This window comes from Alosa alosa, chromosome 16 (assembly GCF_017589495.1).
Source record: "Alosa alosa isolate M-15738 ecotype Scorff River chromosome 16, AALO_Geno_1.1, whole genome shotgun sequence".
Taxonomy (NCBI): domain Eukaryota; kingdom Metazoa; phylum Chordata; class Actinopteri; order Clupeiformes; family Clupeidae; genus Alosa; species Alosa alosa.
In genome coordinates, this window is record NC_063204.1 from 24,443,532 (window position 1) to 24,515,620 (window position 72,089).

Sequence of the window (72,089 nt, forward strand, 5' to 3'; positions counted from 1 at the left end):
CAAATCAGATCCTGCCCTAGAAGAAGATGTTTGTGAGCTTTTTTCTTCACTAAAATCCCCCTACACAGTAACCTAAGAGATTCCATTATGCCACCGGTTTCATGATCCTTGTCAGTCTGTGTAGCTTTCCTCATGCCAATGCCACTTGGCTCATGCGTCTGTTTTAGAATGAAGTTTGGCCGTTAAATGTGTTTTTGGTCTCTCCTAGCTGCTTTAGACTTTAGACTGGCTTCCTTAAGCAGAGAAAGCAGCTGACACTCAACCCCCCAAACCCCCCCCCCCAAGTCACCCCTCTCATCTTTGGGTCAGTGGGGGCTTTTATGGCTCAGAGGTTGCCACAGAGATTGCTTGGTGCAGAGGCTCTTTGTCATGTCCCCTGACATGCTGGCCATTTCAGCCTGGGCTCTGCCTGAGAAGAGTGTTGGAAGAAGGGGTGATGCTCTGCCCTCACAGTGTGTGGACCTGGGTGTCCTTGAAAGCAGGAAGACTAGTTGGAGACTTAAGACAGAACATGCATTGTGCACATTTCTTAAATTATTAGACTTAAACTACCAAGGCTTGGGCAAGACGTGGGCAGCCATGGCCTACTGGTTAGCGCTTCGGACTTGTAACCGGAGGGTTGCCGGTTCGAACCCCGACCAGTAGGCCACAGCTGAAGTGCCCTTGAGCAAGGCACCTAACCCCTAATCACTGCTCCCCGAGCGCCGTGTGTTCACTGTGTATAGTGTGTTTCACTAATTCACGGATTGGGATAAATGCAGAGACCAAATTTCCCTCATGGGATCAAAAGAGTGTATATATACTTACACTTATACTTAAGACTTGGAGTGAGAGGATGTTTGCACTCTTCAGTATTATAAGTTGTCATAACATTAGCTTTGGTTTGTGGACAAACAAAAACACCTTTTTCTGGTAGAACAGTGATGATGCACGGATGTACACACAGATTTGCCACCACACTGCTCTCTGCTATCCAACAAAAGTCTTGGATGAATGCTCCCCTACTCCGGCAAACCATGAACACATAAAGAAGACACACACAGGCACACTTTCAGTTTAAGTCCTATTTTGTACGGCCTGTGAATTCCAGGTGGAGTGGTAGCCGCCATGTCAGTGCCACCTCCCTCGCACTGTAGCTTACAGGAGGAAGTAAGTGTGCGTGTGTGTGTGTGTGTGTGTTTGTGTGTGTGTTAGCGCCAGAGCTAATTATCACCTGGAGACTGTGTGAGTGGCAGCCATTTGCAGAGAACAGGGTCACCGCATGGCTGCTTGAAGCCCAGCAGAACTGTGTGCCAAAACCTGTTGCTGTTGTCATCAAAAACATTTTTTGCACGGGGAGTGCGAATGAGTACACTGCCCCAGGAATGGCATCTTCATGCTATTTATACTAGGTGTGGATGCACTGGTGTCTCTGCTACTGTTTGTCTCTGCCCCTGAGCCGTAGAGCCTGAGAGTTTGGTTTGAGACTTTGTTTGGAAGGTCCTCGGTGGACATGGGCTTGGTTGCTGTAAAAGTGTGATTTTCAGCCAGTCTCGTAGCATCTTGACTGGTAATAAGCTTTAAGTGCCATTTGAACAGCTGTGCCTGGGAAAGATGGCTCACTCTTAAGTAAACCTGATAAATATTTATGCGAGAACACGTTAGCCTGTACCGTACCCACATTTGTTAAGCAAATGTTTGCAGGCCGTTTTTTCCCTCACCGTGCCTGAGAATACTTATCAATATAGGCTCTCTCACATATGTTCCCATCCTCCTTTACGTCAATACACTGACATACCTCAGTGATCATCAAATCAGAAGTGAGTTAATGGTTGAACTGGTCTAATTGGCAAAGTCCACACAAACTACCAAGGACCAATGTAGTTTTTCTAAGATTTATCATTGTCACTCTTGTAGAAACCACCGGAATCTTAAAACGGCTTCTATTCTTTATTGATCTGTGCTATGTAATTTATTTGCATCAGCATGGAGCCACGTACTTTTTTTTACATTTATTTAATTTAGGCCAGACAAAGGGTAAACGCAGTCGCAGTGATGGGGTGCGACTAGACTGAGCCATGGGCCGGGGTGGACCAGCTGAGAGCGAGAGGGGTCCCGGCGCCCAACCCCACATCTGTCACGGACAAAAGATTGGCAATAATGAGGGGGGGATGCAGGGGCAGGCCATGACCTATGGAAATGACTCTGGGAGCCCCGTTGGGCCCATTGAGGGGGCTGGTGTGATTTAAGAGGTCAACATGAGGCTGAGGTGGGGGGTTGGACTGCGCAGTGTGTGTGTGTGTGTGTGTGTGTGTGTGTGTGTGTGTGTGTGTGTGTGTGTGTGAACGTGTGCGTGAGAAGCTGTGTTTACACAGGGGCTGAGGCATGCAAGTGTGCAAAATCATTCTCGTTCTCTCCCTTTCTGTAACGTGCGAGAGAGGAGGGGAGGGTAAATGGGGAGAGCTGGAGGGTCGTGCCGAGGCGTCTGCCTGCAAAGAGCTTCAAGGTAACCATATTCTATCAGGCAGCAGCGGGGGGAGCAGGGATGGTGCGGTTGCTGGGAAACGGGAGTAATTAATTCCACTCGGCATGAAGGTGAGCACAAGGAGTGAGCTCACTCGCTCACTCAAGCTCTGATGAGGCGCACATGTGACTCAAGCCGCCACCCCCTTCTACCCCCCCCCCCACACACACACATCTGTTTGTCTTTTTTCCCATCAGCCTTTGCTGCATCGCGACACCCCCCAGCTCCCCCTTCATTACTGGGGTTGGACGGGGGGTCGACAAAGCAGGAGCAATCCCAGAGTTATCGTCCATCAACAGAACCCCCCCTCTCACACACATCACCCCCACTGCTTTCCTTAGAACATAATCGGCAGGCTATCTGGCTCAGCACGTGGCGGAGCGCTGTGCTTAAAAGTTGAGACAACGGGGGTCCGCAGATGGACGAGGACATTGGTATTAAGCTGGACGTGGGACCCCCTCATCACCCCCCGCCCCTACACACACACACACACGCACACTTAACCCTTTATTGAAGCCTCCCACCATTTTCCATTCCAGACTGACCCCCCTGCAGTATCTATGTCCCCCTTCTCTGTAGTCTTTGTCTGCGTCTGATCCCCTGTCTTGGTTTTTATCCCCAAATGCCAGATTTCAGCTGCTTCTGAGAAAACCTGTTTCGATGCCTGTTCTTTCTTTTTTCTTGTAATTTTTAAAAGCCTCCAGTGCTCAGATTTTTAAATTGGCATTCTGCTACAAACACAAGGTTAAGCAGTCCATGTGCGAATAAAATAAAAATATGGCAGTCAGAGTATCTGTAGCCTGAATTTGTTTTATTTTTAAATTCTATTCAGACTATTTGTCCTTGATAATACATACCGTATTATATACATACCGCAGGCATGCTCAAAAAAAGACTTATTTCCGAAGTACTTTATTGTGTAGGTGGAATGCTTGATCTTCCGAGATTTCTAGAACTAGAACAGTGCAAACTTTTGGAATTATTTTTTTATATGGTCTGAGGAACATCTTCTTTTCCTCCAAAGAACAAAATTAATACTCAGGGCCTAATTTTTAACACAGCATTGCAGGTATAGCGCATAATTTATTCAAGTCCCGCAACTCTAGCCATCATGCGAAAAATTCACACATTTTACTGCGCTGTTTGAATAATGGAGCAGTGTAAATGTGGGACCGGACGGACCAAATTCTGACTTGAATCGAACATAACCCCATGTAAAGATGCGCACAGAACCACGTTGCAGGTGCTCTCTCTCTATCGCAGTAGGACTTGTCACTGCTGAATTAAAAATAAAAATCTGCCTGTCTCTATGGGAATTTAACATAGGGGTGGGAATACTTATGACCCCTGTATTTTAAGGAAGAACATTTATTTATTTATGATACATTATTCATTCACTAAGAAAATTGGTGTCCTTAAAGGTTAGATATTTCCTCATTTTTCACTTAAGGCATTAAGATCAATTTCCAAAAGATGATTTTATATTCCTCTTTTCAGTCAACTTTAGCATGGGTGCCAATACTTTTGGCCATCACTGTATCTATTGCCAGTGGAATTTTTCCAGTTTCTTAATTCTTCAGCTCCTAGTGTGCGTCAGAGAGCGAAGCAAGGTTTTGCCTTCATCTCCCACTGCAAAGTCAGCGGGCAGAGCCAGGAGCCTGCGCTGGTAAATGCTGGATAATTCAATGACTGGCGTTAGCGACTGCAGTCAGGCGCTCCCAGGATGTGAAATCCAATTGCCATTGATTCTTGAAATCCGAGGCTGTTATCTTTGGATCTTTTTTCCCCTCTGTAGTGCGGTGGGTATCAGATTAAACATTCTCCATCCATTTCATTTGCAGCCTCTTGAGATGCAACTCAATAGTGGGTACTTGAGGCATGGCCTAACACCCCCCCCACCACCCTTTTGTTCTCTGTGCTGTTAAAAAAATAAGTCTTATTTAGTCTTAATCAGATTTGGCTGCACAGAATTCAATTAATTTAAGACATTAGGCGATTTCAATGACTGCGGATTATGCTCTTCAGAATTGCTGGTGGAATATCTCATGCCAAATCCCCCCTCCCCAATTGATTTTTAAAAAAATGACAAATGCCAGAACTGTTTTCTTATCCTCTTTCCCTCTTTCTTTCTTTCTTTCTTTCTTTTGTTCTTTCATTCTTTCTTCTTTCTTGTGCCCTTGTTCAAGGTTGGTATATGTCTTTGCAAATGTATTTGCTCTGCAAAACCCTCAGTCATGAGTTCTGTGTTGCATTCACACGTCCGCTCTGATGATCGTGCCAGATGGTGAGCATGCTAATTTCCCATAAATATCACGCCGATTAAAGAGCTCTCAGCGCTTGACTGGCGGTGTCGAGGGAGTGGCCACGTGAGGGACCCCAGATGCGGTGGGGGGCTCTGATGCATCTGCCAGAGCCGCGGATGTTTGGCACCCCTGCACATGAAAAGGTGCGATCCATAGGAGTTAGGTGTCACTGGGTCATCTCTGTTGGGTGAGTCAGCTGAGGTCCCAGTCTGCCTTCAGCCTTGGGTATTGATCTGGCACCCACGCCTGCCACCACTTCAGTTCAGCAGTGTGGACATGTGTGTTTGAAACTGCAGTTTCCAAGCAGGTCTTATATCACAGCATCAGGCCTATTCATTACAGAAGAAATTAAATGGCAGTATGAAAGGAATGTATTCTGGTTGGAGTTATTGAATGGGGAGAAAAGTGGTATCCACTTTTCAGATTTTCATTTTGTGATTTTGCTTTCATCCAGTAGAGTTTCTTGTGCTACAGTCAAAGCATCAATTTTTCCATTAAATGTGAGTGCACAGAATGTGTTGCCACTGAAAAAAGTTACAGAGCAGTGTTGGAGATGTGCTTATTTTGAATGTCAAGCCTCCCACTTCCACTTCCACCCCAACCCCTACCTAGCGGAAGTTGTGTACAACATGAGATCAGTAAGAAAGGGATTTTGGGAGCACTTTGAAGTGTTTTTGGGAGGACTTTGGCTGTACGTGCTGTGACTAATCTCCCTAGCTGGCAAGGAGAATATGTGTTGCTACCTTTAACAGGTACTGATAGTTGGGACGTGGTTATCAGCAGGCCGGCGGCATTTTTTTTTCCCTCTTGTCCTCGGAATGTGTCTGGTTATTTTTGTTTGTTTGTTTGCTAGGAAGTGTCTTTGTGACTTAAAAGGATTGGCCACGCAGTTTTGCATCCTGATGTGGCATTGTGAAGTAAACTCAGTAACAACACACACACACACACACATGCCATGTGTTTCCCACAGAATTTGATTGAATTTGTGGTGGTAGCATGACAACGGGGGGTGGGGATTAAGATTGTCTTGGTAGTGTATAGGTCTAATTGAGTGCCTGTCACTTTAAGACGTTCGTGAGGAAACCCTTGCAAGTGTAACACAGTTAAAAGCCTGCTGATGTGTGGATGCAATTATAAATAAAATAAATTAGTTATTTAAAATAAAGGTTCATACTTCTCCTTGGACAAGCACTTTTGAGTCTTGGAAAACACTTTTCCATTTACATCAGGATTTTGCAAACATTCAGTGTCGGAGTCAATAAAATGAGCTCTGCATGAGTAACGAAATATACAAGCAGCTGTAAGTAAGCATGCTAAACTCGACATCCAAACAGTACTCTAACGTTAGCTTTGAGATGCTGCTTGATTGCATAACTTAACTTAGTTTAGTCTCCTCAATGTACTATGTTGTGATAAGACCTTCGCAGAGTTAACTTTAATGCAGCAGTTTTGAACAAATTTGCGCAGCATTGTCACGATGCTAAGCGGATTTAAGCGTTAATGTTTTGTCAAATGCACATGCAGAGGAGGGGCAGCGGGCTCGTTACAAGAGAGAGCGGGCGGGGCAAGGAAAGGCTGCGTGCGTAAAAAGTGCAGCTCAATGAAAGGATTTTATCTTATCTTTAATTTAAATAGTACAACATAGAACATTAATGTGTGGCGGCCGGTTTTAATTTTGTGGCGCCCCGCCAGATTAGTCAACGTATGGGAAACACTGCATTCATACAGATAGCTAGCACTCTCAAACTCCAACTCACAGCTGTTCAAGGAGTGTTGAAATTGGGGTGATTGTCCTTTTGAAGGCGAAAGCACTGGTGTGGGACAGTGGGTCATTTTTACAGAAAAGCTCAAGGTAAAAGTGAAGGAGTGGATATGGGAAGAGATGGAGTGTGTCTGTCTGTCTGTGTGTGTGTGTGTGTGTGTGTGTGTGGCGCCTATGTGTGTCGAGGAAAAAGGAAGTAAAGGGCAATAGAGATGGAGGAATAGAAGGTGGTGGCGGGGCAGGACTACAGATTGCCAAGAGAGGGAGACCAATAGAGCAAGACTTGCAAATGAAACTAGACTTGGTTCGACATCTGCACATTAGATTTAATGTTGCTTCATTTAATTCTGATTGGACAAGTGATTAATCAAATGCGACCATCTTGAAAATAAGGTGGTGTGGCACTAGAAGAAGGTGTCTGAAATGAGTGGCAGTTTCATTTGCCAACGTGTGGCCTAGAAGGTGATCCCACCTGTAATGTTGTATCTGGGGTCCTGGGAGGGAGAGATTATGTACTGCAGTTGGACTCAATTACTCTGAAATTCATCTACAATTACAACAGACTTTTAGCAATTTACACCTGGTTGAACAGAATTCATAGAATCGGCTCTCAATAACGACTGCTTGCAGCAGCCTGCTTGTCCAGGTGTGAACAGTTCTACAGCCCAGCTTATTGGAGAGATGTTGCGCTGCGACAGTTTCACCGGAGCCCTGCCGTCTGGCGCCGCAAAAAGGGCTTCATTCTGCTATCAAAGCATAGAGATTACTGCAACACGACTCTTTTTTTTTTCTCTCTCTCTCTCTCTCTCTCTCTCTCTCTCTCTCTCTCTCTCTCTCGCCAGAAACTTGGAGTGTGAGTATTGTCTCTGCTTAAGCAGTGAGAGACATGCACTCACCCACTCTTGCCAGAAACTTGGAGAGAGTGTGTTGCGCTCGTCCGAAGCGCCTAATTAGTAGGCTGTGTTCTCCGGTCTGCAGACAGTGCCTGGGGTAATTCAGAGGTCTGCATCCATATCTGTCAGTCGCTGGCTGGTCACCATTGTGTTTTTGAGAGGAGAAGGCACAGCAATACACGTGGGCTTTGGCGTGTGATCTGAAAGCAGATGAAAACCCGTTGTCAAAGGGCTCTTCCTGACTGAGACAGAACTCTATGGGCTGGTAGGTATTTATATACAAAAGCCTTTTTCTAGAGTGTCAGGCCTTCACTTTAGTGTGGTTTTGTGACTGTCGGTTACATCAGGACGCAGTGGAACACTGTCACTTTGAATTGTGTCTGTGTGTCTGTGGATTATTATGTCGGTCACAGGTACTTGTGTGTAACACTGCTGAAGGCCATTAAGCACACATTGCCTATAGAATACATAAGATCCTATTTGTTCCTGTCGGGGGGAATCACAAGAGCAGCGCATATGATTTAAATGGACACGGCATAAAAGCTGCCCCTGGAGTCAGTGTTCCATCGTGTCTGGTCCAGGCCAGAGGTGTCCCAGATAGGCTTGTGTATGAGAGAGGTGCTTAAACGTGCCCCATTCTCCAGGGCTGCACACTCCCTCCGTCACGAATGTTTTAAACGGCCATCTGCTCCTTGAGCAGTCCCTTTTTCTGGATCCCTTTGAGGTGATTGATTAGATGTGTTTTTCCTGCTTGTTCTGTTGGCATGCCTTAGAGAAAATTGCCCATGAATAGTGCTTTTGAGTCCACCCTGCCATTTCTTGCATTAAAAGGAAAAGTGTGTGTGTGTGATTATCCGAATGTCTATGGAGATGTCTGTGGTCTGCGTTTTGCATCCGTTTCAGTAAATGGGATTGGATCTTAATCCTGGCTGTAGAGCTTAACTGTACATGGAGCCTAATGTAACCCTAAGATTACACACGCCTCGCTTTTAATGCATGTTATCAGAGCATCTCTTTGTTGTGTGTGTGTGTGTGTGTGTGTGTGTGTGTGTGTTCGTTTCTCTCTTGCGGCCTCTCAGGGGAATACAAAAGCAAATCCATTTAACCCTATAGCGCTGGCTGACAGCGATGCATTGTTCCCTGTTGCCTGGATACGACAGCAACCCCTTGAAAACTGCGTTGCAATGGGGTTGCGACGGCATGGCAATAAGGGGCAGGACTACGAGGATGTCACAGCTCGGTACTCCACTGAAGGGGAGGCACCTTGTCCCTCAGTCATGGCAGATGCTGCTGCTGCCTCAGCCCCCAAGAGAACAGGACCACACACACACACACACACACACACACACACACACACACACACACAGGAGCCTTTGGACTTTGGATTTTTTTTTTTTTTTTTTCCCCCAGGTGGCTTTGAAGTTAAGAGATTTCGGTATGCAATCTGTAGCCAAACATCGTTAAGTTGGGAGAGTAATTGGATGCCCTTTAATATAGCTGAAGTCAGACCACTGATAAAGTGGAATCAGGGTGTGCATGGTTGGTCCAATGAAAACATTTAATTTAATTTGGCGCCCTTTGGAGAAGGAAACAATATGACTGAATCAGAAATTAATTGGAGCCATGACTCGCGTCGCTTTCAAGGCTTAGCTGAGTGATTTTTCAGAGGTGTTGGAACTCAGAACTAGTGATCGTCATCATCGGCCCCTTCTGTAAACCCACTAGACACATGCAGACCCTGCTTTTGCAGACGTAACATCCATGGCACCTTGCCCACCATGCAGAGCATCTTGGGATAGCAGTCATTAATTGAGCGTATTCTCGGTCTACTAGGTTAAAATGTGACCTAGTTTCCTTGTTTTGTTTGTTTGTATTGTGTCCTTTTCTCTCCCGTGAGTGTCCATATATCTTGTTCTATTCTGAGTTCTTTATTTCGTGTTCTTGTTCCGTGTTGATGCCAACGTTGCACAGTTGCCAGATTCCTCCCTCCGCAAAAAAGGACGGCCAGCGAAGGTGCAATGTCACCAGTCTAATGAGCACAACACCAGGAGGAGCCGAGTGTGATGTGTGGTTAATGAGCCAATTTGTTGGTTTCCGCGTGGCGCTTTGCTGGTGAATGGGCTAGAGGGGAAACTGGGCTTGAAGCGTGTGTGTGTGTGTGTGTGTGTGTGCGTGTGTGTGTGTGTGTGTGTGTGTGTCTGTCTGCTGCGCATCCATTGCGGCTCCGTCCATTACGCTGATGAGGGCTCGTCAGTAGTGACATGACCTTGCCCTCGAGCCAGAAGGGACACGCAGCACACTGCACTGCTTGGACCTGGTCAGAAGAAGTGTGTATGCACACGCACACCCATACACACAAACACACTCCCATCACCAGCGGGAGGAGGAGACTGATGTAATGATGATGTAGGCTAGCAGACTGATCACAGTTGTCACCAGTGCTGTGTGTGTGTGTGTGTGTGTGTTCGTATGGTCACACTGACACATACTGTTTCTTTGGCATGCACACAAGTGCAGTGTGAGTAGTGTTCAGTCAGGCTTGACCCCGTCATCAGCAGTAGTTGTTTAACATCGAGGATCAGAGATTGGTGTGTGTGGGAGAATGCCTGTGTATGTGCATGCTTGTGCTCATGTGCCTCGGACACTTCTGTACGTGTGTGTGTGTGTGTGTGTGTGTCCACCCCACGTCAGTACTCATAATTTCTGAGGTACTGTTCTGTTTCCTTATGAGTAGGTTCTCGGTCTGTTAATGTTTTCATGTTGTTCGGCATTTCTACCTCAGCAGCTGAAAATGCTGAATCCTTTTCAACAAGTAGGCTATTGCTTACAGCGTCAAAAAACAATGTATAAACTGCAGCTAATAGTTGGGAAATTACGGTATACAGGCCTGTGTCTTACAGAAAAGCACAATCCTTCTGGTTCTTAATCACAGCGCTTTAATGGCTGCTCTAGTGGTGCCGTCGGTTGAATTTGAATAGCACTTCAGAAAGCACAGCACAAGCAGGAGTTATTATGGTGGACTTTGTTGTGTTTTCTTGCTACAATTAAATTAAAATCACACACTTAAAATTAAATGGATGTAACAGATTAGTTGTCAACGATATAAATAATCAATTTTGTGATTGCAGCTTCTTTTTTTAATCTTACTCCTGTATGACATTAAACAAAATATTTTTGCCGTGTGGGCAAAACAAGGCATCTGAAGATTTAATTTTGAAATCACTGATCAACATTATTATGACCTGGCATTCTCTGGGGGTATGCCAAGTTTCGTAGAATTTCATCCATGGGGGGGGTCTAAAAAAATTAGGTTATGTGTACATTTAGTGACTGTACACTCATTGGCCTGTAGATGGCAGTGCACACATATACACATGCACACACACACAGGCACCCACATACTATCGGTATTAGAACGGCCGATACATAATTACAAATTCAGTAGGATTAAAAGAAAGCCAAAATAAATATTCATCATCATCATCATGGCTGCATTTCCAGTATTGGCGATAAGTAGTCGTTTGTCCACTAGATGGCGATCGTTGCAGTGAGGCGTAATTTTGTTGGAAGTTAAAAGTGGGTTGGAAAAACAATGGACGCTTCCTACAAGGACTGTAGTTTACCGCAGAGAACGTCTAATAAGGATAGGACGATGTTCACATGAAATGTAGGGGTCATTCCACATCAATTCAACCAGGGCCCACGCACTTAGGTCTCAAAAAATTCTGAAAAAATTACCAGGTGTACCTATGTTACCCAGGAGACACACTGTAAAATTACTCTTATGTAAGATCAATACTTTCCAAGATACAGCCAGTTTTACAGGGGGAGGGGGGTGTCGATTTTGTTCGGCCTATTTTTTTTTTGTCAAAGTTCACAAGCCCACAGCGCAAGAACTAAACCATGTAGGAGGCTCAAATTTTGCATGCTGGTAACTAAATAGGAATAGTATGTAGCAAAATCGTCACGTTTGGTCTGGATAATCCTGCATGGTCATAGCTGTCCCTCAAAGTTGATACAAATTTTATTGGAGTTTTTGGCTGGGCTCTGTTTAAGCCTTCAGAAGACATATTTGTACTCAACATAGGCTCTTGATTTATTTTCCTTACTGAGATGAGTAGAAACACTCTCACAAAAAACAATGAACAGAAAATAAATTCCTTCAGGGTCTGAACAGCAGACTTCACAAGTCTAAAAAATCATTTTGGTTCTCATTTTCAGAGTACCCAAACACCTTGTGGGAATATACAAAGATTTTTTTAATATTTTTTTCTTTATTCTCCATGATCTTTTCTTTTCAAAAACACCTATTTGACTTGTCTTATGCAAATCTTTCTTTTTCACTTTCCACCCTGAACATGGGCAAAATGCACCATTGACATCAATATGTTTTGTATAATCCGTAGGGCCTAGGATGACCAATTTTTTCCGTATGTTTGCCTCCAGGGGTCATGTTAACCCATTCCATGTGCACACATGTGCATAAACAGATACACACGCACACACATACATTCACAGTAATCATACGTATGACGCATACTCACACAGTAGACATATGTATGCATGCATGTATGCACAAACACACAAGCACGCACACATACACACACACACATAAACAAAAACATGTACACGCACAGATGCACACAATTCAAGAATTTCTCAGAATTATGAACAGGCAAGATGGGGGTGGGGTTGTATAAAATGAATTTTACATGTGAAATCTATGAACTAATCATGTTTTGGTACTTGTTGTCTAGCAGATACCAGTGAGAATTGAGTGTGGATAATGCAATTTAGTGAGACAGTTAGAATCATATAGGCCTTTCAGCGTGATTTATTTTTGTGGAAAAAATGTGCTGGACTGGGCGGCGGTCATATTTTGTACCGCTCTGCGGTACATCTAGTTTTGATTGGCCTAATCGATTAATGGAGAGAATAACCGAATTGATAATTGAGTATTTCAGGTACCCATTTTTAAAAAAAAAATCTGACACAGACACAGTCAGGCAGACTTGGATGAGAGAGAAGGCTGTGCATCCAACACACCAACATCGATTGCCGCCATTGGCTAATGTTTATTTGGCTATGAAAGCCGTTTGGTGAATCCAAATCTTTCTTTTGACCTTGATGGCTCCCGTGCAAATGAGCGCCATATGTCTTTAAAATCAGAGCTCCCATTCGACCAATCGCAGAGCTGGAATAGCAGCCGGGCCAGTGTCTAGTTTATGGCTAAGTTTGCCCTTATAAAGCCACAGCAGACAGTCATAGACACACACACACACACACACACACACACACACACAAACAAACCCCCACAGCCACAGCAAGCGCTGTTCTTTAAAATCAAACACACACACACACAAACAGCCACAGCAAGCTCTGTTCTTTAAAATCAAACACAAACACACACATTTCAGCTGCAGTTAACTTTGTTTTTCATAGCAACAGAATGTGAGTGATATAGGTGTACTTAACATAGAGACATGCATAATTCGATAGAAAGTTTGTTGATTCTTTTTGTATGTACCTGTTGTGATCTACCTCCTATATTCGGAAGAAGAAATGCTCTGTTGTTTTTTTTCTTTCTGTAAATCCATGTTTTTTAATCTAGTTGTTTTTCCCTGTATGAGACTGTTGTGTTCAGCCCTTTGGAAGTGCTCAGTCTGTTCCCATTCTCCCATGGTTGCACACCACTGGAGTCATTCAGGCAGACATGTTATCAGACAGAATGAGATTGTGTGAGTGTGTGTGTGTGTGTGGGGTGTCTCTGTCTGGCTTTGTTTGGGTGGGGAGGACTGGAGGATAGTAGGGTCTTAAGTCTGAAATTTGTGACAAGTAGATTTGCACTTTGCCACACCCAGTTCTTACACACACGCACACGCACGCACTCTCTCTCTTTGTTTTGGCTAAGAGTTGGCTCAAATAGCATGTAATGCTGAAGGGGATCAGGGCAGAAACATTACAGATTTAGATGCTGGTGTGGGTATTCCCAAGCATACTCTTGGGGACACCGAATTATGGTTTGTGTGTGTGTGTGTGTGTGTGTGTGTGTGGATGAGGGCTAAAGAGGCAGGGTGTGTGTTGGTGAGGGCTAGAGAGGCAGGGAGTGTGTGTGTGGGGGGCATCGTTTGAAAACACACACGCACACGCATACAGACAGGCACCCACAGAGACACAGGTATGCAGCCGTCCTCCACATCAGACGGCAGACAGATGAACTGTACTGATGGAGATTGTGTGACTATTCTTAGTCTCGGGTGATTCAGGGTCAGCATCGCTATAGTTACTGTAGTCACTGTCATACACTCCTCATCCTGGCATGTCAAAACCTGTCTGACACACACACACACATGCACAGATGAGACATGCTCAAACACACAACCAACTTGCCAGACAAGCAAACACAAGGCCTGTAGCAGTAGAGGTTTTCTTTTGTGTGTGTGTGTGTGTGGGTGTGTTCATTCATGTCACACACACACACACAGAATTACCAACAGCTATTCCTGAAAGACTCTCCCCAGCAACTCTCCTCTCCACTTCACCAAAAAAACTTCACAGGGACTGGATGGCTGGCTCCCAACTAAGGGTAGAGGCCAACACACACACTCCTGCCCCTGATCTTCTTAATCTTCCAATAAAAACACACAGGCCAACACACTCCTGCTCTTGCTAGATTCACTCCTCAGGCACACACACACACACACACACACACACACACACACACACACACACACACACACACACACACACACACACACAGAGAGGCCCAGTGAGTTGTCCTTGAGGAAGGGCATGTGTATTGTGAAATGCTTTATTGACATGGGCAGAGGAGACTGTTTAGAGTAGACCCTGAGTATGAGTACGGTCGCGCCACACTGACCTCACCGATGCATGAGGCCGGTTGGACACACTTCGGCTCCAGAGTACAAGATGAATACACACACACATACACACGTACACACCACTCAAGAATCCGGGCCATGGTATTCAGGCCCTCTAATCCTCTCCCTGAGCAGAGGAATGTAGTGCCCCCCCCATCTGTCTGACTGTCTGTGTCTCTCTGTCTCTTCCTGTCCATGTTAATGTTTAATCTCCCTCCCCCTCTCCTCTCTCTTCTGTTCTTTTCTCTCCTTTCCTCTCTCCTCTCCTCTGCCCTCTAAGTTTGCTTTTGCTCTCGCACTCTGGGTTGCTCTGGATTTCTTTTCTTTACATCATTCTGTCTGTTTATCTTTGTCCAACTGCTTTCTCTGGATATTTCTGAGTTTGTGGAGTCTGCCTTTGTGTGTTTGTATGTGTTCTCTGTGTGTTTGTATGTGTTCTCTGTGTGTGTGTGGTCCTGCTGTCTGCAGTAAAGTTTGAAAGCAGTCTAAAAGCATACCACTGCTTTTCTCTTTCCCTTTAGCTCCTTCTCTCCCTTTTCCTCTCTTTTCTCCTCTTCCCCTTTTCCTCTCCTTTTCTCCTCTCTTTACGTTCTCCTCACCTGCCTTCCTTTCCTCTCTCCTTTCCTCCTCTCCGATCTTCTCTTCTCCCCTGCTCTCCTCTCTCTCTACTCCTCTCCTCATCTCTGCTCCCTTCCTTTTTTTCCCTTTCCTGTGCTCCTCTTCAGCATCTGTGTTTTGAGTGGTTTCTCTTATGCCCACCTCATGGCTGAATCCTCATGCCGCGAGAGAGAGAGAGAGAGAGATTTTTTTTTTTTAAGTCTGGTTCCAGACTGTTTTTTTCCAGACAGGCACAATTAGCAGTACTTCTCGTCCAGACAGGAGAGTGTTTACTCCTGCCAGTGTTCACTTTGCCATTGCTTCGTTCTGAGCACTGAATCACTGGTCTAATACCGTACGTGCAGCTTGACTCAACATCACTGTGTAGAACATATGTCTGTCATCCAGACATGAGGAAGTCTGTGTGTGGTTAGTCCTAGTATGTGTTCATCAGTGCCTTCCACAGACCCCAAAGTCCCCATGCTCCCACACCCGTCCCCCCTCCAAAAAAAGTCAGTCGAGCCACACACACACACACACCCACACACACATTGGCTGTGAGCATGACCGTGTGACCAGACAGTCCTCAAAATATTCCAGGCACCGTTGTGGTTGCAGGACGCACCCTGTTCCCGAAACGCCACACACACTCATTCTTAGGAGTCGTGCTCGGCTCTGTTTGCATAGCAAGTGAGTCATTCATTAAACTTAGGTAGGTTTGTTTGAAATACTATTGAATAACTGTTAAAGCCTGGCTCAAAGGCCATAACCAAAAAAAAGAGGACAATCCATAAGAGGACTTTTATTAAATAAATAAATGGAACCATTAAGTTATCTTCATCAGTAAATGAGTATCAGTATGTTAGTAAGGGTGCATGTAGCGAATGTGTGCTGAGATATGAATGCATGGATGCAAAACAGAAAAAGACGGCAACTCTCCAAAAACGCCAAAGGCCCAAAAACAGCCCAGACCCCCTCCAGGGGTACACAATACACCTGCTGGTTTGTAGCGTAATGGAAAGGCCCTAGCCACGCCCACGCCAGCAATTACCTGCAAGGAGGGAGACAAAGACACAGAGAGAGAAGAGAGTGTGCAAGCAGGAAGAACGGCCTGCAGCCGGCACGATCACGTTTTCTTTGAAGGGAAAACAGGTCCGTATAGACGTGGTGTAATTCATGTTTGGATTGGTGTTCTGGAGGTTCTACACACACACAAACACGACCCTTTCAGAAAGAGTTTCTTTACTTTGTTCTCAACAAATCAATGTAGTCTGATACCGTTGCGCTTCCTCACAGAAAAACGGTTGCCTGATTCACTCGCACACACACTCTCTCGGATAAGTTTTAAGTCGGAAAAAAAATTGTTTACCCTGACCACTCTTGTTCTATTGTGTTTATTTTAGAAATGACCCATCTGTTCAATTGTTTTTGTTTGTGTCTCTGTCTGAAATGCAATTGCAATGACAATGACAGTGTGTGTGTGTGTGTGTGTGTGTTTGTTTGTGTGTGTTTTCAGCCTTGCAATGCTACTGCCAGCGCTGCCCCAACTCCACCTGCAACACGGATGGCCTCTGCTACGCCTCCGTCACCAAAACAGGCAACCACATGACCAAGAAGCAAAGCTTTTGCCTGCGCGACGACGAGCTTTTCCCGCGTGACCGGCCCTTTCTCTGCGCCCCCTCAACCAAGGACGGCACGGGCATCTACCCTATGTGCTGCAACACGGACCTCTGTAACAAAAATCCCAACTTTGTCATTCCCGGTAAGACTTGCATGCACACATACACACACACACACACAGAGACCATGGTCTCGTAGGTCCTTAAAAAGTCTTAAAATTTTATTTGTGATATTCAGGCCTAAAATGTCTGAAATTGTTGGAGAGTCAGTTTTATATTTTTCTAGTCAATTGTTTAATTTTACCAGGCTTTTCTCAACAATTAATATTTCTGCAATTATTAGGAAAAACTGCTCTGGCTAAACCTTCAGTCCTGCTATCAGTCATGAGTGTGCATTTAGCATTTTTTCTCCAACAATTAGTGGGTTTTGCATACAATAAGTCAACACCACTCATAATAATGGTATTACATTTGTTTATTTTAGATATCTTAAAAAGGTCTTGAAAATAAGTCAATCTACGTAATTAATTATTGATAGTCAAGTTGAACTTGCAGAGTTTGGTGATGTTCTTGATCCTAGTGACTGTCTGACTGACTGTGTATGAGCCAGTAAAGGGATGTGGGGAGTGCAAACAATGGCCGTTAAGAAAAGAAACAAATGTGAAACATTCTCCAAATAGAACTGCGTTATCTTTGTGATGAGTGGTCTTGCCTGGTCTTAAAATAAAATATCTCTAAACAAATCTCTGTGTCCAAGACGGAATCAAAATAAAGTTTATTCTGACCGTGTAAAAGTGGTCTCTAGACCGGTCTCAACTAAGTACGACAACACACACACACACACACACACACACACACACACACACTAAATAACCTTTAGTCAATTATCTTTAGACTTGAGACTCCAAATCTCTGGGTCTGAACCTGTCTGAACCTCATGCATACACACATACTCAGAACCATGCAAATCTCAGTAAGCACAATGATGATCTGTGGTTTGTAGTCAATAATATTTATTTAGGCTTATTTAACAAAAAAACACAACCTCCATGTTCCCCTTGAAACTGCGGCACGTACACACACACATGCACACAGACACACTACACACACACTCAATAATCAATATTTAGACCTCTGTATGGGACTCAGATGGCACATATACTGCGGTTTATAATTTTAATAACATTTAGAACATAAACCCCAACCCTTGGTTTCTCCATAAAACCTGCCTAAACCACATACAGTACACACATGCACACACACACTGTCACACTCAAGAACCTTCTCTACATGCTCTGGGTGAGTACTGCTGATCTGTGGTTTATCATCAGTAACATTTAGACCAGTGTAACGAGAATCTCCAACCTGTCCATTCGCAGTTCCCACTAAGTCTGAGCCACACGCCCTCTGCAGCAGAGATGATTGACAACTTCATGCAGTAGTGTTCATGCAGTACTACAAAAGTATCGCAATACCCTGAAATTAAAAATGTCACGATGCCTAATTTTATTAGTATTGATACTTTTGAGAATTACTGTGTTCTTTTGAAGTAACATGCGTGTGCACAAGGCATGCTTCTAGAGCCTCCTCCCCTAACCTGTCACTGTGCGTCTTTTCTCCTCACACACACACGTAAGCGCAGCTGTCGTGCTATAAACAGCGAGACATGGTTGCTAGTTCAAGCGATGATATGGTAACACAAAATAATTGGCTAATATCAAGTTGATTTGCTCACTTGCATCCACATATCCTTATGCGTGATGTGCAACTTTTATTCACTAGACTAAAACCGTGAGACGAGGCCAATTACTCTCGTATCTCTTAAAGTGACAGGCACTCAATTACACCTACACATTACCAATGTTCACTCAATTAGACCTAGAACACCACATTGAAGATATGCCTAAGTGTAATAGTTTAAAAATAGTTATAGTTTTAGAATAGTTTTCAAATTGCTAAATATATTTACTAGTAATTATGCAGAATATATGAAACATGACATAAGCCATCATTTTCCATGTGTGTTTGTGTGGAGAGAATCCAGCAGAATCTGGGATGGCCACTGGTGTGAATGATCACACTACAGTATATTCAATATTACTGATGATGATGTCAAGGTGGTGGGGCCCCCAAATCAAATAAATATTTTAAAAAGTATCGAAGAAGTATCGAAATCGCAATTCTTGACTTGGTATCGGTATCAAAACATTTTCAATTGATAACATTCAGCCTTAATAGACAAGGTGAAATGATCATATCATCCCCAGAGTACAACAAACACAAGAGAAGATTAACATGTTTTCTGGTCACTCTGGTTTCTCAACTGGACTTAAGAAACTGAATTGAATAGGAATTTGGTTTTAGTAAAACAGGGTGGTTCTGTTGCCAGTTGTCACGTGTTGCCACCGCCCCACTATCTCCACAGTTGCTTATCTGCATCTGTTATGATCGTGTCATGAACTGTGCTGATATAACCTAGCGAGGCTACATAGACAATGAAAATCTATTGGGCCTCTCTTGTCTTCTCTCTCTTCTCTCTTGTTCGTTCTTTCTTTCTTTCTTTCTTTCTCATCCCCTTTTACTTGCCCTCAGGCCAGCATGGGGAGGCAGAGGAGGAATTTCAGATATTAGCTCAGGTGGATTGAACTAACAGAGCATCTCTCAAAAACGTTGTTTTGCATCAAATAAAATTGCCTTGTCTTGTTGCTCTCTCTGAGGAATTTCCAATGAAGTCCTCCGAGACTAACTGAAAAGGGATTTTGTACTTTGGATCCCTGGTGCGTTTCTGCAAGTGGCACGGGTTTCCTTGCGTAGATGTTATTAGCCTTTTGTTGCTAATCTCGGTAGGGAGTCGGAAGTGACTGCGTTTGCTCCTCACAATGCCCAGTGTTTGTCGGGGATATCAATTGGTCAGTCAGCCACCGCCTCAGGTCCACATCTCAGAGAGTCAGAATCATCCCGCTATGAGAGGGAGAGCAATTGAGAAATAGAGAGAGTGGGCTCCAAACTTCGGAAGGGTATGAACCAGGCTTGGAATTTCACCATTCTGGGGGCAAGGCCACTTGGCCTTCAGTTGGGCATATTTGGTGGGGGGCACAAAGGCCAAAGTTAACTATACAGTAGTAGGCTATAAAAATGATCAAAGTTTGTATTTAGCCTATTCACTGCAGCAGACCTGCATCACTGCATGAAACATGACATATTACATAGAACTGTAAATCATCTGATCATCTAATATTTACAGATATCTAGGCTATATTTAACATTAATTTTATATTTGGCCTGTTATGAAATCATGTGTTGAACAATTTAAGCACAGCTCAGCTTTAAGAAACTCAAATAGTCTAGATGCATGCTTAGCATTTTGTGATCATTAAGGCTACTTTCACAAACTCTTAGTTAGCTGTCCTCTGATTTACCGATATCTAGTTGATATTTGTAATGTTTATTTTGTATTTGGCCCGTTATGAAATCATGTGGAACAATTTAAACACATTGTAAAACTTAAAGCCCAAATTTGGAGACATCCATGCATGTCAATTTACTGCAAATTCAAAACTGGATTACTCTGGAACGGCTAACTGTACAGGGGACTGCTTTACACCTCTGTGTTCGGTAAGGTCTTCTGTTTATTCTGATATATGGTTCGTCGTGTGTTAAACGAAGGATTCGTGAAGTATTCCACCGAGATAAATGGGTAGGGATATGGACGCAAAATCTTCGGTAGAATTTATGATTAAATTGAATTATATTATTTACTTTTCTCGCAAACCGTTCACCACCGCAATTAGTGGGTAACATCGTTTAAAAGCTGAGAAAAAGCTCTTTCATGTGATACGTCTGTGTGACGAGTAGGCTACTTCGCGAGTAGTTCAACTGAGAAGAATGGGTGAATTTGGACGCACTTTCTTTCTTGCACCGTCACTTTCTCCACTGCGTAAAAGACTAAATTAATTTGCGCTGTGAATGCTACAATTATTTTGACAGGCCATAGGCTAAAAAAAATCGCTATTAGTAGGACGTAAAGCAGAATATTGAAAGAAGGGGGCACCAAGGCCACCGTGGCCTGTTAACTTCTGATTTTCAAAGGGGCATCACGGTCAATGCAAGGGACAACGACGGCCATGTCGTGGCCGCCGTGAAATTCCTACCCTGGTATGAACACAAACCAACACATGCGCACACTCACATGTGCACCCACCCACTTTTTCTCGGTCTCTCTCACACACACACACCCACACACCCACTCTTAGGGCCTGTCCACACGGAGACGCTTTTTAGGTTAAACGCAGAGGTTTTGCTTCGTCTTGGCTGAGCGTCCAAACGAATCCTGTAAACGCATTGCCCGAAACCGCACTTTTTTGAAACCTGGTCCCAGAGTGGAAAAATCTGAAACCGTAGCCCGTTTGAATTCGTTTAGACAGCGAAACCGCACATCCTGCTTGCGGATGTCATCGCCACACCTCAGCTGCCCTGGACTTGCACTTATAGTATTGCCTAACAATACTAGTTTTCATACATGACATTACCTACGATTACACTCCGTAAGATAAATATCACAACTGGTGCTGCTTGGCACCGATAGCTTATGACTTGGTGGACTGAACACTGTTTTTCCCGGTGTTTTTTTATGCATTCTAGCTACTGTCAGTGACGCGAGAGAACTTAAGTTATTAGGAAAGTGCGGTGTAATTTTAGGCTACATTAATTTGTGCGTAGTGCCAGTGTCATTCATTTATTTTACATGTCTTACAACATATATACATGCATTCACAGTCGAGTTAAATCAGATAAGCATACAAAGACGCTTAGAACTCACGTTAAGCCGATGATAGCACACTGAATGCGAATGCGCGATTTGATGCAGGCAAAAGTATTGACTGTTACTAACGAAGGTTTTATAGCAATATTATAAATGTGGCGACAGAATAGCCTAGAACTTGGGTAAGCCTTGCGTTTAGTAGCCTAATTGCGGTGATAGCCAAAACTAATGTGAATCACGGACTATCCTACAACCAAAGAAAGTAAAGGTGATTAGTAGGCCTACCTGCGTTAGCTAAATAAAGGACGGTACTGCACCCTTCACAAACCGTAAAATAAAGTTTATTAGTTTTACAGTTGACTACAGTTGACAGTTCACCATCAGTCCAAACAAACAATTCTGGTTTCCTTGCACTAGCCATTTCGTCGTAGCCTATTCTGTCTGTTTGTAAAGTTTTGGTCAATTTCTGTAAAGAAACAGTGCCACCTATAGGCCTGAGGTATGAAGTAACGTGTTGAGTCGTGTTGAGATGGATCCGTTTGGACGCAAATATTCTTGATACGGTTTGGTACGTGTGGACTAGGCCTTACACAGCCAGGCAGACTCACTCTCTGTCAATCACATGTACTGACATGCCCCCTCCCCCTTCCCCACACACACACACACACACAGGTACAGAAGATAAGTCCTTTCCCCCTGACGGAAAGCAGGTTGCATATGAGCAACTCTGCTCTGTGTTAGTTATTACCTGCCTCTTGCCATGAGAAATTGTTGGCTTTGTCATCTGAAATGCTAAATGGCCAAAGGCATCAATCACGCTCGGCCTCTTGCTGAGCTGAAGCACAACCCCCTCCATCAAAAGACAGTAACAAGCCACTGTAGCCCTTTCGTCACAGAAATAGAACCTCAGTGTAGCTATGTTAACCGTGATTGTTTATGTAATACCGTCTCTCTTTCCCCTCCGGCATGTTCATCCTCCTCATTTTGTTCTAATTCTTGTGAAGTGCATAGATTTAGGCTCTTCAGGGTATTTATGGTCTTGTATGGATGTTGCATACAAACAAACATGGTAGGTAGGCATGTCCACCATGGGTTTATTTATCAGATGTCAACTTACAGTGGATATATAATGCATTGAAAAACATAATACCAACAACAATACCTATCGTCATTTTTGATGCTTGGCATTATTAGACAGCACTACAAAGACAAATGACAGACAAAGACAAATACATGTAAATAAGGAAAAACAAATTGAAATGAAATAAACTCACAGCAACAAAACATTAAATGTATAACTCCCACACCAAAAGTCAAGAGATTAATCAAAGGCAGTAGAGAATATTTTATTTATTTTTAAAACAAGCTAATGTTTGGGCGGAGCTGGTTCCAGCAGTGCACAGCATAATGGCTAAATGCCATTTCACCCTGTGTAGATTTGGCTCTGGGCACTGCCAGTTGACCAGCTCCAGTAGATCTAAGAGACACACCAGGTTCATTCTCCCGGTCACAACAGCTATGGTGTGTCTTTTAGAATACTAAATATTTAATGTTATGGACCGTATTTTTGCTGTCTCAACACATCTTGCTTGTTTCCAGATTGTTCTTCAGAAATGGAAAAATATTGATTAGATCAGTGTCTCACAAGGCTCACGTTGAGAGGGGGACAGTTCATTTTTTTTATGATTTTAAGTCTGGAAGGTTGTGATTTTCAGGCAAATTAGTCTTGGAGATTTTTGAGAGAGAGAGAGAGAGAGAGAGATTTTCTGTGTATACTACGTGTCATGGAGTGATGTTAATTATTGCCGGGTTTCAAAACTGTGCCTGTTGGCTCCTATTCCCATTTTACTTCCCAGTGTCCTCTCCCCCCACGTTATCATACCCCATTCGAAGTGCTGCAAGCTCACTCTACCTTGCACTGAAAATCCCCTCAAAAGTTTTTCAGAAGCCTGTTCTTGTAATTTCCCTGGTGAAGAAGACCAGTAGACAGAATGTTCTTTTCTTCTGCATGTAATAGAAGGTAATTCTCCAATAGCCTCCAAAAATCCTTTTCTAGTGATTTCATCCTGGAGCAGAGTACAGCAGACAGGATGGTATTTTTTTCTGTGTCTAATAGAAAGTGGTCCTCCACCACCCCTTGTGTCTGTGTGAACCCCAGATGACCTCTAGAGTGCTCTTCTCAGACTGTTTTGACGGGAAGCCATTCTCACTGACTATCATTATTTAGTGATGGCCTCTTGGGATGCCTTGTTTAAGGTACAATTAAGCGTGCAATAAGTCTCCTTGTGTGTCACTACCCATGCCGAGGATGCCCGATACCCATGCTTTGCTTTGTTTATTTGAATCTTGTCAATCAGACTTAATTATTTTCGTATAGTACCTTTTGTGCAGGGTAACAATGCAGAGTGCTTAACTGCAGTAAAAGAAGATTAACACAATTAAGACCCAAAACAGCAATAAAAAAAATGAACGATAAACAGATCAATATAATTTAATTAGATTAAGAGTAGCTCGAGAGAACTCATAAGTACATTAATAAATAAAATTATAAATAAGTAGATAAGAATGTAAGAAAAAGGCAAGTAAAAATAAGTAGGATAAAAGAACACCATGAGACCATACCATTTGGCAAACTTTTCCAAAGGCAAGGACCTTAGACACTAAATGCAGCCTCCCCATGTGTCCTTGTCCTTACCCATGGAGCAGTCCAAAGGCCCGAGGCAAGGGACCTGAGGGCTAAGAGCAAGTCTGATATATATTCAGGCACTAGTCCATGGAGTGATTTGGAATATCAAATAAACAGATCTTAAATTCTATTTTAAAACCGACAGGCAACCAATGAAGGAACTGGAGAACAGGTGTTTGTGTTGATTTGTTGTGTTAACCAAACAAATCAACAATCAGATCTGATTAATTGTGTGTTAATGAATTTGCACACGTGTTAATAGATTTGCACATTTGTTTGATTCGCTCTCTCTCTCTCTCTCTCTCTCTCTCTCTCTCTCTCTCTCTCTCTCTCTCTCTCTCTCTCTCTCTCACACACAGTTCCGACGGTGAAGCCTCCGTCCCTGGGTCCAGTGGGCTTGGCGGCAGTGATCGCAGTGCCGGTGTGTGTACTGTGCTTCTTACTGGTGACCATCTTCTACTTCTGCCACAGTCGATCAGTTATCCACCACCGCGTACCCAACGAGGAGGACCCCTCCATGGACCACCCCTACATTACCGTGGGGACCACCCTCAAGGACCTCATATATGACATGACCACCTCTGGGTCCGGCTCAGGTGTGTGGGTAGCTTTACGGAGTCAATAACCAGTTGATTCCTCAGCAGTTTTGCACCATTTCTTGTCTCCTCTGTTTTGTTTAGCGTCTGACTGCAGACTGTGTGGGTGTGTGTGTTTACAAGCCTGTATGTCTGAAGACTGTAATTAACTCTTCCTAATTGTAAGTGTGTGTGTTCGTGTCTAGGTTTGTCTGCCTCATTTTGTGAGTGACAACAGCGGTGTTTGTGCCTCTATGGACAGCTCTCAACAAGTTTGTCGTCTGGTTTTGAGTCCTCATTAAGTTCAGTTTAGTTGACGACTGCTATCAGTATCAATATGTGCCTTTAGATAGCTCTAGTCTATGCAGACCTAAACACGTCTTCCATATCCAGTCCATGTCTGTTTCTCTTAAATGCTCCATCATACCCGTCTTAAAGATTCTGCTGTCTTTCTCCATATTCTCTTTTCTCGCTCTGTTATTCTCTACTCGTATCTAAACTCCATATTCCCTTCCCCTCTTATACCACTCTGCCTCTCTACTTCTGTCTGCCATTCTACTTTGCCTGTACTTTGTTACAGATTATGTATACTCTATTAGAGCTACTCTGTCTCTATCTGGATCCTATTATACCACATCTCTTTTTCTGTCTCTCTTAGTACTCCACTTTGTTTTGCCCTGATTTCTCTCCAGCACATTTGTTCTTTCTCCATCACTGCCGTATTCAGTCTCTTTTTAGTTATTTTATAAAGTTTTACTTCTTTTATCCATTATTCTTCACTCTCTAATCTACCCCTTTTTTCTAACCGTATCTCTCTTGGTCTTCTGAACACTTTTTTTTCTCCTCTGCTCTTCTCCGTTTCTCCTCTGCTCTGGCAGTACCACGGCTCTGGATTCCTCTTTCTCTGTCCTCCTCGCCCATGTTGTTCTCTTCTCTCTTCTGATCTGGAATTCTGTCAGTGTGAGTGTCTCTGCCCACCCCCACCACGGTCCCAGCAGAACAGTCCTTCTCCGCTGCTGCCACAGTGTTTTGTTTCGCTCCGCGCTGGACTCCAATGTCTCTGTGGGGCTTTCGAGAGTGTGTTGTTTGCTGAAAGAGTTTTTAATCTGATGGGCCCCGGCCATGGCCAGTGACACTGGCTCTGGGTGCCAAATCCGTGCCAGATCTGGGCCACAGCCAAAGCGTGACCTGGGGATTGGCCTGCCGGCAAGCACTTCCTTTATTGAGATTCCCAGAAGTTGTTATTTTCCTCAGAGACAGGCGGGCGAAGAGATTCACACCAACTGATTACCAGATCCAAACAAGACACATTCCATTTCAGAAGGCATTCAGAGGCAATTTTAGCCGTTACCCTTAGTCTGGCATCCATGTTTATTCGCTTTGAATATATAGTGTGCGTATAGTGAACAATTCTTCTCTTGCAAGAGAATCTGTGCTCCCTGTGACAATTTCCTTATAGTGCTTTAAATTGTGATCATGTTTGACACCTTTTCTTATTACAGTGAGAGAATCCACTTTCCTGGTGGTTTGGTTCAGAGCTTTCAACAGCAGGATATAATTTATTACGTTTACCATAGCTTTACTCTTCATAAGCTGCAACACTAAGATGGCAAAGCCTTGCTGGTGCTAAGCCTGTGGATAAAAATTATTGTAAAATATATTCTCTCTGAAACAAGGTTGACTGAGAGAGTTTTATTTCCTTTAACCAATCGGATCCTCAATAGTGATGGTATGACTATTGGATCGTCATTGTGGTTGTGAAGGTGTACTAGTCAGGCCAGTCTGTTCTTTGGTGTCACCTGTCTTGAGAGGTAGGTGTGTGTGTGTGTGTGTGACTGAAACTTTCATGAGAATATACCCAGACGACTCCCCCAAACACTTTCTGTGAAATCTCACTCTCTTTCTTTCTTTCTTTCTTTCTTTCTTTCTTTCACTCTCTCTCACTCTCTTTCTCAGGTCCTTCTCTCTCTCATTTTCTTCTGTTGGTTCTCTTTATCCACACTTTATACCCATTTAAAAAAAAACACAAGAACACAATTCTATCCCACCAGCTCACCAGCTGTTCTGCAACTTGGCAGTCCAGTACTTCTAATCACTTCACACACACTTTAGCAATGTATCTATGACCACAGTGCAAAATGTAAACATGTATGGACAAATACTATTCAATAGAAAAACGCTGGAAAAAGGTGGAACACACAGGCCTCCTACACATGCGTACAACACTCATCTCTCTTTCGAAATTTCCCCCCACTTCATCTCTCGCTTGCCCCATTTCTCTCTCCCTCTCTCTTCTCTGAGTCACACCCTTACTAACTTGCTCACACCCATTCACACACTTAAGTTATTGATTCATTTAACGATGAACTTAAACTGAGTGGCTGTCAGTAGAGTACAGTTAACATGCAGATTTGCAACTGAATTAGTCAGCCCCAGTCATGGATGCGTCATGCCTCCTCTGTGATTGGTTAACCTAACTCCTCACCTAATTCCACTACACCCCCAACCACCCCCCATCGTGAGTGGTTTAGACCAGTGTTTCTCAAAACTTTTCAGACCAAGGACCACTTAACCAATAAAAAAAAACATCACAGACCACCTAGCTAAAAAAAAAAAGAGTAAACCTACTTCAACAGCATATTACACAATAGGCCTACTCACTGAACCACCTTGCTTATTCGCTTTGCACCTTTGCTTATTGTGTCAGAGGATTCATATGATTTAAACTGGCGTAGCTTACGTAGGCAGTGTTGCAGGACTGTTTGGATTTACATACAAGTTGGTTCAATATTGCAAACAACTCATCTATGTTATATTTTACTACATCTGCTCGCGGACTACTTGGGATAGCTTGCGGACCACCAGTGGTCCCCCGGACCACACTTTGAGAAACACTGATTTAAACTACTACTTTCATGGTCTGCACTCTCCATGTAGCCAGAGTATGCCCCTTTAGATTCCTAATGGCCCCAACTGTCTATTTTTACTGTGTTACCAAGGCCGGGACTCTTGCCCCAACACTGATTAAATGACCCAGCGCTGCCCTTGGAGCTAAGTATGCAGGGTGACTGTGCCAGCCTAGGAGGTCATAGGGCACAGACCTTCTCGTAAACTCCAATAAGTGCACTGCACTTCCTGTAAACTCTAGGAAGCACACACACAATGCCTTTGGTGATCTGTCTGTCCCTGGTCAAAAAAAAAAAACATCAATAGCTTGTATTTTTGGCCCCAGATGCTGTTGTCTGCAGAGGGACAGAACACTGATGACTCAGAGAAAGGATTCTATGTGTGTCGAGGGGTGTATACAGAAGCAAACCTGAAATAGATTTAGATTTCCAGTTGGACAAATAATGGTGGTTTGTTTTTAGACTTAGTCTCATAGTTCATCAGTATTTCCTATCAAGCTGTCCATATATAGTTGTTTTAATCATGTGTGACAAACACACTCAATTCTTCTTGTCTTCTCCACTTTTCATGTTGACTCACATAGCTCTGTTGACTTTAAAAACACTAAGCTGACTTTTGTCCCAGCTTGGAGTTTCGTGCGGTGGTCACCAAGTTCTCTGATCTAGGATCTTTTTAAATTGCTTTGCAACTGTTAATATGTGTAATTTCTGTCCCTAGAAAGTGTGTCTGTGGTGATTTTGTGTTTGTGGTGATTCTGTGTCTGTGGTGATTTGACTCTCCTCTCCCTCTGGTGCGGCTTTTTGCAGGCCTTCCGCTGCTGGTGCAGAGGACGATCGCCAGGACCATCATCCTGCAGGAGAGCATCGGAAAGGGCCGTTTCGGCGAGGTGTGGCGCGGCAAGTGGCGCGGCGAGGAGGTGGCCGTGAAGATCTTCTCATCGCGCGAGGAGCGCTCCTGGTTCCGCGAGGCCGAGATCTACCAGACAGTCATGCTCCGCCACGAGAACATCCTGGGCTTCATTGCCGCCGACAACAAAGGTGAGCCGCCGACAACTAACCAGGGGAAAGAGGACCACTCGCTCTGGATGGAACTGCACCATAAAAACCATAAAAATGTCATTTGTATTACATGTTGATTTTAAAGGTGCTCTAAGCGATGCCACATGTTTTTTAGGCTAAAACATTTTGTCACTTACTGCAAACATCACCTAACCAACCGCTAGCTGTCTGTGTCCTTAATACACTGTAAAAAAACGTTGATCTCTGTGGACAGCCCAGGCTCCAAAAACAGCAACAAAAACAACCTGGGCAATCCTAGCCCATAAAAATATAACAAACTGTTCCAGCAAATCACAGACGAGATGCGCGTTTAGGAGATTTTCAATTGCACGGGAGAAAGTAGCGAGCTAGCTCTCTGTTTTGTTTGAAAGTCAACAGAAGTGACGTTACCCAGCATCGCTTAGAGCACCTTTAAAAAAAGCTATTTGAATAATATGGATAGGAAGAATCAATTAAAAGAATGTAGCTATTTGCATACGTTTTATGTTAATTTCTGTTCATTTTCATTAGAATTCTTAATTGTTTATACAATACCTTTGAGCCATGAAAGGGCCACAGGTGCGGATCTGGCATTAAACCAAAGCCTCCTCCTACTGGGGGAGCTGAGGTGCACTGAGCCAGGTCACCTCCACGGGGACCTCTGTCTCTGTGGCCACTATTAGATTAAGTCCGATCAGTAGCTGATGCAGCGGAGTACAGCTAGCCAGCCACACAAGAGTAGATATCACTACTGTGATGCTGTAGCTGAAATTCTGACATCAAAACACTGCCATAGGATTCAGTTCCTTCAGTCCCTTCAGACATACACAGGAAAAAATCATAAATATGAAATGTATTTATAGTCCGGCAGCCATGGGGTCAGACCTGGTTTTGTCGGTTAAAGTGTTGTTTTTTTTGTTGCAAGTCTTGTAGACTAGGGGTATCTAAGATTTAGGAGGGTGCCCAGTGATATCCCTTGGGCAATTTTGTATATTAACTCTTTCTTGTTCAATGTATTGAATACAAGGAGAGACACTACAGTTGAATAGGGTAAAAAAATGAACTAGCAGATATCACTATGAAACTTCCCAGTTGATTACCTACATTATAGGGGTGTAACAGTTCATGTATTCGTATTGAACCGAAACGGTACGGGCGTCACGGTTCGGTGCATGAATTTACACGGAGAATACACGTATAAAAAAAAAACATAAAACTTCGTTGGTGCGTATTAATTAATGTCATGCGCAATTACTGTTAAGTAGCGAGAGTTACAGGAGTTCTTTAGCGACACCTAACGCTAATCTGTAGCCTCGCCTTAGCTCTGAAGCTCTGATTGGCTTATGTATTTTTTTTTTGTCAGATCGTTGGTCGAAGTCAGTCAGTCAGAGATAGTAGCACTAAGGTGGCGACACACATTAGAGGATCCGCTGGTCTCTTCGCAAGTTTGAGAACTTCAGTTACAGTAGTACAAGCGAGAGAGTGGTGGATAAGAAACTGTGTGTCGGCGTTGTTCAGCAGTTGTTGGGTATGTGAGTGGAAATATATGCTACACATGTTCGAAGCAATCACCCAGATGATGTAGGCTACCAATCACCGAAATGAGAAAAAAAAAAAAAAACTTCCCCTGTGCTTCACCAGCCTTTGGATACACATACAAATAGAGCCAAAACCTATGGCTTAAATTAAATGATTTCGTAATGACAGAAAGCCATGTAAATCGCGTGGTAATTACCTTTATGTTGGGGTAACTTGTAACTTCTCACATGAGGAGCTGGTAGTGTTAAGTGCATAGACACTAAGTGTCAACGCTAACCAGGCTAATAAACAAACCATGCTACGGTGAGTTAACGTCGAAGGGCAAAGTCATGTGACTTCTAGTTGTAGTCTGTTTATGAAATGAAAGGAGCAATTTCGTTTTTTAAAAGAAGGCAAAATAGTGTGATATTTTCACAGTTAGTAGGCTAGATTATTACTCTACACACACTGAAAAATATTGAGGCAAATTGTAGACCCTTCCATATACAACTAAACACAGATGTTGAAGGTCTTGCTTAAGTGGATTTTTAAAAATCATTATTCTATGTAATTTGCACTTTCAGAAATAAGAGATGCTGTAGGCCTATTTTAAGTTTTATAGCTGATTGTCTTATTTTGTTTACAACTTACAGATGGAGTCTGGGTACTTATTGTACTGTTTAGCCTGCATCTTACACACTTCAGGCTGTTGCAGATAGCTCAGGGAAGAGACTGTATGACACTAGGTGGTACAGCATGATGCGTGCACAATAAAAAAAAAATTGCTTTCTGCATTTTTGGTTTTGCTTTTCCCTCCATTGTACCGAACTCGTACCGAACCGTGATGTCCGAACCGAGGTATGAACCGAATCGTGACTTCTGTGTACCGTTACACCCCTACTACATTAATATGGAAAAAATGTATTAAAAGTTATCTGAAATGTAATTAGGCATAATCTAATTAAATATGTGCTGATTTGCATAAACTTAAAAAATAAAAATCTGAACATTGGATGATGTCGGGTACAAAATTACTTTACTTTTTCATTGTGTTTACATATTAGATGAAAAGTCTTTTACACAGGAAATTTGTATTAGAAGTTTCTGTAAATGTTGAATATGAAAAAGCCCAATGTGCCAAAATCATGAAAAAATAGGATATACCTCTAATTTCAAGATGAGTACTCATATTAAATGCAAATCAACTCAAATAAAATGTAATAAAATACAGTGGTCTGTGTAATCACTGTACTTCATGCATTCAAATTTGGTCAATATAACCCTTTACTAAGTGAATTAATACATTTCCATATTTCAGATAATGCCAGTCAGGGAGCCATGGGGTCAGACCTGTTTTGTGGGTTATTTATTTATTAATTTTTGCTTAGACTTGTTGTCTTGGGGTGGCTCTTTAATATTTAGGAGGGTGCCAAGTGATATCCATTGGGCAATGTCCTACATTAACCATTAAAGCCCTATGTGCCAAAATCATGAAAAAAAAATAAGAAAAGCAAATCAACTCAAATAGAATGTACTAAAATACAGTTTGCAGTGTGATAGTTATTCAGACAATACTTCATGCATTCAAATTGGGAAAATGTAACCCTTTTCTATGTCAAATAATGAATTAATAATTTCAGATATCGCCTGTAATAATTCTGAATATGTACACTTTTCCTCTAGTATTAGTTCTGATAATTTTCCAGTTCTGGCTCATCCTACCCTAAAACATGCAGAGAGCATTGTGCAAGGCACTATTAACCTGGCAACTGCATCTGTTAGAGCTACAAGCATTTTCTGGTAGACTGGTTTGGCTCAGTAACGAATCAATTAATCTTTTTTTTCAATTGGCAGTTGAATTTCCAACTGAAGTTATTAAAAATTAATATTCTCTTTTTGAATAATTAGTTTAGGCTCTGAGCATAGACTACTACTGCAATAAAGAATAAAAAAATAAATTTATATTTTATACAAATTAGAACAGTAGAACAGACACCCTGTAGAAATCAGCTAATAGAGGGCATTGTAGGCTAACGGTAGTCATTTACATAGCTGTGCAGTAAGTTCTTTTAGTCCCTCCACTCAGCGGCCATATTGTAACACTTTTTGGGGACTTATCGGGCATCTATTTCAGTGTGTGCAAGACTTCACAACACCAACCTTGCTCCAGCAGCGAGATCACACCACATGATTGGCACGATGTATTCACAACACACCACATGATTGGCACAATGTATTCACATGTTGACTTTTTTGCAGCGGAAGGGACAGGATATGTGTAGACAACTGCCATATTGGCGTTACAAACTAACCCCATGCATTTCTATGGAGCATGTTTTGAGTGCTGTGACTCCTTATTAGAAAGTCTCTGGTAAACCTCCAACCACACCTAAGAGACGTGCTAGTGAGAGATGCTAGCACATAGCACCCATGGATTACTTTCCTCTCCCACTCTGAGAATGAAATCTGCACTTCAGAAGCACCTACATACACCAAACTTTCCAGTCTTATACTTAACTATTTAGAAGGCTTCTACAGAGGGGTTTATTGATTTTCTGATTTACGGAATAACTAAAAGAGATATCGAAAATTCCCCGTGTAAAAGATGTTTTTATCTAATATGTCAACACAATAAAAAAAGAAATTTTGAACCTAGCTTCATTCAATGTTTGTTTTTAGTTTATGCAAATCAGCACATATTTAATTAGATGATGCCTAATTTCCATATTTAATCTTTATATTACAGATGTAATATAATCAACTGTTGAAGTTTCATAGTGATATCTGCTAGTTAAAGGAGAATTCCGGTGTGATATTGACCTAAAGTGTATTGAAACATGATACCGAGTGTGAACGTATGTCTCATAGCCCATCTCGGCTTGTCCCCTGCACTCCAAAATCTGGGCTAGTTAGCCGATGCTACCAACAGCTTTTCAATAGTGGTGCTTCGCATCGGGCTAGCCATGCAAATAAATCACTTTTTTTACACCCATTTATTTAGGCTCAATGTATCTCCACACTTCATTGGTAGACTTCGAGGGCCCTGACATTTTAAAGGAGACATTGAGAACTTTGAAAAAGCACTGGTAGTTTACTTACAAGACGATTTATACAGACAGTATTTTCACGAAGTTTAGCGTTTGCAGCCATCTTGAATTTATTCCAAAAATAATTCAGTGGAAATGCATGGATTCCAGTTTCTTCCAGTAGCAGCAACTGGAATCCATGCATTTCCACTGAATTAATTTTGGAATCTGATCCCTTTATCATACCTGTTCATTCTTACTGCCAAATTAAATTTATCGTGACTAAATTCAAGATGGCTGCAAACGCTTAAACTTTGTGAAGATACTGTCTGTATAAATCGTCTTGTAAGTAAACTACCAGTGCTTTTTGAAAGTTCTCAATGTCTCGTTTTAAATGTCAGGGCCCTCGGAAGTCTACCAATGAAGTGTGGAGATACATTGAGCCTCGTAAATGGGTGTAAAACAGTGATTTATTTGCATGGTATTAGCCCGATCAAGCACCACTATTGAAAAAGCTGTTGGTAGCATCGGCTAACTAGCGCCAGATTTTGGAGTGCAGGGGACAAGCCGAGATGGGCTATGAGACATACGTTCACACTCGGTATCATGTTTCAATACACTTTAGGTCAATATCACACCGGAATTCTCCTTTAATTCTTTTACCCTATTCACCTGTTGTGCCTCGCCTTATATTCAACACATTGGACAAGAAAGGCTTAATATCGAGAATTGCCCAAGGGATATCACTGGGCACCCTCAAATCTTATTGAGTTACCCCTTTGCAACAAGAAACGGCAAAAAAAAACTTTAACCGACAAAACCAGGTTCACTTAAATTATGGCATTTGGCTGCCGGACTATTAGGAGTTTTTTTTGGTTGTTTGTTTTGTTTTGTTTTTTTGTCTTTGGTATCTCTCTGTTGACCGTGTGTGTGTGTGTGTGTGTGTGTGTGTGTGTGTGTGTGTGTATAAATAAGTGAATTGCTTGTGCTTGTCCTTGGCGTGAGGAGGAAGGTAAAGGTGGAGAATTAGATTGAGGCTGGCACAGGCTCTCCTAACTCTGCTCTCTCGCCACCCTCCCCCCACACAGCACGTTTGTCCAACAGCAGGAGCAAATCAACACTTGGCAACATGCACTCACTCGTGTGTGTGTGTGTGTGTGTGTTGGGGAGAGTATGTGTGTGTTTTAACTTGTTTATGAATGCTTATGTGTAATAGTAATTGTGTGTGTCTGTGTTGGTAAGGGACAGAGGGGGGGGGTGTTAGTGTGTTTTAACGTGTGTGTGTGTGTGGCGCATGCACGTGTGTTTATAGTAATAACCAGTGAGAGCCAAGTCGAGCTGCTCGGGGATCTCACAGGCCATCTGGAGGTCCGTCCACCACTCTGGTGGGAGTGTAATTCTCTTCGTTCATTAAAACTCCTCTTCTCCTCTTCTCTACTCCCTCTCTCTCTTTACCTCTCCTTCACCTCCTCCTCTGTCCTCCCCCTCTTTGCTCTTGCCCCCCCCCACACCATCTCCTCTCTTCTTCCCACTGCTCCTCTGCTTTCTTCCTCCACCTCTTCCCTCTTTCACTCCTCTCCTCTCACTCTGTGTCCTTTACTCTTTTCTCATTATCATCCTCTTCCTCTCTCCTCTGAACTTCTCCACTCTTCTACTCTTTATCATGCCCTTCTCTCCCTTTCCTTACTTCCCTCTCTTTATCTCTCCTCCTCTCCTCTCCTCTCTGTCTCTGTCCAGATAACGGGACATGGACTCAGCTGTGGTTGGTGTCGGACTACCATGAGCATGGCTCTCTGTTCGATTACCTGAACAGGTACACTGTGACGGTGGAGGGCATGATCAAGCTGTCGCTGTCCACTGCCAGCGGTCTCGCACACCTGCACATGGAGATCGTCGGCACTCAAGGTAAGGACACAGCACTGTGTATCTGTGCGTGCGTGCAGAGTTCAGCTGACAGTTGAACACCTCTTCTGTTCTCTGATGATGAAAAGGAAAGGCAGGGCATCCTGTCACTATATGAATACCCCCCCTACACACACACACACAGTTTTTTGTTCTTTGAAAACCACTATAGACTGAATCACCACTGTGACAAAACATGCTCTGATTTAATCACCTGAAACTATTCTTATATAGATGCATATTTATTTAAAACCCAGCTTTCTCTCTAATCAAAAGCACTTTTTAGATTGTTCTTGTGTGTAAAGATGTTTATACACACACACACACACACACACACACACACACACACACACACACACTGTGAGACTTTACAGTAAATTGTTGTTTTTCATCTGAAATTCAGGGGAAGTTGAGAAATATCATGAATCACATGACTGACATGCTGGCAATGCAATACTGCGCGCGGCCAAAACATTCTTCTGCTGTAATGTGGTTTCCCAGCAGATGTAGCTTTGTAAACATCAGGAAGTTGTAATACTACTGGTTACACATATGTGTGTCGATAGATAATACGTATATGAATTGTTCTTTAAGATGTACATTTGCATTAATATGTATATTGATGGTTATATTACTGGTGAAGAGAGACCTGGCGTTAATGCAAGTGGGAATATTTCCCACTTTTGTGCATATGGGTAGAAAACATATTTTTATTTTGCATTATTTTGATTTTGACTTTTATTTCCATTGTTTTGTTATGTCATTAGGGTAAATCAGCCTTTGTGTTCCTCTGATTGTGCATGAAATGTTGATATGATGAATAGATGAATAGTAGGCAGACGCCATGGAGACTATTCGGTTGAACTCTAAAACTAAGGAAACTATTCTATTGAAAAGAACTTATTTTTATGATGATAAGGGTTGATTTGTTATAAAGTGACGCATATGGCTACTTTCAGGAACACCATATCCACCCTATTTTCATGGTTTTGATCGGTTGTGTTGGTCATTAATTTGGGTGATGGAATGTTCATACATCGAGAAACATCTCCATTACAAGTTTGTTTACCATCAAAACGACTACATTTTTTACCTTAATATAACCGCGCCATAGTGCTGCTTTAAAACATTTGGAGCAGGTGGTTGGTTCTCTTGCATTTGAGTTTTCAACTGATCTAACCTTACATAGACGAGACACCATATTCTCCCACAAGCATCCATCGAACACTCAGGCCAAACTTAGCGTTGCGGAAATATCACATACTGTACTTCCAGCTGTGCTGTTGGTGGAGACGAGTCCGTTGGCTCTTTATCTAGATATCTTTTTTTATAGATTTTTAGACAAAAACTCCATAATACCACTTTAAGCCCCAACAAAGCCCCAGCACCTTCATTCACCATCTCTCTCTCTCTCTCTCTCTCTCTCTCACTCACACACACACACACACACACACACACGCACGCAAACACGCACACATCCCTGCAGAACGATTCCTCTGCCAGGCATCAGATAGATCTTAATCTTAACCCCCACTCAGCCCGGAGCGCACACTGTGTCTCCCTGCAGGCCGCTCCAGCCAGATACCTGTTATCTCCCATAATGAGAATCTAGATCAACCATCACCAGGCCTAACGTGGTGCCGTCCGTGTGTGTGTTTGTGTTTGAAACTTTAAGCGCTTTCAGATATTACCTCCGGAGTATATGCGGAGGTTTGTCAAACGGAGGTCCTACCCTTCGGATGATTCAGATATGATGCTAACCTGCGGACCTTATACTGACCTTATACGGACCTATGTGTGAACGACATACACGCACATTACAGAATATCCGTGTGGTTGTCAAGTGAGGGGTGGGGGCTTGTAGAGTTCACAAGAGGCGAGATATGACAGAATACGGCGCGGCGCTGTCACAGCTGCTGTTTGTTTACAAAGTGTATGCATTATGTAGGCTAAAGAAGAAAAATCTATTGTGCGTAGGCTAATACTTGAAGTAGTCACGTAAGTGCGCACTTGAAATTGACCTACATGTGTGCTTCGAATAAACACATTTATTTGTTTTCATCGTTATGTAGCAGAATTACTTGGCTATGGAACCCCAAATCTGGTTTGCGTTGGAGAGCATGCACAAACTTTATGGTAGCCTACCAGCCAATTCAGTAGGCTAACTCAAGACTTCAAGGCCATCATATACAACGTTTTTAAGCAACAAACAAAATACTAACATAACAGTGAAGTGGTTTGTTTTTTCATGGTTTTTTTTTCCAAAAGCATCCTCTCCCCATGTGTCTATTGCATTTACGTAAGGCGCTTGGAACAAAGTTGGGTTTTCTTTGTTTTAATTTTCTCTAGGCATATTTATGCTCAACAAATATCATCGAGCTCAGCAGTGGTCATGAGAAGGCTATCAATGAACCGCAAACCGACCGTGTTGGCTAAAAATGTATTAAATACTCCTGTTATTGTCATGAACGACGTCGCTGTAGGCTACTGCCTTTTCAGCGCCTTCTGCTTATGATGATTTGGTCTTTTGAATTTCATTTGGCCTTGCGATGCAGTTGTAGGCTACATAAACATGTATCTTGCCGTTCCCTTCATGTGTTCTATCACAATGCTGTCTGCCCTCATGGACAGTAGCTCCGTGATGTCTGCATCTTTCCAGGTCGGAGATTTTCTGGACAGCACTAGCCTATGCCACTCCGTCATAACACTGGCATTTAAGTCAGATTTAACCACATGGACGCACGAAAGAAACGTCACCGACACGCCCTGTGAAGGTGTGAATTTTAACCGCATGTTCTACTCTTCGTTCAGACACAGTACATTTATATAATGTCCGGAGGAAATACTAGGGGGGAGTACTAGAACAACCGGCTAAATTCGGACTTCCATATGACCGGTTATGTCGTTCAGATATACGGCCCCACCGTTTAACATCCGCAGAACCTCCGGTCTTACACGTATGTCTGAAAGCGCTTTGTGTGTGTGTGTGTGTGTGTGTAAGAGAGAGAGTGTATGTGTATTTGTGTGCGTCAGCAGTACACTACAAAAGTGCAAGCCATGACATTTTGCCTCTGCTTGCCAAATCTGAACCCACATCGGGCTTTAAGTTCAACGGACCACTTATCTAGTTTTGCAGTGTACCTCTTGTGCCTACGTGTGTGTACGTGTTTTGTTGTATAGGCTGGCTGTGTGTGTGCATGCGTGTGTGCACTGTGGCGCGAGTGTATTTGAGTTTATTGCAGCAGAGCCGTGTGGTGCAGAGTGGCAGGGCTGCAGTGGTACCCAGTTCTTTGATTTAATAGTGTGTTCCTTCTGTCAAACTGTCTGCGAGTCTCCACCCATGCCCTGTGCTAGCCTGATGCATCTGTGCATGCATATACACACTCACATACATACATAACAGACACATGAACATGAAGTAACAACACACATTTGTGCACTTGCATTGACACACACACTCCCTCAAATGTGCTTTGTACCCAAACGCACACAAACAGGTACATGTGTGTTGCCGTCAAGTTTGTGTTGTGCTGTGTGTGTGTGTGTGTGTGTGTGTGTGTGTGTGTGTGTGCGCCTATATGTTTGGGTTTTGAGGGTTTGTTTCTGTGTGTTGATGCAAGTTGTATGTATGTGTGTGTGTATGTGTTTTTTTGTGTTTGCCAATATGTTTGGGTTTTGAGGGTTTGTTTCTGTGTGTTGATGCAAGTTGTGTGTGTGTGTGTGTGTGTGTGTGTGTATGTGTGTGTGCGCGCATGTGTTGAATCCCTGTGAGTGAGCGATAGTGTGTCAGAGTGAAAGGGTGTGTTCTGGAGGCAAATGGTTGTGTTTTGGCGTTCCCATCTGGAGGAGATGGTAAATTGGGCTGCAGGGCTGTTATTTGGATCCCTCATCGTTCACCTGCCCCATCTCTCCAAGCGTGAGACTGCCGTTCTTCACAACTGTCTGAGCTCTTATTAACCCCACCCCCCACACACACACACACACACACACACACACACACACACACACACACACACACACACTAAACTTCTTGTCTCAGTCGCTAATTTTGTTGAGTTATTTTTATTTATTTGTTTATTTTTTAATAGTAGTAGTCTTTTTCTGGTTTTGATGTTCCGTTTAACTCTCTCTCTTTCCTGGTCTTTATGGTATTCTATATCTAAATCAATCTCTCTTTGTTTTTCCACTATTGCTCCAACACTCCTTGTCCATGATTTACCATATTTATGTCCAAGTAGGAGTGGGAGTGTGATGGGGCCTCTAATTGCCATTCGGGAGGGCCAGACCTGAAAAGCTTTTTTTTGTACTTTCATACATTTTATTTAGTATAACAAACATCACTGTATACTTGTTATATGATGTTTGTGTTTTGTAAACTTAGTTTATTGTACATTGTAGGCCTAAACCCATTCTCCTTGGGTTCTTATAAATTCATATAAATGTACATATTTAGAAATGCAATTTTTTTATTTACACAATACTTACTTTATCTTGTGTTGTTTATGTTGCTCTATCTGTAGCATGTACAAGAATTTACAAGTTCAAAAACAAATCCTTGTCCTTCTGCTGATGGGGATAGGTGTAAATATTTTTCAAACCTCAGGGGCTTTATTGCCTTCTATTGTCTGCACCCTAATAATGTCTGTCCTCCCTTGTCTGTCTGTCTGTCTGTGTGTGCAGGTAAGCCAGCCATCGCTCACCGAGACCTCAAGTCCAAGAACATTCTGGTGAAGAAGAATGGAACCTGCTGCATCGCCGATCTGGGCCTTGCCGTGCGCCATGACTCGGCCACCGACACTATCGACATCGCGCCCAACCACCGAGTGGGCACCAAGAGGTAACGGACAGTGGGAATGAGCAAGAGGGAGTTTTAATTAAAACCGGAATATGCATTTGCAAGGAAATAGCATATAGCATAGCCTTGAGGGCAAGCTCACTATGTCAAAGTCGCTACTGACTTGGCTCAAAATATCATTAGACTTCAGTGGTCTCTGCAAACAAACCAAAGTATTTTTGAACTTTATAAGTATACAGAAAGGGTATTAAAAAGTGACTGTTTTGCAGTTACATTAACACTACCATTACAAAACATCACCATAAGTTTATTTCACACCATAAAATCTGAATGACAACATCGACACATAAATTATAATGATAATGACAAGAGGAATGATATTGTTAGGATCACATTCAGAGCGATTTTGAGAACGATGAAAAGATGACAATCAGAATACCTCAAATTTTAGACATCACATTCATCAACACGAGACTTTCCTTATCGTTGGTCAGTCAGGACGCTCATATACCGGTAGTCATAGTGATAGTTGTATTTTGTAGTTATTGTTTCTAGTTCCTTTAGAACAAAATGCTGTAGGCTACAAAACAAACAAGTTGAATAGCTAGCATTTTCCAATAAGATGAACTCACTCTTACAGGTCAGGTTTTGCTGCTCCTGCTGCTACTGTCTTTATGTGTCCTTGCTGTGTCTATCAGCTGATACATCAGTGCTTAATATAGCTAAATCTGATAGGTTAATGATATCCCTCCATCAGTATCTTAGCGTGCTATTGGTTCCACAGATATAGCAGCCTGCTGTATTTACCTGTCAATTTAACGAACTTTAGACTGATTTTGGAAAATGTACAAGATTGTGAGTGCCAACTCTGCAACAACTCTGATGAATAATAAAAATATTCTTCATAGTGTAAGAAATCCAGGTCTTCCCTCAATGGGGATCATTCATTTGTAAAACTAAATAAGATGTGTGACCTCGACCAACCTCCTATTATGATGCATTCATCAGACACTGATGCATGTCGCATTAAAATTTGATTTCAAAATTTGCATCAACTAATTGCTACCACGTCGCTAGCACAAAGATAGCAGTGTTAACTGTTTTATTGCCGAAATCAAACAATGAAAATCTGCCACTTCTGCTGCTGTGTAATGGCCACTTACTAGTAGAACTATGTAAGCACAGACTTCAGCAATTTCAGGGTGATCTTTGACAGGTGCAGGCGAACAGAATTTTGACATGACTACTCGCATTGGTACTTTGTTGCCATAACGTTTCAACTATGTTTCTTATTTGGTGCTTTAGGCTTGTTTTGGGCATGTGCTATCAAACAGCAACCCAACAAAAATATAAATCTACTAACAAGCCCTACCTATAACCTAATCCCCCCTTAACTCATGTGTTCATGCTCATGACTTAACGACTTTACCATTTGTCTCTAATGGTTTTTCTGTGTTTTACCATATGGCTGTCTAAGCCGCCATTTTGTCTGGTAACCGCTGTCAGGAGCTGAGGCAGCTGTTGTTTGTAGCGTAGGTGCCATCTTAAGGTGATACCAACAGGGCAGCCAACAGGGAGAATGAAGGCATCATGAGAATCAATGTGTGTGTGTTAGTATGCGCACATACGTGTAAGTGTGTGTGTGCGCATGTGTTTGAGAGCGAGAGAGTCTGTGTGTGAGTATGCATGCCTGTGTTGATGTGGTCATTGGCTGGTGGGTATGTGTGTGTAGGTGTGTTCGTCTGTGTGTCTGAGAGTGTCTGAAAGAGATTGTGTCTGGGTATGTGTATGTTTGGGCTAGCGAATTGGGCTTGAATTTCCCCTTGGGGATCAATAAAGTATCTATCCTTCTATCTAGCAAGTAGATGAGCACTTTTGTAATAGTGCTTGTGTGTGACTGAGAGATGGCAAGAGTATGAGTCATCACTGCTGAAATTCCCCCCTCATACAAATGCACTGTTTCCTCAGTGCAGGCGCTGAGCTCTGTTCCACATTACTGAGCCCCCCCTCCCAAGTTCACTTAGGCTCTCACACACACACAAACACACACACACAAACACACACACACTTTGTTTTTCTATGAGGAATTTTAAAGACGCTCACCCAGTCAGAATATTTCTATCTCGCAAGTCTACCACTTTAATGCAGTTTTTCCGAAATGTTGTCTGCATTGACAATATCAAGGTTGGAAATGTTGAGAGTGTGACTTTTATTCTAAGCAAAGAATAGTGTCCACCCCACCTCATCCATGACAGGGGCCTAGTATTATGAGAAATGTTATTCAATCTTGTAACGCTTCTATAAATTCTAATAACACTTGTTTTGTAAGAACACTGAATTGCTTTAAATCTTTTAGTGCGCTTTTACACTATTACACTTTTGCTACCATAATTTACAGTCATTAACAGTAGGCTCAACACTAAGATGTGTAGCCTATTGTTTCCATATGCTCAACCTTAGTTAGCTATTGTTGTCATCCAGGAGCTTTTAAAACCTTGTCTAGGTTGTTTACGGGACGAATGAATTGCTGTACCAGTGTGTGCACTCTGGTTCTGTTTTTAGGCTCCCTTTAGACCAACTTTATTTAAGACAAGGGAGCTGTTTTCGCTGTTTCCTGTAAATTGGGCAAGATGTGAAAAAAAAACAGAGAAGAGAAGAAAAACAATCTGTTAACATTGTATATACCTGCTCTCTCAGATTCAATTCCACCGAAAGGAAAACAGCCAGGTTTTTTCTTTTTTGCTGGATGAATTTGTTTTGACTTTCTTTTAATGTATTCATATGTCTAATTACTTTTGACAGAGTTTGGTGCTGAAAAACAAACTCGGGGCCGTCTTTCTGATCTATCTTTTCCACAGCGAAACTTCCTCGTAGGCAGACATATTTGCATAAAGATTCACATTATTCGCAAAATCTGAAGCGAGTCACGGGACCGCTTTGTACCAAGGGGCGCATTTCGCCTTCCTCAGAAGTTTACAGCAATTATTTGCTCTAATGTTTCAGCCAGAAAAAAAAAATCATTCAACCTCGTTTTATTGGGCTAATTATATTTGGCTGATAATATTCTTTCCCTCAACAGGTATATGGCCCCGGAGGTCCTGGATGATTCAATAAATATGAAGCATTTTGAGTCGTTCAAGAGGGCAGATATCTACGCCATGGGCCTTGTGTTCTGGGAAATCGCCAGCAGGTGTTCGATTGGTGGTACGGTCGAAGGCATTAGCTATATTTACCTCACCTTATTTTGTTTGATTGATTTTCTGTGTGGTGAATTGTTATGGTTTATTAACTGTCTGCAATTCAAAAAATGAATGAAGCCACCAGAATTGGCTTAATTCACCAAGTGCAAGCACTTGTCTCTTTTCATTAGTGCTCCTCAAGACTATACTGTATATAATATGCAGACAATGAACTAGCGTTGAACAATTAAGGGAAATTTTATCTGACTGAGATTGCTATTGCAATTTGTTTTGCGGTATCATTTTTGAGAGTCTAGCTTTAGTTCAATATTCACTATATAATATATTCCTTGACTCTGAAACAGTCATTTGCTTACACTTGTCTTTTTGGGTGAGACCAGCACTACCTCAATAGGTTACAATAGGTTTTTCATAGTGCCTTTGTTTGTTTTTTGTACATCACTTCTGATAAACCCAAAATACTGGTAAATAATCATAGTGGCAAGCTGTGAGCTAAATTGCAACTTTCTCAATTTGCTTATTGCATTTGTTGAAATTGCGATTCCAATTAAAAGTCGATTAGATGTATTGATGATTCAATTAAAAATCGATTAGATGAATTTTAGATAAAGATAATACATTTTTGATTAGATAATACATTTTAGAATGCAACAATAGCGGCACACAGGCAGTTAGACTGTGAGCAGAGAATTTAGGCTCTTCCTCACCTGTTCCCAGGTATCCATGAAGACTACCAGCTTCCCTACCATGACTTGGTGCAGTCAGACCCCTCAGTGGAGGAGATGCGTAAGGTGGTGTGTGAGCAGAAACTTCGACCCAACATTCCTAACAGGTGGCAGAGCTGTGAGGTGAGTCCTGTCTTATCTTAACTTGATGTCCTCATAGCCCCACACGCCCCCCAAACACACACACACACACACACACAGTCACATGCATACAAACATGCCTTCAAAACGTCTTGTTTCTGCTTATCGTTGTGCACCATGCCCCAACTTGCCTCATCTATGTTTGTCAAACCAGTGTTTCATTATGGAGAGCACGCAGTCCTCTGGCTCCTCCTCTGACAATGCAGTGTGTGTTTTCTAAGACGCTGCCTAACTGTCGCCAGGGGCAATAGCAAGAGTGGAGCAGTCGCCTCCCTCCTCTCCTGGTGTAATCACATTACCATGGTCGCCCCAGCTGCCACCGCTGCCGCGTCCAGAGGGAGCAGCGGGCGTGTGTTTTGAGACCGAACAGGAACACATTATTGGAATTCTCTCTTTCGTGGTCTACTCCAATGACAGAATAAAAACCACAAACAGTAATCCCACAGGACTCCATGACGTTATTACGAGCGCATGGTTTCACCCTCCTACTCTTCCTCAGGTTACCAACTCTTCTCCAGGGAATAGTCAACCCTGTGTCCGACAAGGCTCTGATGAGGCCCAGATTTGGCTCTGATGAGGCCCAGATTTGGCTGAGTTTGAGCCTAGAGTTGGGTGCTGCGTGGGCGAGCAGATAATGAGAAAATATTTAATGGGAGCTATTTGGTGCATCCATTTCCCAACCTGTGCAGGCAACTCCCATCTCTCCAAAGACAATCAGCCTTGCATTGTTATTAGGAGCATATCTTACTGCCATTCAGCTTCCTCCCAGGTGTTATGTGCCTTACTCAATGGATGCAACAAACAAGAAGGACACTTTGTCATTTAAGAGAAAAAATGGCAAGATGTATTTAAGGCAAAATGCCAGTGACATCGCAGCATCCACTTGGATGGCTACTGGATCAACAACGAAGTGGCAAATAAAATATCCAAAAAAAAAAAAACTGCAAAAGCAAACAAAATCCCAACAAAAATGCCCTTGTTTTACAACAAGAAAAGAAGAGGTCTTAAAGAGACTTTGGAAAAAGTCTGATAAAAGTCTGGACTTTTATTTTGGGAAAAGGGCAGGCCCCCCTGGACAAACCTCAGTCCTTCCTCAGCGCTCCCCATCAGTCTTGCTGGACACTGCACATCGTGCTGGAGACCAAACATTTTCACCTCCCCTCTCATGGTGTCGTCTTTATGGCCCCAGAGAGGACGCAATTAGATTAGTCCTGACCCACAGTTATACTAAAACCCCATAATCTAATCTTAGCCAGAGAAGACTAGCTCTGGAGTTCCTCAGCTTGTGTGCGTGTGTGTGCATCTACCAGCACGGGACACAAACAGCGATTGAAAAAGTATCCCAAATCGAAATGCAGGATACTTTGTCATTTGTGGAAAGAAAAGGAAACAATTATCCATTTTCCATTAACTCGGCCAACAAAATGTTTGTAAAAAAATGGCAATAAAAAAAATGTTTTTTATTCGTTTACTAAAAGAATGTACAGATTAATTGCAGACTTTCACAGAATGGCAAATTACTGTAATTTGTCATACTTAAGACAGATTTTGTGGGTGCTAGAAAAGCAGTCTAATTAATCTAGTATATCCCCACGTGTGGGGAGTTATGCATAGAGGCTAAATTAACTGGTCACGCACAGATCATAGAGGACAGCCAGTCTTTATTCAAGACCTACTTGTGGATTTAAAAAGTGTGTCTGTTTAAAAAGTCACAGAATTTTATAGACAACTTTTTATCGTGTTGTCATGTACAGGTTATGGGAAATGCCTCTGGGAAGCTGCCGTTTTTAGCTCTTTGAAGCTCATTGCAAAGGTCACAAGTGAAATGAACAAATACATTTGCTTCTTGTGTGTTTTTGTTATTTAGTCTATTTATTTTCACCTTCTACCAAAAGAGAAAGCAAGAGTAAGCTCATCAGCCTTGTGGCTTCATTAGACTGCATAATCACTTTTCAAAACGTTTCTTATTAAGTAATCACTACAATAAACAACAAAAAACTTTTTTTGTTAATGAAGGGAGAAATAATAATTCATTGTTTTCGCTCCACCTAAAGCCGTGGCAGCCACCTAGCCAACCCCCACCTCAAACACACATATGTGCATGCACACACATACTCATAAACACACACACACACACACATTCTTTCATGTCTGGTCCTCACCTCAGACTAGACAGGTCTAGTTGGGTAGAAATATTTTGCTACTTTGTCATGTGGGCTTCACCAGAGCACTGGCACTTCCTGTGGCCTCTTATCTCCCTGTAGACGCAGGCTAATGAGCATGAGTACATTCCTCTGGCGTGCAAGATGAATCTGCAAATAATCATGACTGTGCCATTCTTCTCACATAAAACTGGTGTCTGTAGGACCTCTTAGGAGAGGAGATGGAAGTCGGGGAGTTTAGGCAGCTCCTAATGATTTTAATTGTCTTTATTGGAATAGGAAAGGATGTAACCCCCCCCTTTTTTCCCCCAATGGCTGGGGAGGAGCTGTTATTTTCCTTTTCTGTTAAATCAGAAAGGAAAAAAATATTTTGTCTGTGTGTGCGCGCATGAACAGTAATGTGTGTGGCGTTTGTGCTTTAATGTGTGTTTGTGTGGTTGTTTTGGGTGTGGAGCTCTTTCTTATTTCACCTTCACCGCTTGGCTGCCAGTCTTCAACTGTCAGTGAAACTGCCTTTTTGTTTTGAGCCCGCAGTTGTGAAATATTTCATGATTGCAGCTTGATACAGCAGGCTTTCTAAATGGGTCCCACAGTAGCTGTTTGTTGGGTTTGAAGACTGTCAGAAGAAGATTTCCATACTTTCTGCAGTAAATTGCTGGTGTAGTGTAGTAAGAACATGGCCAGTGGCAATTTGCTTTGTTTTTGCATTTTCTTTTGTGTTGTGTTCTTTACACACCTCACTGTGTATTCTCACTGTGTTGACACAAGCACTCCACATTTTAACATCTTTTTTTTCTTTCCCTTTCCATCTTTCTCCTTACATTTCCCTGGACACTCCCCCTTCTTCTCCTCACTTCATTTAATATTTTCCTCTGTCCACCTCTCTTTCTATTCTCCCTCTCCTCCCTCTCTCTTTCCCTTCTTCCTCTGCAGGCTCTACGGGTGATGGCCAAGATCATGAGGGAGTGCTGGTATGCTAACGGGGCAGCCCGGCTAACGGCTCTACGCATCAAGAAGACCCTCTCTCAGCTCAGTCATCAGGAGGGTATCAAGATGTAGAATCCCCACCCCATCTGCACCCAAATTCCAACCAACCCCACCCAACCACCCCCCCCCCAACCCCGTTCAGACCCACAGACTCCGCCATAAACCCTAAATGTCATTGCAATTGTCCTTATGGTTTATTATCATCATCGTGGTGATCATGAGAAGAAACTGTGCCACTCCGGTTCTCCCTGCTAGTGAGGAGGACCACTAAACCTGGCGACTGAGTTTCTGTCTTGTTTCATAACCTGGAGTAATGAATGGTCAGTCTTCTCTATCGGGATGGAAAGGCAGTGATCATTGTTGGGACAGGGGTACCGGGAGGGGTGATTTAAAAAAATAAATATAAAAAAGAGTGGTGGACTGGACCTGAGTGCCCTTCAGCCATTATCAGCGACTCACCGGATGGTGTGTTGGCAACCCTTGTCTGCGTCCTCAGTTGTGATTGGTCAGATTTGCTGCTGTGCTGTGGTTGAATTGAGATGTGCGCTCATGATTTGGCTATTGGCTCACCTCTGGTTCAGTTCCCCAGTTAGCAACGCCCTCGGCCAAACGGGACGGACACTCCAAACCTGACCAAGGTCATAGGTTACGGTGGGAGGGGTGCAGGAGTCAGGCAAGGGTGGACCCTCTTTGGATGTTCAGGGACCAGCCTGCTTTCAATGCTGTTCTTTAAAGACTGACTGAAACAATTACATTTGTCATGTTTTCTGCTTTTTTTTAAATTTCATGACAAAAAAGAAATGATTGCTCTGTGGAACATTTTGCACCTTTTTTTTCCCCTTGTATTTCTGTTCTTGTACTCACCGCTGCGGTCTTCAGGTCAGTGTAACTTATTTGTCATAACTATTTTTTTTTTTTCCAAACACACTAGACATGACCTCATTTTCACTCTTGGCAAACATGCTGTGACATATGCAATATAGATAAATCCATATCTATTTTATATATATATTAACTGCTCTGCTACAACAACTACCAACAACAACACGTACTTCTACTACAACACAACCATGCCTTCCAAACCAGATGTTACCGGAAAGTGCCAATGCGCTAGAACCACCAATCTCTACACCCACGCTGCCAAGGAGACCCCTTACCCCCACGCAAAGATTTTCAGTCTTCACTGGTGAAAAACTAGGATGAGCAGAGATCCTTACAGGGACTGTTGGCAGTGTCCCTGCTTTGCTGTTGGGCGAGAGGGGGTGGTGGTGGGGATCATCTCCAGACAGTCAACTCCCCCAGTGCCATTTCCTGCCTGCGTCATCCTCTTCATTGGCTGTCATGAGGAAGAGCAGCGCCTATGCCTTCTGCTCCGCCTAAGTCCACCTCCTCAAAACTCTCGAGACACACCTGGTAAGTGAATGTGGGTGTGTGTGTTTATGGCGAGGGGGTGGGACGGGTGCCATGTTACAACTGCTGCCATTTTGAACCGAATGGACCAAACATAGGACTTAAAGCAACACTAAGCTCTTGTCACCCCTTCAGAATCTCACCCTGGGATAGGCTCTTTTGTTTCAGTGTTTTTTTTTTTTTTTTTTTTTTTTTTTTTCCCCAAAGTGAAGTGACGTGTCAGGTTTGTGGACACCACTCTCATCAGAAACGCGGGCTCTCTCTGCCCTCTCTATGCCTCTGTTTGAATAGAACAAGTGGCTGGAAAACCACCTCGCAAATGGGCTGCCTTCCTCAGTGACGTAACAAGCGGTCGGGAAAATAAGACCATTGGTTGGCTGACGCCTGTGAGAGTTATTGTGAAGTCACAATGGAAACAAAAAAGTTGTAATGTCGGTATCGTTGATGTTAGTTGGCGCTCTTGAGAAAGACAATTTGTCTTTTTTGTCTCATTAGTGTACAACAACAAACTTATCAAGTATTGTTAAAGAGGGTGAAGTGCATCCATTGAAATATATATATATATATATATATATATATATATAGCAAATTAATATTTACTAAGCCATAGGTTTTCCAACGTTTTGTGGCAACTTTTTTCTACTAGAATGTACATTTTATGATGAAGAAAAAGATGTAACAGACACTACATATTTCAGTTGAGCAAGCCTCAAGGGACCAATAGAGACAGGTTTGTTCTTGCTTTGTAAAAATATAAAAAGCAGATTCAAATCTGTATGAATAGGATATGTAGCACCAGTTAATCGTTTATATTTTTGAAAGACAGACCATGTTACCACACATATCCGCTAGGAGTTTGATTTGGGACATTGATTCATGTTTTTGCTAAATTTTAATTGTGGTTGAATTTGTGTTTACACACTGAAAACAAAACGGCATAATCGTCTGTTTTTCCATAGGATTTTGTACAAAGTTTGGTTGTAGGGTAGTGAAATTTAAGGTCAATTAAAAAGGTATGGTGTTTCTCCCCAACAGGAATATAAGCCCATGTTTTTGTCTTTTTTTTAAAAAAATTTTAGGATCTTCAGGCGCACTTTAGCATGAGAGTATTGTTACTCTATTCGTTATGACCAGTAAGATTTCTGAATGTCAGTAACGTGACAGCATTGTCTTTTGTCACGGAATCCATGTTGTTCGCCTTACGCGCTTCAGCCCTTAATAAACCCACCAATCCAAAAGACGTGTCTGTTCCATTCAGCAATAAGTGCCCTTCCTGCTTGCCCATATCTGTTAATGTGCTTGCACGTGAAGTTCGGATCTCCGCTTTGGAGTTCTGTCAAAAGCATTTTGTCGGCCATTGTGCTGCTACGGCATTTTTGTTTTTACTCTACTGGAGCTGCGAGGGACTGACTTTGTCTGTCCTGGACTGCAAACTGCACAATATCGGATGTACATAATCTCCAAACGCATGACTGTAGAATGGTCTTTTTTTTTTTGCTGTTCTGCCAGGGTAATGGGTGGTGTGGACTTTAGGTTTGACCGCTCCACTCTTAATTTGTCAACTTTCTCAGTACAGTCAATTGGTAAAGCATTAATTAAATGTCTTTTGAGCATTACTTTTTAGTGGTCTGTGTGCTTGGCCAGTATTACCTAACATCACATTTTTTTGTTCTTTTGTTTTGTTGTTTTTTGTACCAGGGAGACCTAACCCTGTTGATTCAGTCTGGGCCTCTATGCAATACCAGTGGCTCTTGTAACATGCTGAACCCTGAATGAATATATCTTAGAGATGTGTGGATAGGAATGAAACCATGTAAATAATATGTAAATGTTTGTTTTTATGTGTAAGTCTGGAAACATTTGGTCTTGTACAGTTGGACAGAAATCTTGAACAAGAAAACTAAAAAGTGGAAGCTATCCTAATTATTGCTTAAAAGACCATTGTACATAGCTGCTATTTGAAATGATGGAATTATCGTTTCATGTAAATGAAATGTTGTAATGAATGAAGAAGATTAGAGAGTTCAGCTCATTGAGGAGGTTTCTCTTTAGAGGAGAATGGGCGTCTTTCAGTGCAGCGTCCGTAGGTGGAAAACGCCCTGGTCTTCAGGCCAGGCCAGGCCTCATCTCTGTTCAATAGTATTTGTCTTAACAAAACCACCAGCAGCCTCTTTTAATTTCTTCTGTTTTTGTTCTGTTTTTGTTTTTGCAAAAACTTAAAATGGTGACTCAAGATGTAAGCATCACACACATCCAGGTACTTCTTCTCTTTTCTCTCGCTGTCAGCGACATGCAGGTACCTTTGCCAGCCACCAGGGCGGCGACCTCACCAGCTATGACTTAACCTACAAATACAACTCATACCTGTGCAAATCTGGTTTCATGCAAATGATGCTGGGAGAGGGGTGGGGGATTGTGTCTCCCTCACCATGGCAACACGCCCATCTCTCTGCATCGCTAGTGTTTTCGTTGTTGTCAGACTTGCAGTGCCTCCAACCTTATCTCAACTTCAGCCAAGGAGGGAGATAAATATGGAGAGCACAGTGGGCGTCTGTGTTTGTATGTATGTATGGGTGTTTTTTCTTTCTTTTGTTTGTTTTTGTTTGTCAACACTCAGTTCAGGAGTAGAGGAATGAAATGTGCCCCTTTGTTACCCAGACGGCGAAATGTCTGCAGTTTCACTATACCAGATATGCAATTTTTGACATGGAATGCATTATGTAGTCATAAATGTAAATATATATATATATATATATTTCTCCATTGCAACAGTGCACAGGACTCTCAGTGTTGGGCTGACTGATTTGTAAACTTTGTCTCTTTGTATTGTGCATGAACCAGGGACGCCAGAGCCATGCTGGACTAAATGAAACACTAGTTAGGCTATTAATGTGGATCATGCAAATGGCTTGACCTTCCTGGAATGACTGAGCCCTAGACATACAGCACAATTAGCTTAACTCAAGTAAAGGTCATGCCAGAACCAAAAGGGGGTCCTGCTCTTTATGCAAATACATACGGGCAACATGCTCTTCATCCTCGGCCCTAACATTTGCCTCATTGACAACCGCATTGTAAACGTATGCAGAATCTATGCTAATCAACTAACACTGTGATGAGAGAGGACCAGGGATGCACAGGGGCTTCAGAAATACCAAAACAAGTAAATAATCAAACAAAAAACAAAAACGTTTGTTTTTGATTTTGGATACCGTGAAAACTGCCAGCAAACTAACCAACAGCACAGGGCATTTTCCGACTGGGTCGCAAAAGGGTGTCATCATCCAGGGTGCTTTTCTGTTGCTCATTGGCTGCCGTTGTGACAACGTGTCAAAGGTAGAAGAAAGCTTTATCATGTTTGTCTTGGTACCTAAGTTTGAATATGAATATACACACACACACACACGTTTCATTTTATTATTCCACCAGACTGATGCATAGCATGTGGGCTTGATTTCTAATGTTTGCATCACTTTGCTTTTTAAGTAATTTATTAAAAGCTAAAAAAAGAAAATGTAATTAACTGGTTTTTAAAAAGGTCATAATCAAGAGAAAATATACCTCCTTTAAAGACCAATATTTTTACCTCAACATGTAGCCTATATCTGATTTGTTTACTCTGAGTTTGCAAATTTTGTTTCTATGAAATGCTAAATTGAAGAGGAGGAAAAATAGCACATTTTGTTAATAGCATTTGTATTTGTTATGTGTCTACCACCATCTGTATATTGCTTTTATTCTGTCTAAAGTGCTTTACTTATGTCAAACCCCTTTGTCCTTTAAAAAATACTCTCTAAGCTATGTAAAATGCCTTGTGTACTTTTCTTAGAAACTATATATATATATATATATATATATATATATATATACACACACACACACACACACACACACACACACACACACACACACACACACACACACACACACACACACACACACACACACAGTATATGTCATGAAACGGGATGGAATGAGAAGTGGTTCTACTTGGGAAAGGACTCTGAATCCCTGTATTCTCCGAGGCCGACGTGTCAGGTGTTGATGGCCCTGTACCACTGAACTTTAAGTGCCCTGAGCAGGAGCTGGAAATCACTCCCTCACTGTGCCCTTTGCAGTGCGTCTCGTGGCGCAAATACTCTCAGATGCCCTCGACACAAAAGGTCACTCTTTGCATTTCAGCAGAGGGAGTCAACAGGCTCCAGATGGCTGCATATTTTGGGATGGATCCATGGCACTTTTGGGCAAGATCTGTCCCATGATCCTCTGCTGTGTGGAATTCCGTAACGGAATTTGTATCCATGAGAGTGTTGCATCGCCAGCGCAGGGTCCCCCACCCCCAGTCACGCGTTACTGTTCTTTGTTTTTATTTTATTTTAAAGATGTAAGATGAATGATCAACGGAACCTAGTCGAGTGATCCTTATAATGTTACACTCAAACCTAGTGGACTAGAAAGTGGTGTGAATAAAATCCATTCAAGTTTTTCAGCAGTCCCCTGTGTCTTATTGATTTAATTTCATTCGGCTTCATTAATTCCATATTGACTGTACAGCCTAAAGAAATTGGTTGTTTCTTTGTTCACTGTGGCCCTGCTGTTCTCTATTCATGAAGAGACTGGCAATGACAAACGTATTCATTAGTAATGGAGAGGCGGCCCCAGCTGTGGCGCAACTGGCTGGGGTACCTGCACCGTACCGGCGTACCGGGTTCGATTCCCGCCCCGTGGTCCTTTCCGGATCCCACCCCTGCTCTCTCTCCCATTCACTTCCTGTCACTCTCCACTGTCCTATCATTAAAGGCATAAAAAAAAGCCCAAAAAAATATACTTAAAAAAAAAAGTAATGGAGAGGCACATAACATAAAGCCCTGACTAAAAACTAAATCTAGTTTTCTCTGTTATACTTTTGATTATAAATAAAGAGTATAAATGGATGGATGCTGGTTGTTTAGGCCTACATGTCAACAACACTAAGCTCTAACCCTCGTCATCTCATGCACATCGTGTTAACTTTTAACTGGCTCCCAATTAAATTAGACATGTAATCCTTTTTTCATTGATCATTCTCATTGATCAACTTCATTCCGATATCTCATTTACAGTGAATCAGATTGTGAAGCATTCTTGGAATTGGCCATGGGTCCAAAAGCTCATTAAACCTTCTGTGATCTAATGCACCAATCAACTAGCCTAGAAATCTAGACGCGCCCCTAGCGGCAGCAAATTACATTTGCTGCCAGGGCTAGTCTAGCAACTCTCCGTTGGCTTGTGAGCTCCAGAAATCGAAACTTAATCAGGACATTGAAATCGTGTATAGAGTCGTTTGGTGGGCTTAACATAATGATTGATGGCAGAGTTGCAACGGTTTGGCTTGAATTCCCTGCTACTTGAAAACAAACATCCTATTGCGTCCTATTGCGTGCAGAGGGAATTTAAAAGACAACTGATTATCCCGCCCCTCGGACTGAGCACTCCGAACGGTGAGTGCCCAGACCCTACATTTTAATGTGGGTCTGGCTCGCCAGGCTACCAATCAACCTTCATGTCACCCCTAATTATGGGCTATGGAGAATGTGCCATTCCTCTTTTTTCAATGTCTCATGAAGCTGCCTGCTTTATGGGGACATTTAGGCCAATGATACTGCTTTTTCCCTCTTTTGTCTGCATGAAATTGTCTAATCTAAGCTTTTCTACTGTGCAGTAGTTTAACTGACTAAGACTTGAGTTTCAGGCTAAAAGGTTGCTTACGTAGCTTAGCGGTCAAACATGTGGGTGTTTGAAGTAATATTCTTCAATTTAATTAATTTCAGTTTTATTTATTGTAGTGTCATATGGATCATATTTCAAGGTGCTTTTCCACAGCCCAATTTCAACTTGATCATTCCTTCTATTCTCCAACTGTAGCTCAGGGTATTCATGGCCTGATGCTTACTAAAGAGAAGATTACAGGTTTTATTCCCCTGTGTATTGTGGAGTTTAACTCTAATAACTTGGAAGTGTAGACTACATTTGAAGCAGACTGGGCCGCCCAGGTGGCTACTTTGTGAGTGCAAAGTCATAATGTAGCCTCTGGAATGAGACTGGAGAAGTAGGCTGAACCATGCGTCAAACTCCCAGCACACCAATTTAAGCCTGCCTTTTAGTTCGACCGAGTGTTGGATTTAGGCTGGTGTGTGTGTGTGTGTGTGTGTGTGTGTGTGTGTGTTAGAGAGAGAGAGAGAGAGCGAAAGGTGTTGGCCCTGGCCCCCGGCGATTGGCACTAGAGGGCAGGTCCGTAAAAATGAGGAAATTGATGGCTGAATCATCAGCAGGGTAGCCTACTCTCTCCCTGCCTCTGTGTGGGTGTACTTGTATTTATTTACTGCTGTGTTCGCTCCAGACAGTTTACAGTTCTTTCTAACATGAGGTGCAAGCACAATTCAAATAGCAAAGTAAATGCAGACCGATCCTTTCTGTTAGGCCGCCTTTGTCACATCAGCTCATTTCATTACATTCCCTTTCACTTGCGATTTTCAATAATTGGTCATGTCTCATTGTTGTCATCATCTTGCCCTTTAGAATAGCCTCATGGAAAAGCTAACTGTATGACTTGTCAAGTCAAAGTTATGCTCATTAAGGAGTTGCCTTACCAATCACCGATCCTATTTGCTGCATGGAAGTTTAGGTAGAGGCTGGCTGGCTGGGTGATGGGTGATGAGATGTTCTGACCACTAGAGGGCACTGCAGCCTAGCTGGTGGGGAAAATAAACTATACAGACAGGTGGTCATTGCTTTCCCCTAATCCAATTGGAGACCAAATTACAGTAACTTTAAATGAACCCCAAAGTTATTAGTCCCTTTTGAGGATATGCTCAAAAGGGTTTTTTTTATTAACAGGGTCAAACCCTTGTAATCAACTATGCTGAACTCACACTAATATGTTAAACTGCCATATATTAAACTGTAGTAGACATGTTGACCTTAAAGGTACAAAGTAAGCCTATCACCTAAAGAGAAACATAACAGACTTAACCATGTATTTAGATTAGCATAGTATTGAATTTCTTTGATCAGCACAATTGAGATATCTATATGAGGCCACCAAGGCACCTATGACAACACTGAAGAAGTTAAAAGCTTCATCAGCTGAGTTTTGAGAAATGCAGCAACTTTTGCCCGAGTTCTTCACCAGTCAAAGCTCTATGGGTGAGTGGCAAAGCTCTTATTAAAGCTCGACTAAAATTCGCTCAAAGACATGGGAGACTCCAAGGTCAAATGTAAGAAAGTCAAGACAATGAGCCGAAGCCAACAGCGAAAACTACACAGAAATGGTTTAAAGACAACCAGCTGAATGTACTGGAGTGAAGTCAAAACTCAGACCTCAATCCTATAGAAAATCTGTGGCTGGACTTAAAAAGTACTGTTCAGACTCATTCTCTTTCCAACCTGGCAGAGCTTGAGCAGTTTTAGTAATTTTTTCAGTAAAATTGCAGTATCCAGATATGCAAGCCTAATTGAGACCTATTCACGCAGACTTTAATTGCCGCCAAAGGTGCATCTACTCAATGCTGGGGTGAATATTTATGCAATCAATTATTTTGCATTATATATTTTTAATATAGAAATCTGCTTTCACTTTGACATTAACAAAGGGATTTTTGTAAATGACTGTAAAAAATGCCAAATTAAATTGATCAAGATTCCATTTATAAAAGCAGTAAAAGTGGAAATATCCAGGGGGGCTCTTATAGGCACTGTATTTTTAAGATCAGTTTTATACCCATTCCATTCTTTAGACCTAAATCAGCAGTCTGTCCACGTCTTGCTAAGTTACACGTGTCCATATTTGTAGGTGAAAATGGGCCTAATGTTGAGCACATAATGTGTTACCTCTCCAGTCTCCTGTGGCCAGTTTAACAGTGCTCTGTCAACACCTGTTTGAGGGGCGGTGAATCCAACCAAAGCCAGTTATGACAATGCCATACTTCCTGTAGTTAGTTAATATAAGATGTTTCACTTTGATGTTTCCATTAATTAAAGCCTTAGACAAACTCAGGAGTCTAAGCTAAACAAGGGATTACAGATGATTTGTTAAGTTTCTATTTCATTTTCAGTTACTGATGCAAACTCACGAGTGCAATACGGGCGCAACAAGTATTTGTAATAACATTTCCTGCTCTGAGATTAAATTGATACATAATGATCTTTTAATGAGATAATCCATAACGACAATATTTGTTCCTGCTCTACAGAAAGTCTCACTCATGCATTTCATTAAAATCTTACCATATAGTCAGGGGGCCTATGTGGTTTCTGTGGGATTGAAATGTTAATTTTTGGAGAGTGGTTGGACTGTCTTTAGAGGTCATTGAACATGGAGAAAAATTATGTCTCCATTTTTTTTAACCTGTTTTAACCCTATTTTTGTGAAATTGTAAATTACACTATAATTAACACCATACATTTCGCCTAAATTACTGGCTATGTTGAACAAAGTTCACAAAACAGTTATTTTCTTATTTTCAACAGTTTGATTGTATGTCAGTATTATGATTGTATGTCAAACAATTAGGGATAAGATCAATAACCAATCAGTTTCACCAAATACACATACTCCATTGCTGAAAGATAGCAAAATCACTGAATCACAGATGAGACCTCAAACAACATTTAATTCATTTACATATACACAACATATTAGATCTCACCTCCACAATTTCCTCATCAAAATCTACAACTAGTCTACTAAATCCTATTCCTACTCACCTTCTTAAGACTGCTCTCCCCTTCCTGGATAATGTTTTGCTCTAGATTATAAATAATTCTATCAGGGCATGTACTGCAGTCGTTTAAGACATCTGTTATTAAGCCCTCCCTCAAAATTTCTTGAATTTCCCCTAGGGATCAATGTATCTATCTATCTATCTATCTATCTATCTATCTATCTATCTATCTATCTAAAAACCTAGCCTTGTCTCGATACTGGTCCTCCTGGACCTTAGCGCTGCCTTTCACACCATAGACCATGACATACTACTTAGGCTTGAAAATTTGATAGGCATCAAAGACTCAGCACTCGCTTGGTTTAGATCATACTGTACCTTCCTAACCGTCAACAATTTGTACAGGTCCATAATAAACCATCTACCCAGATTATGGTAAAATATGGAGTGCCTTAAGGCTCAGTACTGTTGTTTAGCAGATGATACATAACTATACCTCTCCATAAAACCTGATGAATTAACCCTGTTAGCCAAACTTGACACATGTATAAGAGATATAAAGACATGGATGATGAATAATTCCTACTTAGATAAAACAGAAGGCATGGTTTTAGGTTCTAAAAAGATGAGAGATATCCTATCCACATCACAGGCTATATATAGTGATCTTCCACTGACCTCATCCACAAGTGTTAAAAACCTAGGATTTATAATTGACCAGGACCTTGCACTAAGTAATCACATAAAACAGATCATGAACAGATCATGGACCTTGCACTAAGTAATCACATAAAACTTAATTTTACCATTTAAGGAACATTTCAAAGATAAGGAAGTCCTTATCCTTACCAGATGCAGAGAAATTAATGTTTTGTCAATATTACTTATAGTCAGTGCCGGCCCGAGCCTTTTGGGGGCCCTAAGCAGAATTTGATTTGGGGGCCCCCTCCCACAATGCAGAGTCACCTGTGCTTGGCGATAATTGACAACTTCACACTATAATGTCATATTATAAATTAATACAGTGAGGTTATGTATTAATACAGTGACTGATTATGAACTACTGTCCCCCTGGACACAGATGCATAAGGACTCTTGGTAGGCTCATTCAGTAATCCATCCTTGCTGACATGCCAAAAATGTTTTGGGGCTCTGCTCTACACTTCTGGCCCCATGTGCTTGGTAAACCAATGTATTAGTTGTTATTTACACCAACCCTGTCACCTTTTAATCTTAGAGGGTACTAAAATCACAGATTTATTTGAAACATTCATATTCAAAGTGAAGCACTAAGGGTGGTTTACTGAAGTTGAATTGACAAATAACAAAATACAACAGCATTTGTATTTGTTGTAAACAAGTACATCCGTTTAATGACTTGTTTTTCAACAGATTTGCAGAACAAATCCGCAAATGTGCATTAAATGATCAATCTTCAACTACAAAATCAAACCAAAATAGACAAACATTAATAATAATGACAAAAATAAAATGTCCCAAAGAATAGATACTTATTCCTACTTCGTTCCTGGCTTTCAGGTATCTGCAGCTCTGCAGTGGACGAACCTGCAATGATTAAATAAATACATAAATAAATAAAACAAAAACTATGTTAAATGTGTCATGTCATATTAACAGGCTATGTAACCATTTGCCATCAAGAAAACCTCACCTTCTGTGTCATCAGCCATGGAGGCAGACACTTGATGAGGTAGAGTTAAGTAGTGGTAAAGATGTGCTTGAAAAAAAAAAAAAATATTGCATAAGTGCATATTTGATCGAGCTGAATGAGTTTATTTTGCTATCATTACTTACACTCATCAACAAGCAACTCCACATGTAACAATTCGTATTAAATGAGGCATAATCAAAAGTAACGCTTAACATGGTGATCTACTGCAGCCTAAATATTAGGGTAGCACCGCTACATCACTTGCCACTATCTTAATCAAATGTAAGTTTATTTCCATCACAGAAGTCTCCCCACCAAACATGGTATATTTTCTCAAACACTACCATCTCTCACCAAAGATCTTAGAGCAGAGCGCACGTACTGTTCCATCTTTGCCTATGAAACTGGAACGTTACCGATGCCCAGAGTCGCGCTAGTCAGTGGGTTGGGACTGGGAGCCTGGGCTTAGCCTGCTGTTGGTAATCAGACTTACCACTATGTCACATATTATAGAACAGTAATAAACTATCAACACTTTCAGGTGCGAAATCAGAAACAATCCCTCTGTGGTAAATTTGCCTTCAGCTCCGTTTTCATGTAGGCCCCTAGCTACTGTAGTGCTAATGTCCACTTCAGTCAGCTAGCTAACTTTAATTTACAACATAAGCCCACCTATGGCTAAGGTACATGCTTGATTGAACATCCAAAACAATCCCAATATCCTTGACATCTGAAATACACCTAGATAAATATATATTAATGGGAGACATTTCTCTGTTGATGGCAGGGATTTAGCTCTGGTGATGGCTTATATTAGATCATGACAGCTAGCTAGCTACCTCAAGCACAAAACATAGCCTACTGTAAATAATCATGCAAACATACCTGTCTCTTGCTCGTTTTTCTCCTCCTCTGTCATTTTCTTCTTTCTGTTTTCGGCACCAGAGGGATACGTCCTTTTTTGTGACTTTTCTTAACATTACCATCTCTTCCGATTTTTGAACTTGATGCAGTGTCTGCACGAATTGTCTATGCACCCGAGGTGTCTAGTTTATGCGCGTGACTCAAAGGCTGGCAGACACAGTAGAGGTAGGCAGGCATATTGATCATGAAATCAGAATTTTATTGTTTTGAATTATTAATTGTTTCGTTTATTCATTCATTGATGTCACTTGTTTATGTTATTTATTATGTAAAAAAAGAGAAAGAAACTCGATTGAAGCAGCCGCTTAGTTCGCTTATGCCTCGGGCCGGCCCTGCTTATAGTTCTTTGTTGGTTGAACTATGAAAATGTGCTTGCTCAAATGTAGAAGGCTAGAAGGTCACTAATATCACCATGAAGAACAGAGCACTATGTGCTTCAGGTTATTCGATATTCTAAATTCTATCACTGCCAGCTATCAACAGCCAACTATCACTGGAAGTCAGGGATGGATTACTGCACGGGCCTACCGGGCCCAAGCCAGGGTACCAAGGAGTCAGGGGGCCCAAGCCATTGCATGGAATCATTGCCTCAATATCAACACATCATATCAACACATAGGCTATGAATCTGATTGAATTAAAGTATTGGCCATCCCCAAAATGCACCAGAATACAGGAAATCACATCAAATAAATTAAAAGCAATGTCCCCCGCAACAATGGGGGTGGGGGGCCCTTAATACATCTGGGCCCAGAGGCCTGAAAGTTCATAATCCATCCATGCTTGTAGTGTCTCTCTTTCTCTTTCTCTCTCTTACACACACACACACACACACACACACACACACACACACACACAACCTGTCTGTTTGTCTATCTGATCCTTTACCCTTTCTTTTCATCACACTTACATAGGCTACGGAAGGCCTTACAGACTTCAGCTGGTACTATGTAAAAGTCTATTAAACTTGATTTAACAGAGATTTCTGCACTTTGTGCTCTGGGTGTAGACAAGAACTGACAGAGCAGGCTAGGCCTACACTCCAGCACACTAATAGGCATGCATTGATAGTATTGAGGATTTTAGGCACAATTTCTTGTTAAAGAGATCAATCATGAGCCTAAAAATGTTTTATAATGTTGTATTGTTTATGTGGCCCACTTTTGCACACAACCTTGTAGAATATCTTTGCTTTTTGGCACCAAACTCTATGCTATAATACCAGCAATGTGAGGTTTATGGACAAAACCCCAAATTTGACCTTTTCTGAATTTGACATTTGATTTGGGTCCTTCAAAACCTTCAAAAAAATGGAGACATGTTTTTTTTACTCTTAAGAACCCCTAGAACAAAGATATAATACTCTCCAAAAATTAACATGCAAATCCCACAAGCCCCTAAAATTAGACATATAGGCCCCCCTACTAATAAAGGAACATTTCAAACCCTCGAGACAGTGTGTGCAAAAACAAAAAAATCTGTAACCCCTTTCTTTCTAAATGTTCTGCTTTGAAAGTCTAAAGATAATCATTCCTTGGGATATTTAACAGCAACCAGTTGAAAAAGAATGTTAATGTTATACTTTATGCTGAATTAAGTTCACTGAAGTAACATCTTTTAGCACTCAATCAGGGCTTGACAGAAAGCTCAGTTTGGGTCTTTTTCATAGAGACATTTGCTGAGGATCTTTCTGTGCTTCATTTCAGGAGTTTGTTTCTCTCTCTGATTATTGCATTGCATGTGTCTGGAATCTTTGTATAACGACTCACCACATTAGACAAGCAATTAGCTCTACAGCTGCAGCATCATAAAAATGCAAACAAATGTAAACGGTACACAGTTTTATATCAAATGGAACAACAATGGAGCTTTTTATAACGGCTTCCCATATTTTTGTAACAGATGTTGGCATCATTTCACAGCTAATAATTTAATAGTGAGCCTTCGTGTGGAGGTCTTTGCGCTGTATTTTGTTTTTAATGTTTGCTTCAAGCCCTGAATATGAAAGGGTCATGTCTTTGCCTGGTTGAGCCTCTTGGCCACCCATACTGGTTATTCTGTATGTTTTTTTTTTTCTTGAGATGTTTTGCTCACCTTGTATTTTGCCTGCTGAGGGCTATTTCCCAAAAGCAGAATTAAGAAATCAAAGATGAAATCAGAAAGCTGACCTGGTGCAAGACCTGACCTGGTGTTGCCTGTGCGTCCCCCAGCTCAACTCGTTTCATTAAAGCCAAGCCAGGATGAGTAGATGTGACTAGGTCAGGCCACTAGCCAGGTGTAAGTAATTTGAGATACATGCACGATCACGGCTTTCCTCAAAAGAACTCATGCTTAGAATAACAAAAAGACACAGAGAAAAGCCTAATCCACATCAAGCGAACAAGAGATTTTGAAAGGGGAAGTGAAGTATTTCATTTTTAAATGGGGAAATATGGCCATTTTTGTAAAATAGCAAGAGTATGTGTGGCAGACCAACTGAATGCACATGCACATATCCGCCCATGTGTGATTGCTTCACCTACAGTAGGCCCTCAACGTCATTTAGAAACCAGTGTGCCACTATAAATGCTTATAAATTACTTTAATTGGAAATTGTACATTTGCCCTCCATTTTTAATCAAACCAAGCACTATTCATCAGATGTATTCATCGAGCTATTCATCAACCCTCCATTAACAACAGTAACGACTAAGATAAGAATTCGAATTGAAACTCCTCCTTGTCCTTTGTGTTGCTAGGGTCATATTGGTACTGCATGTGGGAGGGCCGGGCGCTCCTGGCACTGTGAGAGTGTTCAGGCTCAATTCTCCTCACGCAGTGGGGCACAATGCAGCACAGCCTGGCACAGCAGGGCATAGCGTGGCACTGCCCAGCGTGGCAGAGCAAATCTCAGCAAGTCACTCTGTGACCGAGCGTTACTGCGTGTTATTGCAACGCGGTGTCCTTTTTAATCTCCACCTCTACATGGGTTTGATGTTGTACTGTCAGGAATATTTGCGTTCAACCTTTACCTTCACAGTGGCTTTGGTGAAGGGTTGCCAAATATAGAAACAAACCATCCCTGATGGCCGATTTTTATATAGCAACCCTGACAAGGTCAGTCAGCTAACAGACAGACTGGTTAAATTTCACATATAGCACAAGTAGAGAAAATATACAACACAAACATGATGAGTTATTAAGACACACTCCGACTGTAGTGCTAATCCACTTTCTCATGTCATCTTTAACTAGGGGTCATCCATCCCCAACATATTGGCACTAGCCCCTTTCTTCCATGTCAAGCGCTGAGGAGGAGGTGAAAAGTAAAAACATGGGGTTTTGTAATGTTACTGAGAAATATGTTAACCATTTCTGCTTCAGTTTGTAGTCAGGTCATTATAAGTGATAAAGACCTTCGGGGCAACCCCCTTTCACTTCTGTTGCGGCAAGTTGTGCGTAACAGACAGACGGGCGATAGTCTGAGGAGTTGCAGCTTTATTCAATTATCAGCAGTTGAAACAATCCTTAAGTTTCCTTCATCACAAACTCTGATTTGCTCGTCAGCTTTTCAAGTTCAGAGAACAAATGTATTGACTTATTATTGCTAATAATTCTGGGACATAATAGTCTTTAAATAGTCTTAAAAATGCAAAAAACATCATTGAGTGTTAATAAGTACAGTAAGTAAGCAAGGTGATAGGCTCCTAGTTTGGGTCTGAGAGTGTCTGTTGTGTGTGTGTTGTGCTTGGAAACGTTACGTTGATCACTCAACCAATCAAGGGTTCAGCTGCAGGGCAAGGCACTACAAACCTCACCTATGACACTCTCATAAACATACACACAGACTCTCTCACTCACACACACACACACACACACCCCTGTTAGAGAAGGTTTGAAAAAGGTCAACTGTGGGCACGAATTAGCAGTTTAACGCCTACTCTATGCCCATACAAAGTCAACTGTGCATAAATCAGCAGTCTGAAGTCTATGCTATTTGCGGTCTTACTTGCTGGTTCATCAGGCTGAAGATCATCTCCAACAGCCTGAGTCTCAAGGGACCCTTCAGTTGTAGTTCGGGTCAGCTGTGACAATAACACACTTAAGTCATTTGAAGCTTATGTTGGCAGCATTACGGGGAAGATTTCAGAAATAAAATCAGTCATTGGACAGCTGAGATAAATATCACCTATTTTTGTCAATGTCACTGTTAATTTCAATTTATACTGTATGTAAATCACATTTAAAAGCAGCAGTTTATTAAAGTGCTGTACGATCAAAAGACAAGATGGAATGAACATAGTCCATTGCAATGAAGATATCCATTGAAAATAGGCATAGGTTTAGGCTTAATCTGAGCATGGGAAACGCCCTGTAAATTGTAGCAACTTTAAATTGTCTCTACTCAAAATACCTAAAAACCTTTACTTACAGTTCATGATGTTGCAGACAACAGAACCATCTATGGCCATTTTCTGCCACATTTTACCAATAGCTACAACCCAGCCTTTTAGAAAAGGTTTGGAAAAAGGTTAACTGTGGGCATGACGAGTTTATAGTCTGATATTCCCATAAAAAGACAACTATGGGCATGAATTATCTTAGGTCTATGAGCTATTTGCAGTCTTACTTGCTGGTTCACCAGGCTGAAGATCCTCCCCAGCCTCAGTGTCCTCCATGTTCACCATCTCACTAACTGGTTCTCCAGGCTGGAGATCCTCTCTGGCCTGAGAGTCTTCCCTGTTTATTTAATCCATGTTTTTTTCTCTACATTTTCTCTGGAGCACCCAGTATGGCTTGTGCCGCTCTTGAAAAGCCTGCAGAGAAGTCTTCATTCTGTCCTGAGGTTTTCCAGGAGCTCCATCTTCCTCCTGCCTCCTTCCCTGAGTGGTGTCCACATTAGCAGGTGCAACTTTGGCTGCATGGTTTGGCTTATTCACCCTGGTGTTCAGCCCAGAATTCAGTAACTTCTTCCCTTTTCCCCCTTTCTCCGAATCGATCCTATAGTTTTTGGTCCTCTGTCTTGTTCTCCTTTGTCTGATCCGGTCTCGAATGGTGGCTAAACAGACTCTCATGACTCTCATGCTCTCCCCTCACCTCCATCTTCAGCAACTGAAATTGGCCTCAATTTGGTCTAAAGGTGCCAAAAATAAACTCATCCTTTGTCCTTTAGCAGTAGTTGATGAAACACAGGATTAACAATAGCAAATAATTATCAAAACAGGTGAATTGATGAATTTGTGTCAAATTGCCAGCAGAAAGCTCTCTCTCAGTGTTATCTCTGGTGTAGCCAGGTCAAACTGATTGAGTGTTCTACCTCAGTATTCTACTTTGCACAGAATGTTCGTAAGATTCCAACAGGTGCATTCTAGAACTCCAATTGTAATGATTTAAATCCACTGATAGAATCTCCCATACTGAACCATGATGTAAAATGGCTGCAATGCAAGTCAGCAACTCCAATGGCTCCACTGCAGCTATGGCTCTGTGTTTAACAGAGAGTTTTGCATGAATAATGATAATAAAAAAAACTGTCCTTTACCCTGGGTGCGATTACAGTTTTGTGTTCCAAATACCTTTGTAAAAACACTGTTAAGTAAATAAGTAAGTAATTGTCTTCAGGATCTTCTCCAACACACATCCTCTACATACTTACAGCACACTGCCCCCACCTACCCACACACACACACTACACACACACACACACAGTCACTGCTCCACTCCCGCCCACACACACATCTTCACTGTCATCACTCACATACATTACATACAGTACTCTGCTTGCAATAGTAAGTCCCTGACCCCCCCCCAACACACACACTTACATCATCACTGTCATCACTTCACATACATACAGCACACTGCTTGCTACAGTAAGCCTCCTCTACATACTTGCTGCACACTGCCCCCCCCCCCACATACACAGCACATTGTCTTTGGGATCTTCTCCAACACACATCCTCTACATACTTACAGCACACTGCCCCCACCTACCCACCTACACACTACACACACACACACACACAGTCACTGCTCCACTCCCTCCTCCCCACACACACATCTTCACTGTCATCACTCACATACATTACATACAGTACTCTGCTTGCAATAGTAAGTCCCTGCCCCCTACATACACAGCACATTATTTCATCAGGAAGCTTCTCCAACACACATCCCCAACATACTTACAGCACACTGCCCCCAATACACAGCACATTGTCTCATGAGGAAGCTTCTCCAACACACATATTGCACACTGCCCTCTCCCCACATACACAGCACACTATCCCATCTCCCCTGTCATCCCCCAACACACACACCAAGACCCTGGCAGTTGGGTTAGCCCTTGAGCCGTGGATCTGCCCAAGGTTTCTTCCTTGGTAAGGGAGTTTTTCCTTGCCCTGTTGCTCTTGGGTGCTCCTTGTTGGTGCCCCCCACCCAATCCCAATCCTCCCCACCTTTTTATGCAGCCCTTGCCACTTAATCTACTAAACCCTCTTCTACTGCACTTTTTACCCCCCATTAATGCACAAATAGGCTGACACCAGACATAATTTCACTGCATTTCTTACTTCCAGTAACTATATGCATGTGACAATAAACTTCCTTGTATCCTTGTATCCTTGTAAGTATTTTATATATATAGGCTACAGTGCATTTGTCATGCACAGAGTGCAACACAAAGTGCTCCACACATACACAGCTTGCCAGACAGAGCAGTGAGAGACGACAGCGTACCCGTTACTAGGCAACCAGTGTGGTAGGCCTACTTAAAACAACAAATAACACACAGTAGACATAACAAACAAATTAACAATGAATAAAGATCAAGTCCATATGTGGTCACTCGGCATTCAACACACAGTAGCAAGTAGAGCAGACACTGCAGGCCACCGTCCATACAGCAGGAGTGCCATCCTCCGTAGGGATACTGCGGCGGCCAGATGCCGCAGCGCACAGCGTCCCCAGCGGACTATCCCCGCTGCCCAGCAGTGCTGGAGCACACTGTCACTGATCGTTGCTGAGGCGAACTTCAAAAGCGTCCACCTCCATGTCTTGAAAGTGCTTGCATAGGCTATCCTTTTGTCTATTGTCTGACTTACTGTACTACTTACTGTAGTAGTCACTTTTGTAGCCTATATAGTTATAGCAAATATATTATAAAATATATTCTAGAGCGCTATACGCTAAAATAGATTTGGTTATAGTTATAGTTCTAGTATTTTACAGAGGCTTTTGTTCAAGGCAACTTATAGAATATGAACAAATAGTTAAAATGAAAAAGGTACAAAATATGACCTCAGTCCTGCACATTCTCTCCGCAAAAATAAATCACTCTTGTCAATTTGTCTCCATCTCCTTTTCCATTGTCTACTCTTGCAACTTTTGTGTATGTAAATGAGTGTGTGTGTGTGTGCGTGCGTGCGTGCGTGCGTACGCGTGTTTATGTGCCCGTGTGTTTGTGTGTGTTTATGTGCCTGTGTGTGTGTGTGTGTGTGTGTGTGTGCATGCATGCGTGCATGTGTCTGTGCTTGTGCGTGTGTGCGTGTGTGTGTGTGTGTGTGTGTTTGTGCGTACGTATGTGTGTGCATATGTGTGTGTGCGTGCGTGTGCGTGCGTGTGTGTCTTTATGTGTGTGTGTGTGTGTGTGTGTGCCTGTGTGTGTGTATGTGTGTGTGTGTGCGTGTGCATGTGCATGTGCGTGCATGTGGTAGCATGTGTGCGCATGTGTGCGCCTGCATGTGCGTGTGTCTTTTAATACGGTTATGGTTATGGAATTTGCCAGACATTTTTGTCCAAAGCGACATACAAATAGAAAACAACACAATAGTTCACATTAACAGTGAACTATTTAAAATGTTGGTAAGACTACACTAAGGAGAATAGCAATAATAAACATTAATGTCAATTCAATCAATAGCCTACTGAATAGCCTAACTAACAATAACTATAACATATAAATGGAGATTTCTTAGTGACCCCAAACCTTTGAATGGCAGCGTTCATAAGAATGTTTGGGATTTCCTCCCATAATAACCATCAGACATTTAGTCACTGTTGATTAAAGTGGTCTGCAATTCTGCCGAAAGGTTGATATTTGAGCTCAACAGTCAGTCAGCCAGAACTGTGTGTAACTGGACAGACCAGGGGAATTTTCACTGAATTTGACGATGTATGTTGGATTAGAATCATGAACTGCATGTTTAACTAGCAGTCAGAATGAGATGTTGAATGTTATAAGGCCATTCCAAATTAGGTCCTTCTGTGCGTGTGTGTGTGTGTGTGTGTGTATTTATGCCATCCCCATGCTTTCTTGTCATGTTCATTGACATGAATGTCATGTTCATGTTTCATGTTGTGAAAGTGTTTTTATGTATCTGGGTATCACTGCAAGTGCATACTAAACGCTATAGAACCCAAGTTCTAGGCTATTCCGTCGCCAAATTTACTGTCTGTAGGCTTAACGCTGTAGGCTCATTTCTGACTACAATAGACTATGAATGCATTTATTCATGTTGTAAGACATGTGAAAGAAATTAATGACACCAGCTCTATGCACAAATTCATTGAAATTTAAACTTCACTAATAACTTTTGACTAGTTCTGACTCGTGTCAGTCACTGACAGTGGCTAATGCATCGAGAAAAGACATAAAACACTGGTCACCAAGGCATGATAAGCTATTGGCGCTGCGCAGCACCAGTTTGTGTTTACTGAGTGTAATTGTAGGTATTGTCATGTAAAAGTAGTATTGCTAGGCAATACTATAATGAGTGTTGAGGGCAGCTGGGTTGAAGAGTCAGAGGTTAGGGGTGGGCCTATGTTGTCACTAAAATGCCGTTTTGGATGGTCAAACGGCACGAGGAAAACAAGGTTTTCAAAAGTACCCACCTTGTTTTTAAAAATGATAGTTTCTGGTCACCAACGCCGTGTGGAAGCAAGGCCAAAACGATAAAAAAAACTTTTCACGAAAATGGTCGTCGAGTGGACATGGCATGGAAAACAAGCCGTTTTCTCAAACAAGCTGAGCTTGTTGAATAAAGCCACCTCAATTTTACCTGTCTGGATCAAGTCTTTAGTCATGACTGAAGAAGAAAAGTGCGAAGGTTTGCTTTGATCCCGCAAAACTTGGGACTTGTTACCAAAATGTCGAAGCAAAGCGATCGAGCGATATGCTCGTGTTGCTGAAAGAACAGGCACACAAGTGGGCGCCTTGAACAGTTAACCCTTAAAAACAGAACCCTTCAAATCAGCAACAACAATTAAAGGATTAAAAACAGTGTGGTCATGCTTCTTCCATTTGGTATTTGCACTGAAGTATATGACAGATGTTTTAGTAAGACCTCAAGAAACTATTTAAAATTGTGATAAAAGGGGTAAAATATGTGACATTTATAGAAGAGGGTTAGTTAGCTGCCCCCCATGAGGGTTCTGACTTGCAGCCCCTAAGTGTTGCCTCAGACCATCGTTTAATTGGGTGATGAGCTCAGATTCTAGGGAGATGTCAGTACTAGTCACCCAAAGCGGCACAGATTTACACGCACAGATGCTGTCATCAAGGATGAGACCCCTCTCTCTTTCTCTTTCTTTCTCACTCTCACTTACACACACACACACACACACACACACCAGCATCACTAATTTCACAACCCTGCTTCACTCTGCCCAATGACTTCTTTGTCACACACACACACACACACACACACACACAAAAGAAAAAGAAAGAAATGCCAGGCCCTTTTGAGTGATGATGAGATATAATCTCATTGATGGAGCAGCGAGGCAGAATATGATTATGATTACTCTCGGGCAAGGGAGTTATTTTGGCTTTCAGTGTGATAATGATTTAAGGGCAGCCACGTTTGGCGGTTCTTTGCCCTTATACTGGCGGCGACGAGACCCAGCACATTTTGCACATGAGAGGGGCTAGATAAAGAGGAGTGCAGCTTGACCTCCACAGCAGTCATCTTATATTCCCTTTTCATCCCATTTTGACCATATCTTGATCTATTAAGGTCATTTAGCTTTCTTTAGTGTTTGATTGTCTAAATAAAGGCTTCATTGTTTGCTTAATATATTGGGATAGCTAAACGATGTTATCTTCCCGATGGGGACAATAGGGATTGAATGAGGGATTGAATTGCTGTAATTGCTGTAAAGGAAAAGCCTGTCATATGTATTACTATGACCACAGCAGGAAGAATTCAAGGACTTGAAGCTATTTAAGCAGGAGATTTAGACCCATCTGCAGTCAATGCCAATCTGTGAACAGCATGTCAATTGTTTTCTGAACGAATTGTATCTCTGTGTGCGGGAATATCAAACCTTAACCTTTTTTCCCTGACATCTTTTAACTCTTTTAATTCGATAACGTCATGCACATCAGTTATTATCACACATATAATTTATTATTAGTAGGCTAAATCAATTGTTATCGGAATGATCCAATACATTATTTTACTTTTCTTTTCTGTGTTCAGTCAGTTAAAATGTCAGTCCCCTAATCCTGCAATTTCATAAATAAGCTCTGTAGGTTTTTGGTAAAATAATCACTTCCCCTTTTCTCAAAATAATCTCTCTCTCATAAAATAATAAAAATGGGTATTATAATCACATTGCCAATGCTGTAACCTCCTTTCTCAGGATACATTCTATTCTATGTATGTTTAAGCGACAACATGGCCCCTTTCCTGGTGGTATGAGGATGCCACCCACCCAAACCATGGTATTTTCAGCCTACTCCCATCTGGCAGGCGACAGGAGCCTGCGCTCAGGTACAGCTTCTTTCCAGAGGCTGTAACACTGCTGAACAAAACTACACCTCCGTTTAGCATTTGCACTTTAGCTGTTCACTTGTTTACCTGTTTACTTTTTACTTCTGCACTGTTTACTTGTTTACATTGACTGCACTGCACTGTTTACCTGTTTACATTGACTCCTGCACTGTTTCATCAATGCCCTTGCACTGCTAACACCCAATACTACACATGATTTATTTTTTTATATTCCATAACTTGGCCATAAACCTGTGCAATATATTGTAATATACTATAATATTCCATAACTTGGCCATAAACCTGTGCAGTATATATGTATATATATATATATATATATGTATGTATATATATATATTACTATACATTAGTTATATAGAATGTCTATTTATACTCTTTGTACATAACCCTCTATACTCCTTATCTGTCACTGTCATGTCATCTGGAAAACCTGTATTTATTCAACTATACACTGTACATAATTAATCTCTATTGTCTACATATCTGCACAGAATATGTACTCAACCTGCACTTTGGTAGGCTATTTAATGCTTCTTTGCACTTCTGGTTGGATGTCAACTGCATTTCATTGGCTCTCTGCCTGTACTCTCCTAAATGACAATAAAGTTGAATAATCTAATACTTGTGTTTTCATTTCAGTGTGTAATTCAGATTAACTGATTCCACAGGGCATGGCTTCATGGAGAACCATCTGGTGCCCTTCAATACTGGGGAGCAAAGTAGGCCCATAACCTCACCCCCCACCCATTATATCTTGCCATACCATTGTCTGAATCTGATATCATAACATCACTGAAAGTGGTCATATAAACTGTCATTATAAGATGTAGGTTTAATTTTGATTTTATGACCAGGCCATGTTATTGCCTAGAATTGCCATCATGGATTGACCCAGTCTAGCAATGACCGTGATGTAGTGGACCCAGTGGTACAGTCTATAAGTGGTTACAACAGTGTATAATTGTAGCACTGTGATATTGCATTGTGATTATATACAGAGAGCAGAAAGGAGCAGTGGAAAAGTGATGATCATAACGGTGATGTTAACCTTGCCCTCCCATATCCCTCACATTAACCTTGCCCTCTCTTTCTCTGGGGATTTTGCATATGTGGTGTTATTTTGGAGTGGCCATGTGTGGCAGAGAGACGAACCTGACATCTGAGCCCTAAATCTGACATTTTGACAATTGACAATGTCAGATATAGGCTGACATTCTGACAATCTGACATGACACTCTCCCTCTCCAGATTACCAACAATACCCCCTTATCCCATCCTGACCACACACACCCCTCGCTGAGCTAACATCATTGCTCTGGGTTGCCAGCGTGCCCCGTGAGTTTCAGCTGGAATTAGTTTTGAAACTGAGCTGCCAGACAGTAATGAAGTGCTTCTATTGTTTTCCTTCTCCTCGCTCCCTCCTGCATGCGTGGAACTAGCCTAGTGCTTCTCTTGCAGACATGCAATCCTTTTAAACTCCTCAACAGTTTTATAGCTCAGTATGCTGGCTGTGAATAGTCAATAGCTTTGCACATGTATTGATTTCCATTGCTCTTTAGTAATGGAGTCTGGGGTTATGTCACATACATTATCATGTTAGGCTTACTGTACTCAATTATAATATT

General features: G+C 42.0%; 1 protein-coding gene across 1 annotated transcript; it reads left to right on the forward strand.

The window, feature by feature from the left end:
- The first annotated feature begins 2,057 nt into the window (after window positions 1–2,057).
- Window positions 2,058–48,232, forward strand: LOC125309159 (TGF-beta receptor type-1-like). The gene is made up of 9 exons (XM_048265886.1): window positions 2,058–2,217; window positions 16,456–16,701; window positions 24,366–24,602; window positions 28,295–28,525; window positions 34,807–34,974; window positions 39,652–39,808; window positions 42,846–42,970; window positions 43,684–43,814; window positions 46,928–48,232. Exons 1-9 carry the CDS (start codon window positions 2,058–2,060, stop codon window positions 47,051–47,053), a joined length of 1,581 nt encoding a protein of 526 aa, XP_048121843.1. The 3' UTR covers window positions 47,054–48,232.
- The last annotated feature ends 23,857 nt before the right edge of the window (window positions 48,233–72,089 follow it).

Coding starts and splice junctions, on each gene's coding strand:
- LOC125309159 (XM_048265886.1), top strand. CDS start 2,058: ATGGGCCGGGGTGGACCAGCTGAGAGCGAGAGGGGTCCCGGCGCCCAA. Junction 28,526..34,806: donor CATTGCCGCCGACAACAAAG/GTGAGCCGCCGA, acceptor GTCTCTGTCCAG/ATAACGGGACATGGACTCAG. Junction 39,809..42,845: donor CACCGAGTGGGCACCAAGAG/GTAACGGACAGT, acceptor TTCCCTCAACAG/GTATATGGCCCCGGAGGTCC.